This window comes from Gossypium arboreum, chromosome 4 (assembly GCF_025698485.1).
Source record: "Gossypium arboreum isolate Shixiya-1 chromosome 4, ASM2569848v2, whole genome shotgun sequence".
Classification (NCBI taxonomy): Eukaryota; Viridiplantae; Streptophyta; class Magnoliopsida; order Malvales; family Malvaceae; genus Gossypium; species Gossypium arboreum.
In genome coordinates this window covers 3,207,603-3,279,691 of record NC_069073.1, presented here as the reverse complement: position 1 = coordinate 3,279,691, position 72,089 = coordinate 3,207,603, and the positions used below count along the sequence as shown (strand labels likewise).

At 33.1% G+C, this 72,089-nt stretch overlaps 4 protein-coding genes and 1 long non-coding RNA gene across 5 annotated transcripts; 2 read left to right on the top strand and 3 right to left on the bottom strand.

The window, feature by feature from the left end:
• Positions 1-11,610: 11,610 nt before the first annotated feature.
• Positions 11,611-27,694, bottom strand: LOC108460505 (DExH-box ATP-dependent RNA helicase DExH3). Its single transcript, XM_017760019.2, has 19 exons — positions 27,254-27,694; positions 26,959-27,113; positions 26,733-26,820; positions 26,392-26,628; positions 25,147-25,242; positions 24,188-24,376; positions 23,901-24,060; positions 23,674-23,804; positions 22,668-22,838; positions 20,659-20,931; positions 19,775-19,969; positions 19,036-19,239; positions 18,464-18,533; positions 17,933-18,081; positions 14,797-15,105; positions 14,647-14,706; positions 13,529-13,681; positions 13,325-13,435; positions 11,611-12,596 (listed from the first exon to the last, which is right to left on the bottom strand). Exons 1-19 carry the CDS (start codon positions 27,458-27,460, stop codon positions 12,135-12,137), a joined length of 3,420 nt encoding a protein of 1,139 aa, XP_017615508.2. The 5' UTR covers positions 27,461-27,694; the 3' UTR covers positions 11,611-12,134.
• Positions 27,695-37,332: 9,638 nt separating this feature from the next.
• On the bottom strand, positions 37,333-49,023 carry LOC108460414 (replication factor C subunit 1). Its single transcript, XM_017759898.2, has 22 exons — positions 48,693-49,023; positions 48,305-48,403; positions 47,381-47,962; positions 47,233-47,300; positions 46,893-46,968; positions 46,751-46,812; positions 46,513-46,661; positions 45,956-46,092; positions 45,555-45,743; positions 45,323-45,444; positions 45,007-45,214; positions 44,319-44,372; positions 43,715-43,884; positions 42,945-43,035; positions 41,981-42,162; positions 41,841-41,880; positions 40,596-40,720; positions 39,656-39,728; positions 38,831-38,923; positions 38,511-38,754; positions 37,894-37,950; positions 37,333-37,786 (listed from the first exon to the last, which is right to left on the bottom strand). Exons 1-22 carry the CDS (start codon positions 48,693-48,695, stop codon positions 37,638-37,640), a joined length of 2,973 nt encoding a protein of 990 aa, XP_017615387.1. The 5' UTR covers positions 48,696-49,023; the 3' UTR covers positions 37,333-37,637.
• Positions 49,024-58,798: 9,775 nt separating this feature from the next.
• Positions 58,799-61,654, bottom strand: LOC108459863 (uncharacterized). The gene is made up of 2 exons (XM_017759258.2): positions 61,175-61,654; positions 58,799-59,636 (listed from the first exon to the last, which is right to left on the bottom strand). Exons 1-2 carry the CDS (start codon positions 61,365-61,367, stop codon positions 58,960-58,962), a joined length of 870 nt encoding a protein of 289 aa, XP_017614747.2. The 5' UTR covers positions 61,368-61,654; the 3' UTR covers positions 58,799-58,959.
• A 3,018-nt stretch (positions 61,655-64,672) lies between these two features.
• Positions 64,673-65,575, top strand: LOC128291902 (uncharacterized). Its single transcript, XR_008281888.1, has 2 exons — positions 64,673-64,795; positions 65,142-65,575. It is a non-coding gene; the product is annotated as an uncharacterized LOC128291902 (long non-coding RNA).
• A 1,813-nt stretch (positions 65,576-67,388) lies between these two features.
• LOC108458867 (nuclear pore complex protein NUP1-like) lies at positions 67,389-70,701 on the top strand. Its single transcript, XM_017758266.1, has 8 exons — positions 67,389-67,406; positions 67,453-67,611; positions 67,782-67,978; positions 68,187-68,261; positions 68,861-69,367; positions 69,417-69,673; positions 69,736-70,251; positions 70,322-70,701. The coding sequence occupies exons 1-8, from the start codon at positions 67,389-67,391 to the stop codon at positions 70,699-70,701; spliced, it is 2,109 nt and encodes a 702-aa protein (XP_017613755.1).
• The last annotated feature ends 1,388 nt before the right edge of the window (positions 70,702-72,089 follow it).

Below are 72,089 nucleotides of genomic sequence, written 5' to 3'. Positions count from 1 at the left end.
CCAATGCTTAGCATTCCTCGTGCTATAGTGGTGGTCTGTCGGATGATCCGTCCCAGTTGGTGGATTCTTACTGCGTTACCCTCATTGAGTCTTTCTTACGGTTCTGCACGTGTTGGAACTTTTATTCGGGGTGAAACCCCTTTTAAATCATTCTTATTGGCCATCTTGATTGGAAGATTTAGCGAATATTTGAACTCCCAGATCAGGGTGATTTCATACCTGTCTTATAGACCTTATAGGGCTTTTCCATTTCTAGTTATTTTCCCACGACGTCCGTAAAATGTTAGTCAGTACCTAATGGCTCACTCTTCCTTAGGTTTTTCCTTGGCGAATTCATTTACATGTCCATGGTTCCATCCCATATCACATTTGGTGAGTTTCTGTATTATCTAGGTGGTTTATGCCTTTCTAGTAAGCCTCTTTTATACATATTGGTAATTTATCGTGTCATTCATATTGTTCTTTCTAGGTGGTGAACTTCCTCGTTAGGGTCTCACGTTTTACATCTTGGCGAACTTATCTATGTTTACTATCCCAACGGACTTTCCATAATGTCGTAACGCTATACCGCCATGGTCTGACTTAGCGTAATCCCAATGTTTAACATCCTAGTGGACTATCTGCACTTGCATTCTGGCGAACTCCTTTGGTTTTCTTAGTAAGACCCCTCTCACTAAGTATTCCTTTAATCCTGGCGGACCTCCCGGTGTTTACTATCTTGGCGGACTATTTGTTTTGTGTTTACTATCCCAGCGAACTATGTAATGACCTGAAAGTTGGGGGATGTTGAAAAACGTACTTTCGGGACCCCGCCTTTGTGTGTCAAGTTTAAATATATTAATATTATATTTTTTGGAAATTAGTTTAGAATTTAATTTAATGTTAATTTGATAAATTTTAATTGTTAGGGACTATATTAACCATGAAAAGAGAAATAGTTGCTAGAACTATTTGAATAAATAGTCTATTTCTTATGTTAGTCAAATGGAGTTAGTGGATGTTTATGAGACTAATATAGATATATAGGTTATATCATTAATAATTATAATAGGATAACTATTATATATGAAAGAGAAGTGAATAAATAAAAGAAAAGGAAATAAAGTAATGAATAAAATGATAATAATAGAAGATAAAAGAGAAAGTAGGTGAAAAAAAAGATAGAAAGGTAGAGTGAAAGTCTTTGTTTCTCTTGCTGCCGAAAATTAGAGGAAGAAAAGAAGAAGAATGTTCAGCCATGGGTGTTTAATGCATGTATAAAATTGTAAGTAAGGTTTAGTATCTTGGCATGAAATTTTATGTTTTTGATAATACAATGCTATGAGTTAGGTCACGCATGTTGAAATTTCAAGAATGAATGAAAATTATGAAAGTTACCATGGATGAGAAACTTAAAGGTTTGGGATTATTTTGTTGAATATTAAATGTTTTTGAGGTGATGATTTGAGTATAAATTTTGTAGATTAAATTGGTCATATTGAGTAGTGATTTTATTGATAATAATTCCTAGGGACTAAAATGTTGTTAAGTCAAAATAACATAGGGGCTGTTTCAGTGGACTATTATTATGCTGGAAAAATCGGGACTTATTTGCTAAGTCTATTAAATACATGAAATATGTTGTGATATGAAATTGACTAGCAATAACTAGAAATGAGTAAAATGTTATAATATAAATTTGATTAATATTAGTAGAAACAAGAATGGTATTAATTGAGCTAAATTGTTAAAAATAGATCAAGAGAAGAATAGAGCGAGTAGCAACCGTGGAAAGGAAAAGATCACTGAGTAGATATCCGTCGTATTTTGGTAAGTTCGTAGACTCGAACTTCATTTTACTCCTAATTACCATTTAAATTAGTAATGTTAAATTTGCTCATGATATAAAATGTATCTATGTTATTGAATAATAGTAAAGAAAATAAGTGAGGAAAAAAATGTTGAAGTAAACAATTGTATAATCGTCGATATGTTCGACTAGCACTGGGCGCAATCTTTGCCAGCTCATATGACTAGTGCTGGGCACTAACCGTCTGTTAATCCGACTAGCGCTAGGCGCAATTACCGTTGGTTTATCCAAATAGAGTTGGGCTCATAATTATTATCGTCGCTATATCTGACTAGCACTGGGTGCAAATATTGTTGGTTAATCCAACTAGAGCTGGGCTCACCTTCATTACCGTCGGTTAATCCAGCTAGCGCTAGGCGTAACCCCTTTCTGTGGCTTACTGCTAGGCACTGGGTGCCACATCGTTAATTGATCTCATGAAAAAGTTACTTGAATTATTGAGAGAATTGAAATCTTATTTGGCTAAGTTAAAATTTCATATTAAAGAGAGGTTAGAATTGTGTTTAGATAATAAATGAAACCTATTAATGATAAATTGATTTACATGTTGCAGGTTATATATATAGTAGAATTGGATACAGCATCCAGTGAGAATCTCGTACTCAAAGTTGGTGACGTTTTTTTTTTGTTTTGTTTTAGCATGTACATAGGATGCAAATTTAACGATAGTGTTCTTTTGTTTAATGAACTCTAGAGTACTATTTTTTGTAAGTGTATATAATTGTAAATACTTGTTGACATTTTATACTATGTTTTGAAAATGATGTTTGCTTAAATGAGTTGAATATGAATGATAAATGAAGAATGTGCATTTAACAAATTCAATGTTTTATGTGATGATATATGTTTTAAGTCTAATTTTGGGTTGCTTTTAATGCCTATTATATCATGGTCATATGCATATGGTTGAACTTAAGTTGGTACCAATTTGGACGAGAAATAAGGCTTGGAAAATAGCCTAATTTTTATCCACAAGGGTAGAGACATTGGCATATGTCTTAGTCGTATGTGACACACGGTCATGCATACAGACGTGTGGTTTGGCCGTGTGTCCCTTGTATCCTTAAAATATAGAAATAGAATGCTTAGGAAATTTCATACGAGCAGTGACACGGACGTGTGTCTCAAACGTGTGTGATACAAGACCTAGCACACGGGCGTGTAACTTGGCCGTGTGACCCCTAAACCTAAATTGTAAATTTTACATTGTTCACACGATCTAGCACACGGGCGTGTGGTTGGCCATGTGACCCAAGTCAGAGAGTTACACAAGTATCGATATGGGCTGGGACACGGCCGTGTGCCTCACATCGAATGTCCACGCGGCCTGGGACATGGGCATATCGCTTGGCTGTGTGGATGGCCACACGGGCGTGTGTCCCCTGCATCTTTGAAAAATTTCTATGTTTTTTGAAAAAATTTCTTGAGTACTTGGTTTAGCCCCAACTAATTTTAATGATTATTTTGGACTTCGAGGGCTTATATTAAGGACCATATGAATGTTTATGAATAATTTGTTAATTGAATGAAATATGTGTATAAAATGTTGATTGATTGAGTTATAAGTCCGGTAATTCTCTGTAACCCTGTTCCGGCGATGATGGATATGGGCTGGGACACGGTCGTGTGCCTCACATCAAATGTCCACACGGCCTAGGACATAGGCGTATCGCTTGGCCGTGTGGATGGCCACACGGGCGTGTGTCGCCTGTATATTTGAAAAATTTCTATATTTTTTGAAAAAATTTCTTGAGTACCTAGTTTAGCCCCAACTAATTTTAATGATTATTTTGGACTTCGAGGGCTTATATTAAGGACCATATGAATGTTTATGAATAATTTGTGAATTGAATGAAATATGTGCATGAAATGTTGATTGATTGAGTTATAAGTCTAGTAATACTCTGTAACCCTGTTCCGGCGACGGATATGGGTTTAGGGTGTTACAGACTATCTCTATGGATACCATGAAGTCTTCTATCCATGGTTTTACTTAATATACTTGGTTGCCACATCGTCTTTCATCTATGGTCTTACACTATATATCATATACCTTGTACCATGCTGTCATGACATCTTTCATCCATGGCCTTATGCTACGTACCTTATACTTAGATTGTTATGATGTTTTTCATTTATGGTCTTAGGTCATATACCGTCATCACAATCTCGCCCCGAAGGACCAGTCGATACCGTCATTACAGTAAATACCTTTCTATCATTTTTATTTCCTAAATTCTCCTCCTATTACCTCCTTTACACCACCTAACCTTGATAGTCGAACACCCAATGTTCCCTCCGCAAGGTCCGGAGCTTCGCCCGTAACGATAACTGACAGTGTCACTCTCTATTTCCCTTCCTAACTTCATCTATCCATTCACAGTTTTCCCTACGGATATCGTGCAATGTATGCAAGTGTTATCATACAACACAATAGCATGAAGTACTACAAAACCCTAAATCATACCATGATCATTTCATGCATATTGACATGCATCGGTGAATACTCATGTTACTAAGCATACATGTTGTGATAGCCAATTTTGGCCCGGGCAAGTAAAAAAATAAAGAAACCCAAATAAAAGTCCAATTTCTTTAGTCCATTTACAATATGTGTGACCCAATTACTAAACCCAACTGGCCCAAACCAAAACCCTATTAGCCCATTACCTAAACTAACCCTAATAGCCCACTATCTTTATTTTTTTCAGCAGCCACCAACCCTTCTCCAAGATGCAACAGCCGCTCAGTCCCCACGCACGCCGCCTCGTCTTTTCACCAGCCAACCACCGGCCTTTCACTCCTCTGACACCTGCAATCAAATCCAACACAACAACAGAGAGCATGCAGAAGAAATAAATAGCTAAAGAACAAAAAACATAGAACGAATGGTTTGTAAATTGGCTTTTAAAAGCCAAAATCTATCATTTGTAATGTTTTTTTTTTACGAACACTGGAAATAAAAAAAAAACACAAAAGGTTGATATCTGATTCTTCTCTCTTTGTTTTTCATTTCGTTTCCTTTTATTTCTCTAATATTTCTTTTGATTTTAATACAAATCTATTAAATCAAAGTGGACATAAAACAAAAATAAAAGGGAGGGAGAAGGCCTTACCGGAATCGCTCATCGTTTCGTCGCTGAAGGGTTCTCCTTCGTCGTAGGGATCGGGCCGAATAAGAAGGGGAAGACCTTTACTTTAGCAACTTTTGAGCTGAGAAGGCTCCGCCTTCAGGGACGCGTTGAAACGCGGCTTAAAGCCCGCCCTCGCGTGTCGTTGGCCGTCGTGTTCAGTGGCGGTGCGGCGGTGGGATGGTGCCTCCCTTGGTCGGCCAAACAAAAGGCTACAAGGGAGGAGAGAAAAGCTGCTGTTTTTTTTTCTCTTTTTAAACCTAGGGCTAAAATGAAACAAGCACAAAATTTAGCCTTTTATCAGGCTACAAAACGGCACCGTTTAGAAAGGGGAGGGGTCCGCATGTCTCCTTTGAATGGGAAATTACCCGCTTTGGTCCCTCCCCCTTTTCCTGATATTCGATTTAGTTCCGATTTCTTTTTTTTTCTTTTTAAATCTAGCCCGATCATTTTATTCCCTCTCTGATTTGGTCCCTGATCTGGACTAATGAAACACAGCGTATAGACTTGGGACATTACTCCAATTGGTCTTCGCAAGTCTCAGCGCGTTTCAATTTAGTCCCTGGTGGCCCCTTTTTATTATTTCAAATTTATACCCTGAAATTTTGATTTGTTTTCATCTATATCCTAAATTCATTTAATTTATTCTCTTTACATCTATCTTAATTTGTTTAATATATTGTTTGTTCATATCATTATTGTTTGTTGTAACTCACTTTAATATGTTGTTTATTCTAAATATTACTTTATCTCAACTTACTTTATGTATGTATTATTTATTTTATAATCCTTACTTATCATATTTGTATATATATATATGCCATCTATTTCAAGTTTCAGTATGTGTGCTATTATTTCAAAAGCTGCTTTGCTATATACTTATTTCAAATTATATTACGTTGTTTATTCTTTAGTTATTATGTATTATGTATATCTAATAATTCTTTATATATTATATCTAAATCGTTATGATAAAGTATATTTATATTGTCTATTTTAATTCTTTTACGTATCATATATTTTAAACTTCTTATTAATTATTTTTAAATTAACTTATATATTATTTATTTTAGAACTATTCATATATGTCATTCTTTAATTTGCTTTGTGTATTATAGATTTTAAAATGCTTTATACATTATTTATTTTAAACTTGTTTTATGTATTATTCATTTTAAATTGTTTTATTGTTTACTTTAATTTCTTTTCCTATATTATCAATTTCAAATTTTTATATGTATTATCCATTTTTATATATACCCTTTTAAATGTTTTGTATGTTACTTATTTTAAATTTCTATCTACATAATATTTATTTTTGACTTATTTTTATTATTCATCATAAACTATCTTATATATTATCTATTTTATACTGTTTTGGTTTTACATATCATTTTAAATAATTATATACATGTTAATCATTTTACATTGCTTTTCATTTATTTATTTTAGACCTTTTTATATATCATTTTGAATTACCTATTATTTTAAATTTATATAATGTTTATTCTTAAACCGCTTTTGTATAGGGCATTTATTTTCAAATTTTCTTATGTTTTTATCTTAAACTCTTTGTACATTATTTTTTTTTTTGCATATATTTATGATAAGTTTTTATACTATATATATTATTTATTTTGAACTTCTTTTTATGTATTATAATTTTAAACTTTTCATTAATGATTTTAGATTTTTTTATTTACTTTAAGTTGCCTTTATAGTATTTATTTTAAAATTCTTATGTATATATTTTATATTTAAGATTATCTATTTGTTTGATTTAAATCATTTTATATTATTACCTCATTTCGTGTTTATCAAGCTTATTATTTAATTGACATATGTTATGTTATTGCCATTGTGTGTGTTATAATTCGTTTATTCATATTTCTACTATTGTCATTTGCTCGCGTAATACTTTATTCATGTATCATCACTCTATGTCGCATCATATTTTTATTTCTTATTATCGCCTTATGAATTAAATTTCGCTACGTTTATCCAATAAATCACTTCGTTTTAACCTAAATAAATAACACATGTTGCTTGAATATTGTATTCGTTACTATTCAAAAACAAAATTTTCCAAATAAGGCAATGTTATGCATTTTGAAATATCGAGGAATTGTACCCTAACTTACGGGGTTTCGATTTTCTCGTTGTTTCTAAATGGCTAAATATCCTTTTCGAGTTTTAAAACACGAAACTCTCATTTAAATTAAAAGACGACCTTGTGTTCGGGAATTCATGGTATTGTGTCCTAACTTACGGGATGTGATACTCCGATATCTTGAGATAAGGAAATCTTTAAACAAATTGTTTTGAGCTAATTCAAAAATTTTAAAATCGATATTTATAGAAAAGATCGTATTTCAAATTCATTCCCGATTTTTGATTTTCGACATTAAGACACTAAATAATCAATTCGGTACCAATTTTTGGGCGTGTCCGGGGTGCTAATCCTTCCTCGCACGTAACCGACTCACGAACCCATTCTCTCGAGTTTCGTAGACTAAAAATGCCGTTTTAGTAAACTAAAAATTGTTTTATTAAAACAAAGGTGATCCGATCACATCTAATAAAGATCGGTGGCGACTCCCGTTTTGATTTTCACTTTCAAACAAAGTCGATCCTTGTTTTTCAAAAAAGGGTTTCGACACATGTCATACTAATCCAATAGAGAAAAAGAAGAATAGATAAACAGAATTATAAAGAATTTTGTTCCCAACTTGTCCTATTTTCCCTTGGCACGATCTCCACAGACTGTTGTCACCACTCAGTTCCAATTATTGTGTCTTCCACTATGGAACCAGTCGATTTTAGTCCAACCAAATTGGGTTTGGGATTTAACTTTCCCTAACCAGCCATTAAAATTTCTAAGTGCCTCGTTAGTGCCCGTGAATTTATACTCCTATTCAATTAGATCCCTGACTCTATTTCGAGTTCAGGTATTTAAGATAACCAGGTTTGATATTAGCCTTTATTCTTTTTTTTAGCTAAACTTGACCATTTTCCTTTTGAAAAGAGTTGAATTATTTTTTAATGGAAATGCTCACTAAAATATTAATTTTTTAATGATGTTGGCATGACAACCTGTATGATAGTTCATGTGCACTTTATGCTTACATTGCTCTATTTATTTATATGCCACGTCAACAAATAATAAAAATTATTAGAATATTCTAAAAATAAAAAACATATAAAGTTCATAAATTTTTTTTAAAAAAAAACATTAAGTATATATGGATTGTCATGCAAGTTGCTATGCTTAAAATTTTAACGTTTTAGTTAGTATTTTCGTTTAAAAAAAAACAATTCAATTCTTTTTAAAAGGTTGTTGTTCAAACTTGATTCATTTTAAAAAGTTGAAAGTCAATTTAGTCCAAGAAGAAGAATAAGGGCCAAACTGACATAAAATATAAACGTTAAGGGCTAAATTTATCATTATACTTATCATTAAGGATATTTTTATCCGTTGAAAACTTTCTCCGAACTTATACTTATATATATTATAAATTTAAAGTAAAAGTTATTTTTTTATTAATAGTAATTCATACCGACCTTAAGGGAATTACAAATTACTTATCTAAAACTCAAATCGGATAAATGGTATTACTTTAGACAGGTTCGAAAATAGACTTGTCCATGGGCTGTGCCACTTGAAAAGTGAGAGGGTTTGGGCAAAAATATAAGCTTGAAAATTGGACTTGGGCAAAAAAATTCCCATTTAAAAAATAGGTCAAGCCTCGAGTAAGGCTTTTTTGAACCAGGCTCGGCTCGAATAAGCAAAAAGAAAAAAAAATGTTGTTTTCTTGTTATTTTCTCATTGTTTTGCTACAATTTTTTTATTATTTTACTACTATTTTGTTGTTATTGTTTGGTTATTGTATAACTCTTATTTTATTATTAATTTTGTTGCTATTTTAGAGGCATTTGTTTGTTAAGTTACATTATTTTAGTATAAATATTTTTAATTTATTTTCAATATATTAGGAAACATTTATTTTAATGTTTTTAGTATTTTTGATATATTATTTTTTTAAAATATATAATAAAAAAAGTAATTTGAGCGGGTCGAGTCAAATTCGAGTTTTAATATTTTTATCTGAGTCGAGTTTATATAAAATTTTGACAAAACATAACTTGAAGCCAACCTAACTCATGGAAAAATCTATTTGAAGAGTTTAGGTGTTGTAGTTTGGTAGATGTGGTTTTTAATGAAAAGCAAATTATGGATTTATATCCATATGAAATTTCAAAATTGGAATGATAGATGGAGAATTTCTCCATCAAAGCAATCAAAATAGAGCGCTATATTATTATCTTCAAAATTATTCTTTTGTGAGTAACAACAAACCAACTAGAAGGATCTAAGCTTTATGAGGCTACATTTATGATGTCACCAAGTATTTATTCAACAAATTCTAGAATATTAAATATGACTTCAATTAATTGTATAATAAAATATTTTCTATTCGTATTTCGTGTAAATATTTTATATAAAAAATCAAAATCTCTTAAAATAATAAATTTATGAAAATTTAGATTATTCATTGAATTAAAATCTGAAATTTTCAATAAAAATCTTATATATAAATAATATAAATGGTAACAAAACATAAAACAAATATATAAATATCCAGAGGAGGATTTAGGGGCGGTTGGCAGGTCTGGCCAATTTTTTAAAAATTTTAAATTAATAAAGATAAAATTATATTTTAATTTATTAAAATTATAAAAATTTTATTTAATCTTTTAAAATATGTCTATCGAAAAGCCTTGGAAAAGAATACAGTCATGCGCGTGCACGTCACACTCTTCTAGATGGAATTTAAAAACACAACACCGTTGTCTAATGCTTCCTAATCTTATCCTTTTCTTGAAAATTTTAAGATAGAAATATATTTTATTCATTGTTAAAATTTATCTGAACCTTTCCACATCATGCCTGACCTTTTAGGGTCTCTTGAAATTTGAAAAACACAAATTTAAAAATATGTTTTAAATTTTGGTAAAAAGGGAAAAAAAAATCCCTGCATTGGGTAAAGAGAGAAGCATTGATGTATAAAAAATGATGATAATGAAATTTTAGAAAGCAAAAGCAAGAAAACAGACAGAAAAGAAAGTATTTTATATATTTTGATGAAATTTAAAAGTTTAAATTCAGAAAAAGCAGAATGAAGGGGATAAACGTCAACTTTTAATCCCCAGTAAAGGGATACCAACTTCCCTTTCAATGGAAAAAAAAAGGGCAAAATGATTGGTCCTCTAAATGGAAATTTTGAGATACCAACTTCCCTTTCAATCACAAAAAGAAGAATGCTTTTCACAATTATCAATATTTTTTTAAAGTAATAAATATGGTTTTCAGAATTAAAATTTCCTGAAATATTATATATAGCTTTAGCAGCACAAATTCTGAGATTTATTCATTAAATTTGTATTAATTAATAAACCAACCCTTGTAAACTCCTTGCTTTTCAATTAATAGACACCAATACATACATGGAGGCCCAATTTGTAATTCACGAAATACAGGGACTCCACCCCTTTCACTGGATTACCTTCTAATTTTTTTTTTATAATTTTATAATGAATTTCCTCCTTTTTTAACTTTAATGTATTTTTATATTTATATATTTTTACAAATCTAATTATATTTGTTACATATTTTTATACTATTCATTTTAATATGATTATTTTTAAAAACTATGAAACTTTAATAATTAATTTTAAAAAATTCAAGACATAAACACTTCTAATCTTAATCTTAATATATCGTATAAATCATACCAATTCAATAAGAATAAATTGGTATGTACTTATTTTAAAATAAACTTTGTCTTTGTTTTTCTTTTTAATAAAATGTAATCATGAGAATTAAATAAAAAAATAGCAATCCATATCACTGTCCTTAGTTAAAAATGTGTCACCAAAAATAAAATATGGAATGTGTTTGACATCAACTAAATGAAATCAAAAGTCACACTATCTGTGGCTAAAATCATAGTTCATAAATCTTTTCTTATATAATTAGAATAAATATCAAAATTATACATTACCTTTTAATATAATTTACAATATTATATATTAATTTTAACTTGGTGCATTTATATATATCAATTTTTTATTTTAGTTCAATTTTCATATTTCCTAGCCCCATTTTCTATGTGACACAACTTTACGTTTAAGTCATAAATTTTGACATTACATTTTGTTAAATTAGAACACAAACAAATAAATTTAAATTATTTCCACTTAAATTAAAAAATATGCACTCTTGATAAAAATGTTTCTTATTTTCTCATGAAATTCCTGTTTTAATCTAGATAGAAATAATATAAATTTGTTTGTTTGTTTTAACCTAAAAATGTCATGTTAACATTTACACGACTTAATAGAAATTTATTTCACATAGATAATAGAGTTAGTGAAACTTAATGAAATGGAAAAATTAAACCAAAATTAAAGTTTGATGTATATAAATGCACTAAATTAAAGTTGCTATATAACATTACAAGCTGTGTCAAAATTAATGTATAATTTTAATATTTATCTCTATTTTCATTTCTACCCAACTCTTCTTTTACATATATATATACACCACTGCCTATGTATCTCAACTATAAATTTTAGAAAAATAACATAACATGGTTTTTCCTCATTAAGCAGCAGTGTAACGCTTATTAAAATGATTTTTATAGAAATAAACCTATAATTAATGCATTTTGCTTAAAAAAAACCTAAAATGTTTAAATAATCCTTAAATTCTGCAAAAATTTAATTGCAGAACTGTTTCTTTACAGAGCTCAATGCAGCAGCCTACATGCAAATGCAATCATCAGCTTTTATGACAGTTGATGCTTGCATGCGAGGAGAGTTACCTTAATTTATACATACATCATGTATTTGTTTCAGAGATCTACATTTTCTGTTTCAACGATCAGCTCAGACATCTGATGCAGATCCCTCAGACGTTCCTTGAGCCAGCTCCTCACTCTGATGTCACCGAGTTTCGGTAATTGATCATTGAAACAATTTGAGCAGCAATCAGCAGTAGATATCAAAAGTTCTCTTCGTTTTAAACCCCCGACTCCAGGCCACTTAGAGCTACAATGAAAAGGCACAGCACGCAGCAATAGAGAAAAGGATACCTATCGTCTTTTTGATCTTCGACGCTTTCCCAAAAGTTTTAACATGTTGTCAGTGACATCAAGAGGGGAACCATCATCACCACGACTATTGTCAGAGGTATGAGTCAACCATGCCAATGCTTCTACAGCGGCATCCCTCTCAGCAAGCTGCTTGTTTTTCATGGGCTTTCCCACAAACTGCATTCCTTTGAATTCCACCAGTGCCCTAAATTCATTTGTCTTTAGATGCTTCGTCTTGTATTTTGGAGGTGAGTGCCCAGCCCTCATTAACAAAGTTTGTAGCAAGCTCTTCGGATTTGTTCCATCCCTCGTGAATCTACTGTTGTCAGCAGAATCCTTGGGCTTCCTACTTGCACGGCCAAAAACAAATCGCCCTTCACATAGATCTCCAGACACTAGCTCTTGAACTGCAAGCATAAGGTACTTCCCTTCCTGGAGAATATCAACACTAGGATCTTGAAGCTGCATATAACAAGGCAACATATCATTTTAAACACAAGGCAGGTCATGCAGCAAAATACAAAAGCCAAAGCATAAAATCTATGTTAATCTCAACCGAGAGCCGGATATGGGTATGTTCAAATTTTCTTTTTTTAAGTTCTTCATATTTAGAGAGACATTTTCCCAAACTCATGTCCATATGTGCATCGGACACAGATACCTGCTACATCTACACTATAGAGCACCTTAGGATGAACCGGAACTAAATAAATCCCACCAATGCTACATTTGACCTCATCCTAGAAGTCAGCAACAGGATTTAACAGCTATTTGCAATGCTCAATACATGAAATCTTGAATTCAATTAAATCGTGTGAAGAGAAAAGAATAGAAGGGCAAAAATTGTGGTGTGATGATTCAAAACGCCAACTGAATACATGAATTCTTTTTTCCCATTCTCGATAAACTATTCAGATTTTTTCAAACAGATAGGTGTGCTATAATCAGTGAGATAAAGAATTAACAACTCAGAAGAAAAAAAAAGTACACTCAAGATATTGACATCCAAGTCGAGGCGGTATATATTATGCTAGTAAAATAAATATGGTAAAAATATCAAAAAGAAAGAATCAACTTTTGATTGATAAGACAAGCAGCAAAATCCTAACACTTAACACAAGACACATTTTGTAATTTCTAATATGTAAAAGAATGCATCATAAGAATTGCATATAGAAGTATTCTTTCACCTTCTTCTGAATAAGTCTATCAAGTTCTTCTTTGAGCTTCAAATAGCATTCAGCCAAGGTAGAATCCATGAAGAAATCAATGTACCCTTGCAACATTTTCAAATGCCCAACCTGGAAGCAACCAAGAGATTAGTTAGAAATTTTTTAACAGTTCAATTCTATAGGAAGGAAAATTATGCGTAGGTTTTCAAAAAATGAAATCACCTCTGCCCCACGGCTTAGAGAGCCACCAAAGAGCATTAATATAGAATCCGATACGCCAGTGGAGTCACGTATGAAAACTGTATTGACCTTTACTTTTTCACCAAACACTAGCCACGGATAAGGTATTGTTTGGTACCGTGCATTCACAGAATTCTGAAACAAAAATCATTATCAGCCTCAAATAATAGCAGTGGCATCTGGAATTTAAATTCCAACAAGAGAAAGAAAGGGGGGGGGGGGGGACACACGCTAACAGTTCTTCCGCTAAAAGTTCTTTTCTGAAGATTGTCATGCAAACTAAAGCCCTAAATGCACCTTTATCTTTTTTGATAACTGACAATAACACACAAAATTACAAGATGTAGTTTTGAGTAAATAACCCTTTCAATATCCACCCGAAGATTCGCCTTTTTATAGCATTATTGACTAACCATAGATGTCTGGCTAGTTATTAGGACCAACTGATCCATAAATTTGTATCCATGTATGATGAACTATGTAACTCAAACTTCGGGGTGACTGCTGGATGGGGTATGCTCAATTTTCAGGTTTACTATGTACTTGAAAGGTCAGTGAATAAAAACTAAATAAATAATTCAAAATAATTTCTAAAACTGACACTATAAAGGCCTTGCATGGATTTCCAAAATAAGCTATTACTTCACAAATTTGTACTTTGGTGCCAAACTTATAAATTTTGGCCCTCGTTACAAATATTTTCTTGACTTGTGTGCATTCGTATATAAACTAGAAAAAAAAGGTTGAAACAATCTGATTGGCAGCAGAAAATAAAATATAAAAGTAAAATGATTGACAATATCTTTCTGGCCTAAAGGAGTTCAAAGAATGTAAAAAAAAAAAAAAAAAAAATTGTTGTTTTAATTTGCAACTTGCGCCTCCCATGATGAAATAAAATTGTACAGGAAGCAAAATAATTAAATATCATTCTTGCTCTACTTCTGGTAAAGAAAAAGGCAATCTCAAGACAAGATTTGCTCTAGCTTCCTTTAAAAAATGCAGATAAGGATTATTAAATTTTTGTTTCATTGCAAAGGATGAGTTGCCAAGGAAGCATGGTTCATGGAACAACAGAGTCTTAATTTGGTGTTTTCACTTACAGCATATAACAAAACCTGGCCATCGTCCATTGTTTTAAAAGACATTGATGTCTCTCTGTGCTGCACATAAGACACAAAAATGAAGATATCATCTCATATAATCAATAAGAAATATTGAAGCTGCATTTACAGATAATAAAGATGTCTCACCACTACAGATGCTATTCCAGGAAAGAGTCCGGAGCATATGACAGCTCGAACTAGAGACTGGTTGTGACTTAATTTATTGTTTGCAGCTACATCTTCATCTACCAAGCCAGCTTCTCTTAGAATATAACCAAATTGCTTCCTAAGAGAATGAATAGCCTGAAGAGTTTGTGCAGACAGGAAGTTTCTCCAACAATACTCGTATGCTGATCCTTCTCTTTCTGCATCCTTCCAGCCTTCATAAGCACGGACAAGAGCCATGTGATCACTGTAGTCTTTCGCAGAAAATCTAGACTTGGCTGTCCCAGCTAACTAAAATATACAAAGGATAATTAGTCAAAGAAAAAATTGACTTAGCCCAGATATATTAAAAATCTTAAAATGGCAAAGAATGTTGGTAATACAAGCAATGATCTACAAATATCAACAGCCTACATGTCAAATGATCAAACTGATAACTGTTATCTTGTAGAAAATTAACTTAACAGAAATAAAAGTAATTAAGCACTTAGAAAAAAGTTACATAGAAGCACCAGACAGTTACGATACTATAAAATTAACAAGCTGCAGAAGAGATGGGCCTCAAATAGCAATAAGCAAAAGATCTTTGGTTGGGCTAATATGGAGTGCAAAAGGATGTTTACAATAAAAACAGAATATACATCAATAATTCATAGTTCAGTAGCAGCAAGTCTTTCCACACAAAAGATGGAGCTTGTCAGATTACAGTTTACTAATTAAGGAATATTTAAGTGTATCAGATAGGATTCTGTAAATATTTTACTGATTACTATCCCTAACTTTAAGGCTGTTTTTTTTAGACAGCATCCCTAGAGTTAGTCTGTTTCCTAGTATAGAGTTTCCTAAGTTAGGCTTGCTATGTGTATAAATATTTATGTAATTTCTTATGAATAAGACGGAATAGAAAAAGCCTGTTCTTAACAGAGCTTATAAGATTAATCAATTTTCAGGGTCAGAATTTGAGCCACTATTTTGACATTTAGAAAAATATGACCTTTTAAAAATAGACAAATGGAGTAAAATGCAAGTAAATGGCCAAGAGTTATTTGAGCCAAGTTCAGAGGAGTTGTGTAAGCTACTTTAGAAACTCCCGTTATATTAGTCAAAACACACACTTATTCATAAACCTTGAGAGCTTTACAGCTACCAAAAGTGCCAATATCACAGTTACTTTTTCGGAAGCCAACAAAATGATTATAGCCAATTTGCTTTCTTTCCCTATAGCAAAATTAGAAGCCATTATATGAAGTTTCTGATTTCCAAAATCATCTACAACATCGAAATGAGATGCTTACATATAAGCCTCTAGTTGTTCCTAGCAAGGTAGTCAATACTATACCGGTAGACATACCGTTTTTCTACCAGTACCGGTCTGTTTCGGTGTAACGTTTTGGAGTTATCGTTATTTTTGAAAAACATTTGATATGTGTATATGAAAAGTATATACAAATATCAAATAATGAGATTAAATCAATACAAATATCAAATAATTCTTTTTACAAAACATTTAAAATATATTAATTCTTTTTACAAATAAATAATAAAATTTTAAAATTAAAATATAATTTAAAATTAATTTTTTTGGGCACCAGGCAGTACAGGCAAAATCAACCGGTATGCACCGGTACGAGTGGTACCAACTGAAATTTACACTGAAACAGAACCTAAAGTTTGTTGTTCTGATTTACTACCAGAACGAAGTGCTCCAGCTGGTACGGGCTGTACCAGAATGGTACCCGACTACCATGGCTCCTGGTCAACTTTCTGCCATCAAATATCATTTTAATGAATTATCACCATAAAACCAGAAGTTGCGTTCAACTTGTACCTTAAAATAGCATTATGATGAATAAAGGCACAAAAATTATTCAAAGCAACCAGTATTTTTTTCTTCCTAGGATCAGTAGCCATTGTAGTCTTGTCCTGCACCTAACCCACCCAACTCAACCCCAATCTGCACTATGTGGATTCCAGAAGAATCATTTGAAACTCATAAAAGAGAGAAGAAATGAAAACCCAGTAATGCAGAGGCATTATCTCATATACTAAATCTGAATCCAGATTAATGTTGAATTACTTGCAAAATACTATTCTAGCAATAGTGGCAACCATTCTCCTTTTCCCCTTCTTGTTTCACTCTTTTAGATTTTTTTTTTCCTTTTGTTTTTAAGAGTCTGCCTCTTTATGGTTTTATTTTTGGTTTGAGCCAATGACACAATTAGAAAATTGTATTTTGATACTCTTTTATTTGTCTTCATTTTTAAAATTTTCCACTTTTCTAACGAACGCATTCACATATTCTTTTCCAATTCCTTACTTGTCCTTCGTCCCCTTTCTCTTATTCAAATATTTGTTGCTACATTTATTCAAGTTCTGATACAAATTTTAACTATACCTTTCTATATTAAATAAGTCCCACAATTGCAGCATCCATTCTTTATATCGATATCTCCAATTTGTTCTTTATGACAAATAAAGCTGAATTCTTCTCTAATTGTTGATCCTATCCTTCAGTACACCATCAAACTAAGTGAATTGTTAAGTCACATTGTAGTGCAAATATAAAAGTTCTAATAAGTAAACACTTACTATTACTACTTAAATCAAGTTAATCATATTATATGCACTATCAGTTTAATTTTTTTCATAAGAAGAAAAAATTACATGTTAAATCTATCATACTAATGAAAAATACTTCCATGAATCACTTATACATGTATAACAAAATTTCTAAATTATATCGTTCCAATACTAACAGTAAACTTATATTTATCCGTATCTTTTCAATCAATAACTTAATGAAAACATAAAAATAATGTCTTGCAACCTTGCTTTACATTTCAACTGCAGAAGCAGCAGAACAACTAATGATTATCAAGGCGTCATTTTTTCTGTTCTCAATGTGGATTTGCATGGAAAGAGAAAGAAAGGAGAATAATTTGAAGAGAGGAATGGAAACCATTATATGTGTTGATATACATTTTGCAAGAAGCATATGGTAGTATCAAGGCAGTTGAGATCTTGTCATAGTTCTCAACACATAAGCAGCAAACATCAAAAGATGAGAAAGCAAAACACAATTCAATATACCAAAAAGAACAGATGTTTATGCACTTACATCCTTCTTGTCTTGAGGCAAAAGAAAAGGATCCCTGACACTAAGTCCAGACACTATTGTTAATACAGGATCAAAGCAACGGAAGATGGCACCCATGATTAGCATTTTCCCAAGCTTGGGATCTACAGGAAGCATTGCCAAAAACTTTCCTGATTGGAAGAAGGGGGAAGACACAATAGAGGGAAATAAGTAACAATAGCGAATTTTCCTTCAATTCCACACTGAACATGCACATTTGACTTGCACAAAGTTTAAGAAAAGAACTAGAACTCATGGCTTTTATTTTAAAATTCTGAAACATCATAAAAATCTAATGTCTAGTTTTTTAGTCCAAAAGGATGAAAAAGATCATGATAAAAAAACGTATGAAACAGTAAAGTATTAGCTTGAGATATTCAAAAAAGGAAAGAAAACATAATTTTGAAACACCCAAAGAGGACAGATGAACATTCAATCAGTCATAAAGGAAAGAACAGATATAAAGTTTATGCTACAAAACACATTTACCCAGCATAGCAATAGCAAACTAACCTAGATTAGTGAGATTTTCCTTCTCATCTAGTGCCCCAACCATTTTTAGAAAATCAATGGCGTTTTGGACCTGTCATTCATTATTTTGTCAATGAACCATATTGCAGTATTCATAAAAGTGAAAACAAGAAAGAAATAAACAAGAGCTTAAACAAAATTGCTAAGAGGAAGACAATGGAAGTATCATATATATATATACATATATGTATGTGTTGAGTATTGAGTATTGAGTATTCATTCTTGCACTGGAAGAAACTGCTGTCTTGCCCTCCTAACTTCCTTTTTCCCTTTCTTTTATTACTTTTGAAAGGATCTTAACCAGTTCACGCTATCTATAGTCATACATGCCTCAATTCTCACAGGTTTTCTATGAAGGAAAACTTTTACATTCTCGCATGTTTTCGTAACGTATCCAGTCACTGGAGTATTATTTTCATAATTTCTTCAATTAACAACCTTGTTCTCTTATAGGAAATATAAAGATAAGATTTCATACAGGTGAACCAAATTCAATAGTGGCAGATATAAATATGCTTAAACTATAACTAGTAAAAGCTTAAAATAGTACTTACAGCCAATGGTTCTGGTGCTTGCAAAGCTGCTGACAAGAATCCTCCAATGCTTTCAACCTGCAAACTTTTTATTTGCAAGCAGAGAGAATTCAAAGGAGTTCTCAGAAGTTCAGGAAGTTGATACTCAGAGAAAGCTTCATAAACACATCTCGGATATAGGTGGTAGCATTCGCCTGGCTGCACACGACCAGCTCTACCCCTTCTCTGGCCACCAAAATATCAATCAAAACCACTTACATCAGCCACAACAAGATAAAGTAGGCAACATAAGCACAATGGGATCTGATATAACAGAGCCAACAATCAGAGTGTAACTCTTTTAAACATTGTTAAAGACACACGCTAGTCTTTGAAAATGTCTAAAGATTGACCAAGTCCCAGAAGAACCTAACCATACTCTCAGGCAATCAAACACAAGTAGCATCTCCTGGACAATGCATATGAACACATGCACAAATAGAAAATTGAAAAAAAAAAAAAAATCAGATTGCTAAGCTTCTGTAACACCCAACAATTAACAAAGCCAAATTTGTATAATAGGGGTATACATGTACAGTGTATACTCTACAGAGTATATGCAACAATTGACATAGCCAAAATTTTATAATAGAGGTACATATATACAGAGTATACCCAACAATTGACATAGATAAAAGTTTATGATAGATACACATGTACAGAGTATACACATAAAAGGATAAATAAAAATTACATAAACCTAGTTTCAAACGATACTTACTTGCCGGGCTGATGCTTGAGATATCCAGGAAGGTAGCAGACATGGTGTATTATTCAGAGCATCATATGTGGTCTCTTTTGCTTTTCCACAATCTACCACAAAAACTATATCATTGATTGTAATGCTTGCCTCTGCCATATTTGTAGCAAGAACAATTTTACGTATATTGGGAGGCGGTTTCTCGAATATTAATTTCTGCAGATAATAACAACAGAAGACAGTTAAATGAATGAAATGAACCTGTACAAGAGCATAGTTTCCCTTTGCTTTATTAAAAGCTTAATCTTCATTTAATGGTATCTTTGCTTTGAGATGGTTCAAGAAAGTATGTTAGGTTCCTGAGCTAAAAAATTTAAGTTATTAGCAAAGGGATATATACTAACTGCATTTCTAAAACCCCTCCAAATTTGTGCTAAAAGGGATCAAATTATTACAGTGATTGATAGCATCAATGAAAGAATTTTACAGAATTCAAGTTTGGTGCTTGCTAGCTACTTAGCTTTATCATATGGCATTGCTTATCTATATGGGAAACAACTCAATGCTAGCACATTTGGTTCTCCAAAACCTCTGGATCAAAAGTTAATATTTCATGGTTTTAGGACAAGGTAAATTTCTTCATCCATGGCCTGCCTACTTGCTATCTTTAGTTTCCAATTCTGTATTAATACATATCGCCTCTTATTTTTCGTTGCAAAACTAAATGCTGAGCACCCATTAACTAAAAGTTACTGTGCTTGAATTTTATTTGAATTTTGAAATGCTTGTGAATGCAATTTCTTTAGAATGATAATGCCTTTATTTTCTATTCATTGTTTGGGCAACCTTCAATCATAAATTATAGCCAAAACTTCAAGTGATCCAGAGAGCAGAAATAAATCTACCTGTTCAGATGTTGCCATAGAACCATGGCATGTTAGAAGCAGAACCCTGTTAGGGTCTCCCAAAAGAGGATGAGCTTTAAGTTGATCCCTCAAAGAACTGATATCTTCCCAACCAGTCATAAATACTAGCACAGCACCTGGTCTTTCCTTTCGGCATATATGGCATAGAACTGCCTCAATAAGATTGAATCCTATGCAATCAGGCATCCAACATGCAAGAGAATCACGTGCTCTTGAACTATAATTCTCAAAGCTTGATTTGTTGAGAGCATCCTGCAGAAATATGAGAAAAGCGAAACATTTAGAGATAATCAGAATTTTTTTATTTAAGTTTAGCTTTAGAGGGTTTCAATCAAACACTATTCAGAAACAGGTATAACTGTCACACTATTCAGAAACAGGTACAACTGTCAAAATAAAAACAACAAAACCAGGCCTTAAAGTAAGTAATCATATCATAATCCCCCCCCCCCAAAAAAAAAAAGACCCAAGCAAAAAAAAAAAAGCAAACATTACATGATATAATGCTATTCACTGGTCAGACAACTCCTATCTGAGGATAATGATGAATAATTGCAAAAGCCTTACTACAATTTAGTGAAATCAATAGAGTATTTGCAAGTTCAATACAACTTTGTTTGAACAATAGAAAGTTCAATTTAGTGAAATCAATAGAGTAATGTAAGTCAGATGATCATCATCCAGTCCCAGTTATTCTAAGGTAGCTTCCTATGAGGGTTGACGCTTGTGACATTTCAGCATCAACTGCTATTTAGCCTCACTAGTCCTAAGTATTTGCAAGAAAGCACAATTCCAAAACATGCATTACAAGTGGGATTAGAAACTCTTCTAATCTAAGTACATATAAATCCAGACTTTTCATCTGTTCAGTGGTTGCTAAGTCACATGCCCAGACACTGCACATTAGCTACAGACGAAATAGTGCCTTAGACCTTTTCAAACGAAGTGCATTTGATCAGCCAGACTTTTTATAAGGTGACAAGCAAAAAAAAAAAAACTTGATTGAAATTCTCGCCAAATTTTGTTTTTCTAATTGTTCCTTTTCCTTTAAAGAAAAAGGAATAATATCAAATTATCTACTCCATAATGTAAGTATTTAACAACACAGATGGGACTACAAGGAAATCCTTCATTGGGGGGGAGGGGGGGATTGTTAGAAAATTGACCAACAAAAGAAAAAGAAAATTTTGCAGTATAAACTGTACCAGTCTTTAAAAGTGTAACATCAGAATTACATATCTACAGACACAAATATACCTGCTTTACTTAGGCAAGGCCCTTAGGCCTCAAACAATATAAAGGTTCTAGTTTCCAAAGTGTTCCTTGCACCCTTAGCAATCCAATACCAAACAAAATTGACTTTCTTTTCTACTATCCTCTTTTAAGTACAACAGTCTGAACTTTGAAGTAGAGTAAGCCAAACCAAACTGACGAAATTGATTCCGACGCCAAAGTTTCCACTAAAGGAAGTAACTTTGATGAATTTTTAATCCTCCCAACAAGTCATCACTTCTGGGGTAGAAACTATACCCTGCCCACGCCCACCACCAAAAAATATGCAGATCAGATTGAAAATATCCAGTTGGGACACTTACTTTCAAACTAAACTACCCCCAGATAGGAAGACCAAAGTCCAAAGCTCCTCCTCTTAACTTAACCATCAGACATGTTCTTAAAAAATTATACAAAAGCCCAATAAGGAATTGCAAGAAGAAGACGAAGAAGAAACCCCATATGATAAATAATTATACAAAAGCCCAATAAGGAATTGCAAGAAGAAGAGGAAGAAGAAACCCCATATGAAAAATTTTGACAATATCACTGCATTCATCAATGGGACAAATGCCAACAATCCTACAAAGTTTAGATTGCTTAAAAGTTAAATCAAACATTATCTTTCTAACAGCAATTAATTATCACTATTCCAAACAATGCTGCCCAAAAATGCCATGATGTCCCCAACTGATAACCAAGTAATTGTAGCATACCTCTACAAGAGAAGTAATCTGGTTTTTCCTTTTCCGTGGGGCAAGTTGCTTCTGCATTTTCCACATTTTCTCTTGGCCATAATCATCAATTTGATTGAAAGAAGTCAACTTATAGCCAGTAAATTCCAAAACATCTTCCAGAAAATGTGCCCTGACCGGATACGTAAAACCCTGAGCATACATGAACAAAATTAGACTAGCACAAAGAAGAATTTGGGTAAAAGGATCTCACTAAATCCCATCCAGAGTAAAATATGTCAAAATCATGAACAGGTTTAAGATAAATAGTTGAAACAATAAAAGAAACATGAAATGAATAGACGAGCAATAACACAGAAACATGCAAATGCACCCCTTTTCCCATCAACATGCATGGGTACATGATAGGATCCTTCTAGCTATCAACTATCAAATTAATTATGGTAAGAAGAGAAAAATGAAGATAAAGGAAGGAAAAAAAATGATTAACTCCTTCAGGATGCAAAAATGGATTTAATTATATGAAGCAACTGAAATTTTATTATTTACTATTTTAGCGTGCAAACTAAGATTTATCATGAATTTGATAAGTTCACGATATCAATCCTGTGAAGGTTGTAAAAAGTAGGGACAAATTTAATCATTAAAAGAATCAAACAAAAAATGAATTCCTCTACTGAAGTGTGTATATGGGGGGTCTGTAGGTAAGACAACTTTGCTGACCAACAGACCTAGAAATTTGGCAGATTTTGGAATGAATAAAGAAACTACATTTAGGTTTCCCAAGAATACAGAACAATTTTGTAGTCAATTAGATGTACAATCAATCCAACTCCAAAAGCCATATATGAAAATCTAAAATCAAATGCGTAAACTCTTATTTCCAACTGAAATAGAGATGATACATATGATAAAGCAGAGCTTATTATTCAGATTGATGACACACCCAGCTTGCATATTCTGTGAACACATAGTAACAGAAACCTACAAATCAGTACACAAAGAGTAAGCTCAACTTCTAACTTACTGGAATATGAATTTTAGGTGCCCCGCCAAAATAATTGGAGAAAAGCTCAGCATTCAAAGTGGCACTCATTAAAATTAATCTCAAATCTTGGCGACGTGGAAGAAGATCCTTCAACACAATAAGTAGAAAATCTGGAAAATTTTCCAATCAACATACAATATTAAGAATCACACTAGATGGCTTTTCAAGAGTGAAAACACATAAAACAGAGTCTAATAGGATGGCACCTTCATTCATTCCTCGCTCATGTATTTCATCAACAAAAACATGAGTTATACCATTCAAGTTCCGGTCACTCAGCAGCCGCCTGAGTAAAATTCCACTGGTACAAAAAAGTAGTTGGGTATTTTTCCCTTTCATTCCCTCTAATCGAACTTTATAACCAACCTACCAAAAAATATCTATTGGAGCATGGAAGCAAGAATAAAGAAGTTTTCAAAATTAAAACTGCTGTGAGCAAGAATTTTATAATATTGTCCGCATGTGCTTGTTTATTGAAGAAGACAATACTTACTGTTTCCCCAAGTGGCTCTCCTCTTTCTGCAGACACTCTTTCTGCAACTGCCATAGCAGATATTCTTCGAGGCTGTGTGCAAATTATGCTACAGAATGCTCCACGACCAGTTTCTATTTCTGACTCCAATATGTATTGTGGAAGTTGAGTGGTCTTGCCACATCCAGTCTCCCCCGATATCACTATGACCTAAAATAGTAGTAAACAATTAACAGGGGTACTAGAAGCACAGGCATGAATAAGATTAGGTGCTAATTAACTCTAAAGAAATTCAGAATGCACTGCTTTTTTTAGTAAATTTGATGCAGGGTGGAATATAGAGTAATCATTTACACACAAAACATGTTCTAAATTCATGATTAGTCCAACTTGTATCATACTATAATAAGCAACTAAAAAATCTGTTAGCTGCAATTCAAATTAACACACAAGGAAAGGTACCTCATGTGTTGTTTCACAATTTTCTAGAATAAAAGAAAACAAAAGGCTAGAAAAACTACAACAACCAATAACCAAGAAGAATATGTAATATGCAACAGTCCTTCCCAAGTTTTTCTTTAAAGCAGTAGAAAGAGACACATACATTGTTAAAATTTCTTACCAGGAGAAACTTCTCCTTTGGTACTCAATAATATATCCTTCTATATTCAAGGTTCTTCTTCTTTAAGAGATTCCTAATGAATTAAGTGGATTCAATTTCCTTAACATATCAATTTGCCTATACAAGTCATGATCAATACTAAGAATATAATTAGCAAAGGCGAGAAAAAAAAAAAAAGAAAAGGAAGAAAGACATCTCTATATAATTAATCAGAGGCATAAAGAAGATCAAACCAAACAAATGCAAAAAAAAGAAAACCAGAAACTTCTCTACACAGAAAAGTGAATACAAGGAAATCTCTCAGCGACAGTGTTGTATGATTGAATATGCTTAGTTGAAAATGATCACATGCACAAACCTGATTACGTGCAATTGCTTGCAGAAGCCTTTCCTTTTCCTTGAATGCAGGCAGAGATTTCCGAAATTCCATCATCTTCTTGCCTTCAGGTGATTCCTGAAAATGAAAAGGAGAACTGATAAAAAAGGATATAAATGGTGGTTCTTTTGCACTTTTTACCAGCTTTCTACAAGTATATGAAACATGATACAATGTAAGTGCCTCCAATTTACAACAAAAATGCACCCAAAAAAAATCTCTTTATCATAGGGGAAGCAATCAAAACCAACTAGGCATGTAATTGACTTGCAAATGAAGGAATTTGAACCTCAAGGCTGCACCCAAAAACTCTCTGCTTGAAATCAATACCAAGTTACTTGTGGTTTAGCTTAAAGTAAATGCACAAAGGCAAATCCAAGACAACTTGGAAGTAACACACAGAAAATTGTGTCTGATTTGAACTATTCCACCACTTCAACACAAAATTGACATACATTTGATCCTTAGTTGGTGATCAACAGAAGGCAATGTGTATAATAACCCAACTCATTTAACATAGTTTCACTCACTGATCATATACAACCCAACCCATGCAGATAATATATTTAGCAGGTCAATTTTGTGTTATTATGAATTACTTAAAGAAAAGTAACACAAAGGACGAATCAATGGAAAATAAATAGGTCAGCTCTCTATCTTGCTTTAAACAGGGATGTAATTTGCAAGAGCAAGACTATAATTTACCATCCACCATTAAAAACAGAAAATTACAGATGCAAACAATGATATCAAGTTTCGAAATAAACACTTAAAGAGCAAGAATATGAAAGGAGACAAACAGACAGACAGACGGAGAACCATTATCAGGGAAATCAATGGCAGGAAAGAGAGGTTTACCATTGTACTCATCAAATAACTACTTGCAATAGAACCATGATGAAGAGTACAAGCCATTAATGCTTGAAATTTGAATATATTGTCAACAATTCAGGTACTGATTAAAATACAACATCACATATGCAGATCAAAAATTGTAAGTAATGGAGAAAAACTTCATATCTAAAACCAAAATAAATGGTCAAATAAAGGGAAAAAGGTACAAAACCATGAAAGTTTATCACAGAAAGCAAAAGGCTAGAAATTGAATGTCACAAACCGTACGCAATTAACAAATCAAAAGCATTCAAGGAGAAGTTAACAAACCAGTCATGCCCCCCAAGCTCTTACAGGTGCACAAAGGAAGAAGAAATTTGAAAAAGGTCATACCTGCCAAGCTCTTTGCATGTTCCGTAATCGCAAACTCCTCCTTTGAAGAACCTTTTCCATAACAGAACTATCCAGGAATGAATCTGGATTCTCATCTGGGTTCACATATTCAGCCGGATCAATGGAATTAGCAATATCTGAATTCTCGCCAACCTTCCCAGAATTTAACTGCAGCCGATCAAGGTACTCTTGCAGTAAACCCTCAACTCTCCTTTGTAAGCCTAATGGTACAACAACCTAAAAAATTAAACCATCAGAAATTCCAATTCTCCTTTCAGGCAAGAATTAATTTTAAGCTTGATGAACTTAATAGGTTGCCAAGCACTCCCAGAGCTTGTTACCTCCCGTTGTGGCCGTTTATCATCCAAATCTGGCCTATAGTTAGGAAGTGGAACCTTGCTTGCAACAACCACTTTTCCATACATTTCACTGATACATAAGAAAAAAATATGCATAATGAGGGCAGAAATTCCATTCTCATCATGCCACATACATATAAATATTCAAAAATATATTTCCCCATACATCAAATATATTGTTCAAAGCATGTAAAGGTAGTATATATACCTGTAAAGTCCCATCCTTTTAGCAAGGTTGGAAATTTGTTCATAGTCTCTCCTATCTCTTTTATCTCTAGATACAATTTCTTGGTCATTTTCACTACGTAACAGCATGCCGAGTTTCCATTTCCATTCATCAATGTTGGCAACCGAAGACGACGCCTAATAACATCAATCAATTATAAACATAGCTATCGATTAGCAATCAAACAAGCTTTTTTTTTCGATTTTCATGAAATGTAAGTGAAAAGAAAAACACACAATTCAAGTAGGAGGAAAGGAGTTGAGATAAGGAAGAAAACCTTATGACTCTCGAAATCACACTCGTATTCATCGTCTGAGAACTGCTCTACGGCGTACCCGCATAAACGGCGTCGTAGAGGAAGATAGAACCTGGCAGAAGAAGAAGTATTTGGGAGTATGTCAGGGAGTGAATCAAAAAAGGTGGAGACCCTAGCGCTAGTGAAATTGAATCCCAAAAGGAAACATCTGAGCTTTGGATTTTGCATTATAAGCGGAAGAGCATTTGAATTCAAAAAAAAAAATCGAACAAATTCAATATACTACATATAAAATCGATTGTTGAATTTTGGGGGTGGGGGGGGGGGTTTAGGGTTTTGGGAATCAAATTTCTTTCATGAATGGAAAGCTGGGCAAGAAGATGACGATGGAAGGGGAATGTTTGTGAAAGCCCATTGAGGCATAGCCCACTGGAGATGAGTTCGTTTGTTTTGGTTTTTTTCTTCTTCTTTTTTTAATTAATTTGATTTAGGTTAAATCAAGGTTGCATGAATATTTGACACGTGTTATGTGGAAAAATATATATAGGTATTAAATTGAATGCTGAAACCAAACTCAGGTACTAAGTTAAAGACAAAAAAACCTCAAATTGAAAATTGAAAATATTCAAGTACTAAATTGGAACAAAAAATCTTGAGGTTATTAACCCTTTGATTTGGTATCTGAGTTTGATTTTAAGGTTTAATTTGATACTCAGACTAAATGATATAATGAGGTTAAATAAATGGTTAAATAATGAGGTTAAATAAATGGTTAACATGTGTTATAGGGAAAAAAATAAGTACTTAATTGGGACAAAAAATCTTGAGGTACTATGTAACACTTCATTCCCGACTCAATCACCGAGTCCAATAACTGAGACACCACATTTGTGGCCAAATCAACTACAATTTCATTTCAATATTGAATGAGAACAATCCATACAAGTTAAAATGAGTTTTAACACTTCTAAAAACATTGTCTATTCAAGTTCAGGTCATAAGTAGGCTTATGAAAGCTCTTATGATACTTTCGTAACAATTGAGGGGTTAAAATATAAAAATATCAAAACAGGGTAGTTGTTGTCGCAACATTAACGAGTAGTATGGCAACATTGTGGGCAACAACTTATGTCACTATTTCAAAAGGGTTAAGTCATGACCATAGAGGCAATAACCTGATAACGTGACATAAGCAGGGGAAACATCGCGACATTGGAGACAGTGGGTTTAGTGTCACGACTTCAGCAGAGGCAAGTCACAACATTGCAGGTAGTGAGCTAAGGCCATGACACCAACGAAAGAGAGTTGCAAATTTGAGGACATATTCTCCAAGTTTTGCATATTTTCCCCTAAACCTGCTAAATACCAATTTTAAATGGCCTAAGTGACCCAAAAACTCATCACACTAAATTGTAGGCATTATTTCAAATGCCAAATTAACATCCAATTAACTTGTTACCATACATCGACTTCATACCATGTCAACTAAACCTATACATGACAGAGTCATAAGGCTCATAATAATAAAAGGACTTGATCAATAGTATATAACAAGTATTAGGTATTTCCTAGTTCCATCGTAATAAGGTTAAGCATAACACTTTTACACAAGAGTTTGACCATTACTTACAAAAGACATCTTAAGTATATACCACAACATTAAATACAAACATAAACATACTCTAATCATCTTGTAAATAGTGTGGTATCCGCACCAAGCTGGCTTCAAGGATTCTGATAGTTGTAGATATACACATAAAGAAACAACGATAGGTAAGCATTCAATGTTTAGTAAGTTTAAATGGAATTTAATATATTTACCTTGATCATAGTTAAGCATGTTAAATACCAAGTGAACTAAGCACAAGTCTAGCTAACAAGACACATAACATTAAAGCAATGTGAGTATAGGAAACATATGTATTCATGTATCAAATATCATAACGACAACCAAAAGCATCATGTAATCGTACCACTTCTTATAAGATCATATAGTTATCATTTCCTTTCAATAAGCTACTCTTCTATACCATAATGGTTATAGTTACAAAGGTTTATAGTATAGCATACCAAGTTCATTTTTTTATTACTCAATTTCATTTTCAATTTAATGTTTTTCCCAATGCAATCTTAGTAAAAATAGACTCAAACATGTAGGTAAACTATACCACATCAAGATTGCTCAAAAGAGCATGAACTACACAGTACCAAAGCACATGAGTACAAAGCCCATAGGCAACAAATGCATATACATATGCAAACACATCCTTCCACCATACCAAAGTCTTCGTAGAAACAATGCATACTCAATGCTCCGCAACAAAATCTAGATCTTGAAATATCATAACATAGTCTCCACATTAATATCAAACTCGTAAGAAATGCGCATACAACCATATTGATTTATCAATTGTATCCTAGTATTTCTACTAAATTTATATGGCCATCTAACATTCATATATGTATTTACATAAGTTGTGACAATCACATATGCAATTAGTAACACATTTAAAGATCTTTTCACATTCTCTTGGCTACATTTCAGTAGACATATCATCTTTCATATAAACATTACTTTCATTTCATAGTTCACGTATCATTATTCAACTTACCACAAACTCACTCCAATTCATTAACGTTTCCTTGCCAATTTTGTCAATTCCATTATAAACTTAGCATGAATTATAATTGTAGATAAAATTAACAAAAAAATAAACACAAGCATACATATCAAACAAGGAATGATAGTAAGTTCCATGAGAACTTACCTTTTAAAACACAAAATGAGTAAATTTTTCAAAGCTTAATCAACAACTTTAGCCTTTCCTTTACTTACTCCACTTCTTTCTCTATACAAGTATATATATACACAATCAATGACATGAATTAAACATATAATAGTTATTCAATGGCTCACCAATAATATTGTCATGAGATGCATGACTCTAGTTAACCCTTTTGAATCTTAATGTCTAACATACTCATATTTTTCTATATTTATCATCGGATCAAAGTCCAATTTCATTTTCTCTCATTAGGGACCTTGTACTTCTAATCTATAGTATATATATTTTTAACAAGTTTCAATTTATTCAATTAAGTCCCTAATGTCATAAAATTAAATATATAGCTTAGTTAAATTTCAAATCAATTCCAACACTTTTCTCTACTTTCCAACTTAGTTTTAACATGCTCAAAACTCATACTTCGATTTTCATGTCAAAATTAAATTCAATTCCATCAAACACTCATTAATAGGAATTTGATAAACTTTAACACTTAAAAAAAAATCTAAAACATGGGTAAGCTTAATCTAGATTAATTAATCTCAATTCTATAAAAATCTACCTTGGTGAAATTTGGAATAGTTTGACTAGAAAACGAAAGAGATTTTTCTCCCTTCTTCACTAAGCATAAACAACTCAAAAAAGCAGAAGAGAAGATGAATACCTTTCATCTTTCCACTAACTTCCTATTTATACCAAGATTTAAATACAATTAATCCTAATTAACTAAAATTTTACCTTTAAAACATAATTAATCTATTACTTAGTCCTTCTTAATGGAAAGTAAGTGGATGAACATCGACATCCACTAATTCCTTACAATTTAATGGTTAAATAACCACTTGATCCCTTTGCTAGATGGGTCCTTTTGCATTTTTCCCAATTAAAATTCAATAGTAATTAAACTTGTACAATTTAGTATTTTTATATTAATTAACGATTTTCTCCTTTAAATTTATCAATCATTCATTAATATATTTGTATACTAACTCTGCAAATCTCCCCATTCATATTTTCATTGACTTGATTTACGGAATTGAGTTTTAAAACTGCATTTTTTGACATTGGTAAAAGTCGGGCCATTACATATTAAATTAAATGTTGAAGCCAAACTCAGATACCAAACTGGTAGTGATAATACGCTTTTAATTCATCACGAGGCATTTGCTAGAGTACATTTCATACGCAATACCTCTTTAGGTGCCTAGCATTTTATCTCCTAGGGACTGTATTGTCTCTCATATCAGCTAACTTTTAAGCTTTGAAGCCACCTTCTTGACCTCCTTGTACAGGTCTTCCCAATTGGGAGCCATTTTTCTTCGTTGAATTGGTGTGAAGCTTACTTCTATGTTCCTCGTTACCAGATCACCCACTTGGAATTGTTTATTTCTAACATTGGAATTCTATTTGTCGGTTACCTGTTGGTTTCTTGCAGCCAACTTGGCTTCAACTTGTTCTCTTTTTTCCTCCAAAAGGTCAAGGTTGGCTCAAAGCATTTCTTCGTTGAGACCATGCTCATAGTGTGCAGTTTTAAAGGAGCTGATTATGAATTCAGTGGGGACCACGATCTCTGTTCCAAATATTAGATCAAAAGGAGTTTCCATTGTTCCAGTATGTGAAGTGGCTCATAGTATGCAGTTTTAAAAGAGATGATTAGGATTTCAGTGGAGACCACGACCTCTCTTCCAAACATTAGATTAAAGGGAGTTTCCCCTGTTCTAGTATGTGAAGTGGTTCAAAAGGCTCATAATATCCCAAACAGCTCCTCCAACCAAGCCTCTTTTGCCTCACCTACTTTCTTCTTGAGAGAGATCAAGATCTTTTTGTTTGTAGCCTCGGCTTGCCCATTTTTCTGAAGGGTTTTCACTGAACTCTTTGCTGCTGTAATCTTGAGGCTTTGACAAAACTCCTCAAATTTCCCTTGAAATTGTAAGTCGTTGTCAGTATTGATGACATGCGGAAGACCGTACCTACATATGATTACCTTCCAGACAAAGTTCTCAATCTGCCTTTTTGTTATAGCAGCAAACAACTCCACTTCCTTCAACACTATGAAATATTCCAGTGACTATTATGAATTTTTTTCCTACCTACAACCTTTACGAAAGGACCAAGGATGTCCATTCCCCAAGTAGTAAATGGACAAATGCTAAGATGGCTTGCAATGATTTTGCAGGTGGATGAGGTATGGAAGCGAATTTTTGGCACGACTCACACTTCACTACCATTTTCAAGGCTTCTTTATGAATGGTTGGCCAATTATAGCCCTACTTTAGAAATTTCTTAGTTAGATATCTTCCTCTCATGTGATGCTTGCAAGTATCTTGATGAACCTCTCGAAGGACATAGTTTGCTTCATTGGGACTTAAGCACTAGATAAGGGGTTGGGAAAAGCTCTTCTTATACAAGACTTCATCTATGAGCGCCACTTTATTTCTCAACTTTACCCTTTCGGCCTAAAATTTAACTTTTGGTAGCATCGTATCCCTCATCAATGCAACACGTTTTTTGTTAGTCTTAGCTCGAATGTGCATGACGATCTAGTAAGATTTTGCCTTTTTGTTGGATCTCTATTACTGCCACTAACTTGGACAATGCATCGGTTCGAGAATTTTCACTCTGAGCTATCTATTGTAGATTCATGGTTTGAAAATTACACGACAACCAATAAACTGCTAATGATACTTGGCTAACACTGACTCATTTACTTCATATTCCCCAATCACTTGCTTGGTCACTAGCTGAGAGTTTGTATACACCTAGATATTTTGTACCCCAAGTCGGCTATCCAGTTTAAGTCACATTATAAAATCATTAAACCCAAAAGATAATCCATCGTGTCATTCATTGTTTTAAGGGTCAACAAGCAAGATTCCAACGCCAACACCATCCTTCCCAGCAGACCCATCCACAAATAGGGTCCACCGAGGTTCAGGTGAGGGGTTCTCTTCACTTGCATTACTTGGTTTCCTTTCCACCCAAAGGGTGCCCTTTTCCACCATAGCTTGATCTTTTTCCACTGTTAACTGAGAGAAGGAACATTTTGCAACAAATTCTGCAAGGGCTTAAAGCTTTAATAGCTTTCCTTAATAGGAAATCTAGTCTGAACACGCTTAGCTCAATGCTCCATTTAACCATTCTTCTTGAAGAAACAATTCTCTGCAATACCTCCTTTAAGGTTTGATCCGACAAGACCATGACTGGGTAGGCCTAAAAGTATTGCAGAATCTTTCTAACAGCTATATATAACCAAGGCGAAGATAATTTTCTCAATCTTTCTACTACTCTTTCTATTAGTCGTTGCACCACCTTTATTGTTCGAAGGGGGGGGGGGGGTTCATCTCCAAAATAATTGTTATTTTCTCTAAATTGGCTTCAATTCCTTTTCTAGAAATTAAAAACTTCAGGAACTTTCCTAGTCCAACCCCAAAGGCAAATTTCGCAAGGTTGAGACGCAGGCTATATCCTCGAAGAACTTGGAACACCTCTTATAGGTCCTTTAGGCGTTACTCCATAGTGGTGCTTTTAATCATCATATCTCTGCATATAAAAGGCTTCACCTTGTAACAGAACAAGTCATCCTCTATAATAAAGGAAGTTTTCTCCTTGTCCTAGGGGTCTACCTGGATCTGGTTGTAACTTGAAAATGCATCCTTAAAACTCATATATTTATGGCCAATAATCTAATCGACTAAACTGTCGATGAAGGGCAAAGGGAAACTATCCTTTGGGCATGCATTATTCAGGTTGGTGAAATCTACACATATCTGCCAATTTTCTTTGGGCTTCTTAACCATCACCACGTTCGAAACCCTAATCAAGATACATCACTTCTTGGTTAAACCTAGCGTAGAGGAGTATCTTCTCATTTCCCTTTTTCTACTTGGCAAGTTTTGTCGAGTCGTTGACATTTAATGAGTGGAGAATCATCGAGGGGTCAATACCTGTCATGTCTATGGCAATCCATGCAAAGACGTTTGCATTTACTCATCAGAAACCTCATCATATCTCTCCTTTCTAGTTTTGGGAGCCTAGCAACAATTTTGGTTATTTTATCTGTTTCACCTTCAAAAAGGGGGAAGTTGTCGGTTTACTCGACGAAATTTGCTTTATACAAGCTTAATTTCGGACCCATATCCTGGCTTTCTAAATTGAGAGTAGCCTTGTCCAAGAGATTCACCTGATTGTCAATGTTTATACGGGTTTTTCCACCTGGTCTCGAAGAGATCCCTTGTTCTGACAACTGCAAAGACAAAAGATGGCAGTGGCTTGCTATTTGTTGGTTGACTTTCATGTAACTCGTTAATCGAGGGGTGGGGAACTTGCCTGTCAAGCTAAAGGGTAGCCAAAATTAACTTCACAACAATAGTGTTGAAGGCTGAAGGCTGATCTACCACTAAGAACTTTGCATCAACTGTCACTGTATGGTCCTTATCTCCCTTGGTTATAGGTAGGATAATGGAACCCTATGCCTCGGTTGGTTAGGAAAGCCATAGATGGGGCTTTATCTTCCTAACTGTGATTTTGAAAGACTCATTTGCTAAAAAGCTTTCCAATGTAGGACCTCTACCACGCTACCACTGTCGATTAAAATCTGCTCTACATCAAAATCACATATCCAAGTTGTTACTGACAATGAATCATTGGCCGTCTCATCTAGAACCATTGTTGCATCCATGTTTTCAAAAGTTACCCTCCAATATTCATCGGGCGAGCTTTATTTATTGTTGTACTTATAGACAAAACACTTCATGAGCTAGCCGTCCTTTTAAGAGAGGGGGTCCATTTCTCTGGCCCCCAAACTATCACGTTGATAATGCTCCCACGCAGGTTGCTTTCCTTCAGCTTTAAACTGCCTATAGTGGGTTTCTTCTTGGTCTATGAACCCATGGTTATGTCTACCTATGAACTAAGTTAGCTTCCCTCTAGGAACAACACTCTAAATAACAGACCGTGGCATAACCCATGGTTGTGTCTACCTATGAACTAAGTTAGCTTCCCTCTGGGTTGCGGTATGTTTGTTGTAGTTGTGGTTGGAATTCTTGAAACTGCTTGAATTGTTCTTGAACTGTTGTTGTGGCTCTAGGAATTGTTGAGAGCTAGCGTTCTTGTTTTGGGTTGTGCAAGTTTGGATAGGCCTCGTAATATATTTGCTAGTACGGATATGGCTGAGCACAATACTTGTAGGGGTCATAGTAGTAGGTTTAAAAGTTTTTATTTGCTTGAGTTTGGTTAATATTTTGGGATTGATTTTTAGCCTGATCCTTAAGGATATTTGTTTCTAGGTTAGCCATTGGAGAGATGCAATCTGGGAGTCAGTCTGTTTTTGATTAAATAAATTATTAAAAAATTATTAAAAAATTATAAAAAATTAAAAAATTAAAAAAATAGAGAAAATTTATTCAATTGTTGCTTTTAACTCGATTAATTAGTTCAACCCTTCTCTATGAACCAAAACCTCAATAGGTTCCTGATTCGATCGATCGGTCCAATTCTGAAAACATTTATTTGGATTAATAAAAGAACTTTTCAATCCTATTAGGTCAAGTAAGAAGACAGTGAAGTTCAAAAAAAAAATAACCGTAATTTTCTAAAACCTCGAGAGGGTGAATTTCAAATATTGTTGGTAGCATTTTTAGAAGAAAATAAAACCACACATTACTTTTGTAATCCTCACCATCGACCATTGCTTAGTTTTCAGATTCTTTACTATACTACACATGGCATAAAAATGAACATGTCATCAAGCCTATCATTAGTTGAGGAGTTGCCACCCTAAACCAGAAGCTCAAGTTGGCCATCCCTTAAGAATTGGGAAAAGATAAAACCTTTCGAATCGAAACCGTAAGAAAGTAACAGTGAACATGTAACTTATTTGACTGTATTAAACTTCAGAATAACTCATTGCGCTCTTTGACATAGTTCTTTTACTAAAATCCTGAGAATACTACCGTTGGATCTCATGTTGCCAACGCTAGTCTCCTTGGATAAGCTAGCAAAATAGCAACCCACTCTCGTGTTACCACCTACAAGGTTTGTTAGGAAACGGGTTGCTCGGATTTTACTTTCTAACTGGTATGAAACGCGCTACCAAAAATTAGTCGATGTCCTCTCGTTGTCACTCAACAGCAGCGATGCTTCCTTCCTCGTGAGCGGTTATTAGCGCTTGGCGAAGGATCTTTTCTAACGTCGCCATCCTTGTCACCAATTTTCCTAACAGTGGATAAGTATGTGAAGGAGAAGTTTGTGGAGTGGCAACAATAATTAATACCTCAATTTGGAATAATTAATACCTCAATTTTAGCTTAATCAGCTAATATGTCACCTTATTAGTGGATTATCAAAAAACTATTAATTAAGCCAAGAGGTTTGCTTAGAAGCAGCTACCCTTGAAAGAGTGCGTAATAGCTCACTGATCAAGCGCTCTTGCGCAGATCGACCGCCACTCCTCCGATACAAAAATAATTAAAACTATTAATTAAAGTGATTAAATTGAGAAAAAGGAGAAAAAGAATTTAGAGTAACCAAAAGACATTTATTTTTAGAGTGACTTTAAATGTATCACTATAAAATAATTGTCTTGACTTGCACGTTATAGTGATTAAAGTTAAAGTTTATGTAAGATACTCAATTGATACGAGTTCAAACCGTATAACTTCTAATATAAAAAAATAACATTTTAAATGATAATTTCAATAATATAAAAAAAGGACTATATTGATCAATTCAATAATTTCTCCAAACCTATATAAATAGTAAAAGACAGTTAAATTATACATATAGATAAAATATAAAAAAAAACAACCCTATAACTCATGTTTTTCATTTCTTGACTTGAAAAATCTACAATATAGCTCTAGTTTTCGTTTTTAAATATATACATGCCACATTATTTTCATAAAATTACATGATAAAATTTTATCATCTCAATAATGTTAATTTATTTACAGAAAGAAGAGCTTAATTATTATATAAGTAAAATAACTTGTTCAGGACAGAATAACTAAACTAAATTCAAAACTTAAAATAAGATGAGAAACTCAAATGAAAAATACCTCTTTAAAATAAGTAAAATGCCTCCCTTAATCAAAAGGGTTGGTGACTAAAAATCATTGATCAACTAAAACATGTTCGAAAAACAATAATACTCTTTACCTTTACATGACCTCTTAAAGTGGACAAATGACTATTGTTGATAAGCAGATTGAGAGGCATATTATAATGTTAATACTCCTACCAAACAAGTCAGGAAATTGGAGGTTCAGATTAAACGAATATAGTGCAAAAGAATGCCAGTGTGTAAAACATCAGGGATTCACTAAGGTTGGGCTTCTTTGACTTAAAAAAGTGCATTTGGGCCTTCATCCATAATGATGGTTTTAATGGTATGTGTTGCCCAATTCACCAATTCATAACAAACACACATACATACTCAAATGGGCACAAACAGTTTTGCAACAAACCCCATAGAAATAGGAAAAGTGTTCTCCTCCAAAACACTACCAACATCGAAGACTTCAGAAGTGGTGGCGTCGTCGCCGTTGAGGGGACATACTACTTACACTGCTTATAAACACTGCCAAAATTGTAAAATGTCCACTCTAACATATACGCACTTCTTACCTTTTTCTTTTTGCACCAGCTCCCGAGCCACGCCCACCTTTCTTTTCTGCAGATGCGGCCCTACCACCACCTTTTGCTCTACCAGATGGCGCCTTCTTAGCACTTGAATTCCCTGTCCCTTTCAACTCCATTTGTACTTCGATTCCTGGATAAAACAATGCAAAATATTTAAAAAATGATTAATTAGTGAGGTCGGGTAATATAATAATAACTTATCAATCAAGAACAAAAGGATGAGATAACATCAGCTACCTTTCGAATTCAAACTCTGAAGTTCGGCCTGCAGCTTCTCACCATTGGTAGTACCTTCTGGTGTGCCAAGTCAAAAGGCATAAACATAATTACTTAATGAACATATTCACCCATAAGATCATGACTTTTGATCTAGATTATCTTATGGGGGCGGGTTTACAAAATGGCCGACAGCAGCACCCCTAATACAATCAAGGCCTAGTGGAGCCCAATACACATCACAGAGGTAAAAAACCAAAAAACTTTCTACACCCACACTAACCAACTTTTTTCTTTCACCTCGATGCCAATAGCATCGCAATTTTCCCTGATACAATGATAAACCCAGTGTCCTTGTCCACTTTATTTCGCATTAGTAAGCAGTATAACATATTTCCCCTGCCACTTTAGTAGGTTCGAAAGTATGTGTGTTTCCATTTTATCTCTCTTATTACTTTTAGTCTGTAAACAAATAACTTTTCTTATAATCGGAAAGTAGAGAGACCTCTGGCAATATCATGTCAGATCAAATGAGGCTAAAAACAAGTGAGACATTGCTAAGGGCATAATAGAAAGATGGGAAATTTAGTGAGTAAATGTGAAATGACTTGACACATATATTCAACAAAAGTAATTACCCAAGTCCTCTGAGTCTGAAGTGTTCTCATCATTTTCTGGCAATTCGTCACCATTCTCCTCCCCTAATACATCATCTGATGGTTCTAGAATTGCAGCAATCCGCTTCTTTGGGGCTTTTTTCATTCCAGGAAGAGTTACTAAATCTGCAGCTCGTATAATTCGTGTTTTGCTTCCTTCCTTGTATGCTTTTGTCAGTGCTGCTTTGACAGCTGATGGAATGCCTTCCATTGGATTTGGATAGCCCTGAGCACAAATTATTAAAAAAAAATACCCAACCAACCAAACAAACTATGCATGTTATATAGAGAAGTAGAGTTACCTGGAATTTAGATAACTCCACGATTGTATCGAAATCCTCTTGGCTTATTGAGTAAGCGTTCATAAACTCTAAAACCTGCTTAACAGCTTCATCCTGCTCCAAATCAGAGAAAAATGGAAACACTTTAAAACAGCAACCCTTCAAATAAATACAAGGCACAAAGGGCAACTGCAAACATATCCAGATGTTTGTATACACCAACAAACCACAATGAATGGAAGAACAAAATATAACAGAAACAGGAGAAGCCACGGGTACAAGATAAATAATGAACATGCATCACAATAAACAGATGAACAGAAATAAAATAAATGAAACTAGGAAATTAGAGATGCAATAGGTAAAGGAGAGTATGGAAACTAATTCTTCAGGCCCACGAATCAGGCATCATGCAGAAGCAAAAGAATAGCAGCAAAGCAAATTGTGAGGTGGTCAAAGGTTCCAATGAACAAAATTCACAGCAAGGGATACCAATCGATAGTTGTAAAGAGTGCTGAACACAGCCCCTTCCCCATTCCACCCATCTCTCAAACATGCAAATTCAACAAACAAGGAGCCAATAAAAATTATAAAAAGAGGTAGAGAGGGAGAAAGGGTGGATAAGAGTAACCTATGTCCATTTAGAGTAATAAAAACCAATGGAGAACAAAGAGTTCATAAGTTGCTTTTATATAATTCAGAAAGGCAAAGTACAAATAACATTAGTGGTTCATTGCATGCCCAAAATAGAGGCATGAAATGGATTAGATGATAGGGCACTGGTCATACAAGGCACGTCCTAGTCTTACATAAAATCCATACAAATGAAAAATGTAAGCTTCAAACCTTAGGCATGTCTCGAAGCGGATTGGTCAATCTTTTCAGAAGAATTGGGAGATATTCAAGTCGAAGAGTTTCTCTGTATCATTTACAGTACACAAAACATTATACAACATAGGATAAATCAACAAAGACAAGGTAGTCATCTCAGGTGTAATAGATGTTGGAACTAGTAAAAATAACATGAAACCTAGAATAAGCTGCCTTCTTCTTTCAATATCCTCTTATGGTTCTTGTCAATGAGTACTATATTTTTTATTAAGGCCATGACTCTGACACAAGCATGCAAAAATCTATAAGCAGACATGAACATTCACATAGATGAATGTGGGAAATGAGCAAATAAATTCAATTTGAGTTCTTCAGTTGTCACTTTCTATCTCTCTGAACACAATAAGACTCAAATATTGAAAGCCAATGCCTAAAAATCAATCAAGCTAGCGACAGAGTAAAACTTAGAACAAAAGTTCTGATTAAAAAAATGTCAATCAATGTTATCTCCTTTAACTGATTGACATAACCAGATTATGGGAGGGCATTTTCTGAAATGAGTATGGGAATCTTTTGGTTTTTGTCAGGGCTGTTAGATCATCAAGCTAGCAAATAAAACTGATGAGATTAAACATCTGCGTCAGTACATCTCAGTATGCCAGCAGTTGCACTGAAAAGTAGAACTAGTCAGACTTCAGTAGTAGGCTCTCTGCTTCAGTTAATTTACCTATCAAAATTGGCTATGCAAATGCAATAAATGATGAGGCAAGAAAAACAAAACATTAATGATGATTCAAGTTTATTATAACTTATCAAAGATTCAGCTATGCATATCAATGGAGGATATGGATAATAAAATCTAAGTGATGCTAGCATGCCTTGTATTATGTGTTCAGCAAACACAACCCAAAATGTTAAAAACTCACGATAGTTATAAAACAAAATTATGAATTACCTTCCTGAACAAGACTCACGAGAAGCAAGGAAATGAACATGAAAATCCTCCAAAAGCCTATAATTTTTGCTCATGGTTGAATTCTTTCCCAGCCACCCACCAAATCTATTGAAATTGCGTTCTCCCTGCAAATATGACACAAGCCTTGAATATTAGGACCTATCTAAATTTCAGCAGGAAATCATCATTAATAAAAGTGCTAAAAGTTAAGCTTCATCACAGAAGGTTCTACTCTAAGCATCTGAACAAGAAAATGACAAGAACTTTGAGATTTTATTCCTAATGGAGGCAATTTTGTAAAAGCATGTAGTAGCAATTTCCTTGAATTCTAATGCATCAAACACTGCCTAGTACATACAGACTCCTGAGAACAAGTAGCAAAAGTGAAATCAAAAGAAGCCACCAAAGAAGAGTTGCCAAACAGTATTTTATTGTGTCCCTTTTCTCTCCTCGAGACTCTAGCTGCCTCCAAGGCAGAAGCGTAGGACCTTACATGCTGATCAGATAATGCCTCTTAATTCTCTTAATTGTGATCGACTGGGATTTAAGACATGGGTGCTACAGTTTTGCCTTAATTTTCTTCATTGTTTGGTAAAGTTGTGTTTTAGCGTATGTCAAGCTATAATAGAGAAATCTTAATGTAACATATTTTAGGGGTGCTTCTGTACTAGGGTCAGGACAGGAGTAGCTGTATGCAGATTATTTGGTTTGGACTGCTGTTTTCAAAGGTATCAATGGAAGTTTAGGTTGTTCTGTAAGAAGGTTTCTAAGCAACGGTTGAGTATATGATCTGAAGTGAAGAGAATAAACACATCCACGCTCAAATCACTTAGAAGATAGTGGCACTGGTCAAGTCATAATCATCTTGTTTAGGCATTGGATTCCTTTCAAGAAAAACAATAAGAGGATAGAATAGCACACAATGAAAACAAAAGCTACGGAGCTGCAATACGGGATTGGGAACAAAATGAAACCTTATAAGCATATCAGTCATCGAAGGACAAAAACTGAGTTAGCCATGATCAGATTTCTTAAAACCACATAGAACAATTCAATATTTTGGATTGAAAATTTATTTACGCCTAGTAGAAAAATAGATGTTAAAGCACCTTCCATACAGTACTTGTCAACATTGTAAGAAGCATACAGTAAAAACAAACAAGTTCATTTTTTTTTAAAAAGGGAACTGGAAAATATTATGGCAAAGTTATAACTAGAATCAAGAACCTTCATGATAATATTCACCTGTTCAAGCGTCTCCCTTTGTCCATGTAGCAATGCAGCACTGATGAAACAAAAAATACACACATATATATCACACAGAAAAATGAAAATAATTTGAAGAGCTCTTGATAGTTTTAAGGCCTGAAGAAAACAACACATACGGAATGATACATGATGAAAGGGCACTAGTTTGTGAGAGCTGCCACTGTCGATATCTTCGAATCTGCACGTTTATTATATCACCATCACCAATAGACTCAGCAGCTCGGGCAATTGAGTTCATTCGTTTAATTCCACTGTCATCTTTACCAATTGAACTGGGCCTATAATTGATATAATTTTCCTGCATGTAGAAAAAATACCAACAATTAGAAAGTAGTTGCAACATGAGCAACAGGTAACTGTCTCACCATACATGCAAGTATTGCATTATAGAAAATAATGGTTTAGGCAAAACAAAAACATAGAACAATTAATCAAACAAGTGTACACAAAAGAATGCAAACGAACTAGCAAAAACTAGAAAATACTAGCACAGTAGAGAGGAAAGAACAGTGTGCAACTTTCAAGCTAAGAACTCTAATCTTCAGCTGTAGGGCACACTAGTAACAGAGCTCATAACGCAAGGGAAATCTTACAAACCAACACCCAAAATTATGCATAAGTTGGAAACCACTTCCGGGACAGGAACTAAAATGAGCATAAAGTCCTCCAGTAGATAAACTAAGGACCAAGGAAAAATCCTGCCTTCATAAGGGCCACTATGGTATTGTGGTGTTTATAGTCATAGCAAAAAGAACACCTACTCAACCTAAAACCATATAATGGACAAATGAAAAGCAACATTTCTAGACAAACCTTTGTACTTTTATTTGATTTACTACCATCTTCCAGATACTATTTATAGTCTCGAAAGTTCTAAGAAATACCATAGAATTAGAAATGATCAATCAATAGAGCTAAAATACATGGAAATAGGGCCAGCAAACAAAGGCACTAAAGTTTTCTACATTTTTTCATTGATTCAGAGAATCCCAACATAATACGTTTGAGGTCTCCAGGAAGATCTTTCATAAATGAATAATAGCATCCAAACTTATGGAGACAAGCAAGAAAAGGCATAACCTGAACAAGAAGTGGGACTAGATCAGGATCGCTCATGCTTAGATCAATTCTTTCGTCCATCCTCAACTTTCCACCATTAAAACCAAACAGCCTAAATTACAACAGATTCAGATGAGACATGAGGAGGGAGAAAGAGATTAGTAACTAACAACATATTGGTTACCATAAGCTTCAACAGAGGTAAAACCAAATTATCATTAAATCTGCAAGCGCAATTGAACATTTATAAATGCCTCATGATTAGGGATTTCAATTGACAGGAAAAAGCTTAATAGGATTGTATTAAAATTCTTCTCAATGATTGACAAGTACAAACACGAAAATTCTAAAACTCATCAATAAATCATGCTTGAGCGAATAACATACATCCTAATGGTGACATAATTGTGAGGCACCAAAACTATAAATTTTACATCACCAAACCAATGAACCACAAAAAGATGGATTATTTTGTGAAAGGATTTTGTGATCCGTAAAACTTGAATTTGCACTTGCCAAAACCATTGAGTTATTGGAAATGACAAGGGAGATAAATACTAAGAGAAAATACAGGATTGGCTACATCCATGATTAAGTAGCTCAGTAACAAATATGGCACATCATCTCTATACATGATCAAACAGTAAGAGAGAAGCAAAAGGGAGGAGAGATGATTATCAGAAGAGACCAAAGTCCATTTTAGATAGAAAATGACAGTAAGAGAAATCATATCTAGGAAAAATCAATCAAAGAGCAACACCCAGCAAAACTTATAAGCTCTTAGTTCATACTTATCAACAGCTGTGAAGGGGGAAATATCTTCATCCTTGGAACTGCTAAGAAGGCGTTGCTTTATGTCATTGTAATTAATAACAGACATGGACAGACTCATGTACTGCAACTGATTTAGGGCCATACGAATGTCTCCGTTCACTCTTTCTGCAAGTTCCTCAAGAGCAATCTGGAAAATTAAAATTAAAAAAAAAAAAAAGAGATTATTTTCCTTTTTTTTCCTTTTTTTTTCTTTGGTGAAGGGGAAGGGGGTGGCGGAGGAAGAGCTGGAGGGAGAACATAGCAGATCTTAGGTGAGGGTAACAAGAAGTATAATCATAACTACAAGAGCAGCAGCTATACACCTAACAGTGAATGAGGAATACAAAAAACAGAAAAGGTGTTGAGCTTCCAAAAGTAAATTTATCCCAACTTAACACATGCCAAAATCCTTAGATTACACTTTCTCCAAAACTTAGTAGACAAATTATCTCGAAACCAAAATGAGAGAGAGAGTTCATTGAGCCAGAATCCAGTAAGTCCATCACTAAATCACGACTCAATTTATACCATAAACCATTTGGAACAGCAATGGAACAGGAATACACTCCGAGTGATTTTTACCTCATTAACTTGAAGACCTTCAGCATTTGCAATTTGCATTAATCTCTTTGCCATCTGTCATGCATAAAGTTCAAAGTTAGAAACTGGAATGATGATAGTCTTCTCAGAAGGGAGAATCCCACCCCTAAGCCCCCAAAGAAACAAGATTAATTTGTGTAGAAAGGAAACTTCATATAAATGCATTAAATTGCATACAGTTCAGAGCTAGAAACTGGAACGATGATGGAGAACCCCACCCGTGATCCCCCAAATAAACAAAAGCGCTATAAGAAAGAAACTTCATATTGTTAATTTTTTGCGCACCCTGGGGAGGGGGGGGGGGGAGAGGGATTGCTATTCAACAGGCACTTCGTTAAAAACCCTAGTCCACATCCATGCCACATGCACTGATGCACACAAAATTTAGACACATTTAACTAATATAGACTTGTATGAGTTTATATTTGTTTAACAGATCACGGGACTCAACAGAAAAACTGGACTGAAAAAATAGTGTTAATAAACAAAAACTGTTTATTAACCAACAATAATAACAGCTGGCTGAAATAACCAGCAAAGTCTGGTGCTCTCAGCAACATAGAAATAGGCTTGCACTAATTTTAGTAAAACACAGTGCATATTGGCTCTTCAGAGCAAAAAATAGGCCGCAATCAAAAGAAACATCTATAAAAGTAATAACAAAGATTACCTGCTGTTTTGTAGGTTTACGGTAACTGAGAAGCAAACAGTAGTTTACAAGGCTCTTCAGTTTCTGACTGTAGCGGTCATTACAGATGCAAATGATTGGTATTTTGGAAATCCTTATGCTAGCAATAAGATCAGCAATGCCACCTCTATCACCAGCAGACATGCCATCCACCTCATCCATAATTAGGACAGTCTTTGGATGTTTTGAACTGCAATTTCCATTAAAAGTTTATAGCTCAAGTGAGAAAATAATTGAGAAGGGATTAAAAATTTCCTGTGCAGTACTGATGCAGGACTGAAGAAGCACAAAAACAAACCGATCCATATTAACACCCAAGGCTTCATTGCTAACTAGTTCCTTTATGGAATTTGCATTGCTTCCACCTATTCCTTTAGAAACATTGGCGTCAGCCTTTCCACGACTATCACTAGCATTTACCTATATGACACACACAAAGGATACAAAGCAAGAAAGGGTATATAAATTTTGTGCAGTGTAATCAGAATTTAACTAATAATCAAGATTTATTTGGGTAAAATAAACTTCACCTCAATGGTCTGGAAACCTAGCATCTGACTAACCAACTTTGCTGATGTAGTTTTCCCAATTCCAGGTGTTCCACTTAATAGAACAGCCTTTTTAGCACCAGCATCATTTTGCTTTTTGCCCTTTCCCTTGCTTCCAGTACCAAGAAATTGCTTGTTCCATTGTGTCAGCCAATCATGGAGTTGTTTAACCTGCAGCCATGACAGAAAGAGATCATAATGAGAATGCTTCTACCATATGATCAGTCACTCAGACTCAGGACTCCTCGACAAAGATTTGTAAATCAAAACCCCATATCAACGGCCATCAGATATGTCTGCACATGTAAACAATACGGCTACTAAACTTCTGAAGACAAATCATAATGTAACTACTCACAAACAATGGCAGAACATACTCATACCAGTGACTGATTCCCAGTGATTTCATTTGGAACTTTTGGCCTATATTTTTCAGTCCATGGCAGAGATGAATGCTGGACTGGTTGCTCTCTTTTCTTGGCAGATGAGACACTTGGACTCGGACTTTTGGTTAATGTTGCTGAAGAGTTGTCAATGCAAGAAGTAAGATAAGTTTAAGACCATGCGCTTAAAATAAAATTAATGGCATTCAGAGTCCATCCATGAGAAAACAACATAGAAACAATTCACAGAGAGATATATACAGGACAACAATATTCAGCAATAGTAGCATCAGACTGATCTCTAACACCAAACTCCATATTTCACGCCACTACTCATAATCTGTCAAATGCATTCTACACGTTGCCAAATAGTATTCAACAATGACAATTCATCAGCCTTCATTATAAATTTTGGCTGGAAAGAATAAGTCTTTTCGCAAGTCCCATTTCTATAAAGTAATAGTCATGCCACAACAAACATATATGCTGCTAAATGCAGTTGACCACTAAAATAATGCACCAGAAGCAAAAAAGAAAAAATGATATTTAGAGCATACTCTTCACTTCCGTCTTTTGGGGACTCTTCTTAGGTAGAGAAGGAGCAACGGTGACTGCAGATTTGTTTGACTGTCCTTTCAAAGGAGCTTTTCCATGATTTGAAGCACGGATCATGTCAAACAATCCATCCTCAGTAAGAAATTTAGTGCTACAGTAAGAAATAGAAACTAAGCATAAACAAGAGTAAAAAACCAATAGGATACAAACTAAAATTTTCAAACAAGATAAAAAACAAACCCAAGCTCTTTGGCTTTAGAGGACTTTCGACCTCCAATATCTTCATCACATAAAAGATAATTCTGCAGATGGACAACATTAACCACTCTCAAATATTAGGACCAGGAAATTAAGCTATTATTAGGTAGAAAAATGTATTAACCGTTTTTTTGCTGACAGATCCAGTAACACGACCACCATATCGTTTGATTAGGTCGTCTGCTTCTTCCCTTTCTAAACTGTAAGGTCAAAGTTCAATGATTATGGGACCATGAAGAGCCAATAACATCAAGGGAAGTCATTCTTAAGAAAAATATATATTTAAGAAATAACACACAATAATAGTTGCAAGAAATATCATAATGATAATAACCTTCCTAGAAAAATACTGTTTATTGGTCCAAGCTGCCAAGAAATATGTGCATGTGCATCAAGAATAGTTTTACACAGGACATCAAGTGGAATAAGTACTTGCATACCAATATCAGTAACAAATACAATACCTGTCAAGTGTTCCACTAATTACAAAAGTTAGACCATTTAAGCAATCAGGGGCACCTTCAGGGACTTCCTGACAGGACAGAAATTCAGCGTTACTGAGATCAATAGACCCCTATAACATTAAATCAGAAATTGCTTTTATATCTTCACCTTCTCTCCTTTATGTGGAGGGTCTTTCCTTTCTCCAAAATTCATAAATCCACCCCGTCCACCACCTCTGCCTCTTCCACTAGCTGATCCTGTTGATGCACCCCTACCACCACGACCCCTTCCACCAGACTTCACAGGAGACTCCAAATCTTTAATATCCTCTTCATCACTTTCGTCAATATCACCACCTCTGCCTCTTCCGCCAGCTGGGCCTTTTGATGCACCCCTGCCACCACGAACCTTTCCACCTGACTTTACAGGAGACTTCAAATCTTTAACATCATCTTCATCACTTCCATCAATATCTACAGCTTTTTGTGCAACACCCTTGCCTGAACCACTCTTCAGTTTCTTACTAGGAGTGACATCGACAGAGTTCTTAGATTTGGGCAGAACAAAGTCATCATCAACATCGACTTTGCTTGGTTTCTTTGAAGGTGGGGCTTTTTCACTACTTTCATCTTGAACTTTTCTCTTGACTGGAAGTTCCTCATTTTCTTGTTCATCTTTTGGCTTTTGCTTTTCTGCAGGAAAATACTTACTAGTTTTCCTTCTGCCAGAATTTTCTTGGCCTCCAGGTACCTTGATTAATTGCAAAATGGAAAGGGAAAAAAAACAGATTAAAAAATAAACGTTTAAGACCAAGTTCCACTGACATCTGGTAGAGATCCATATCTGCTCATATGCTTTTTTTCATGCATCTCCTCTAAGTACATGATTTAATACATGGAGCCAGCCCATTAAGTATAGATTGAGCAACAGTATTCCCAGAACTATGAAACAGCCTAAATTGAATCTTTAGATGGCAATACATGAAATTCATTCAAATCAATCTCAGCAATACCAAAAGTCTAAGAATAGAGAATCATGCTGAAACCTTATTCTGGACAAAATAAACATACATGAGACAAGAAATATACTCACAGAATCTGTTTTGGTTTCTGCTGCATCTGCCGGATTTGAAGCAGTGCCATTGCCTTTGCCTTTATCATGTGCTTTCATAAACCACTTCCTAATATCCGACTGCAATTAACAATGAAGTAAGGCCCATTGAACAAAAACAAATAAAGCATCAACATAATTAAAAATTAAGTTTTACATATAAACCTCAATTTCCCTCATAACTGAAAAGCATCACATTTCATATATGAACCCTAATTCCTACTCGATTCTTGACGAATAACGAAAAAAAATTGGGAAAAAAGCCTCTGTTATTTTAGCCCAATTTTTTTAATATAAATAAAAAACCCTTAAACCCTAACTATCCATTGTTCATGTTTAAAATTGAAAGAAATTAGGTTCAGGAACTTACCATATCCGATACTTAAACAAACCCAATTTCTTCCGGATTTCACCTTCTCAAAACAATCTGCAAGAGAAATTTCACCCGATGTAGGTTTAACCAAACAATGCACTCGTAATTTTGTCAGATGAAACTTCAAAAACAGCAAATTTATCAAAGGGTTGCCCAAACAAAGCAGATACTTTAGTTTCTAGTGTAGGGTTTCCTTGAAAGTTGAAACTGGAAAGTGAAAGGACTTTTTTTTTCTTTTTATTTATTCTCTACTTCCATTTTTAGTGCCCGGAAGCCTGATTCTTCTAAATTCATTAGTACGCGGGACAGTACGGGCGTGTCACCCCGTAGGCATATTGGGTAAATTTTAATTTTAGTCACTTATAAAGGGGAATAAATTAGTTTTGGTCCCTGAACTTTAAAAATTACAATATAATTACTTACGTTATAATCAATGAATCATAAACTCCTATTAATGGTATAACACCTCTCACCCGGTCCATTTTACAGACATAGGCTATGAAGAGCTACAATCAAAGCCGAAACAAAACACATTCAATTCACATTGATTAATTCAAATAAAAATAGAATTGCTTCATAAATACACAATTAACATTCAGATTAAGCATGAGTTGGATAATTATAGTAAATTTAATGCATAATCATCAAATGTAACTTTTCTCGGGCCTTATATGAGCTTACCTATGCTCTAATATCAACCTAGAATTTAACTATTATTGGTTTGCAATATTTTCAAAATTATAGATCAATTAAATCATAAATAAATCCTTCAAATAATAAATCATGTCATAAACATTTAAATATTATGATATAAAATTAAATTCAAGTCTTATTTGAGCTTATGAAAACTCTTAAGTTACCCAAACACAAATAAATATCAAATTGAAATATTTTCAAAAGATAAAGGTAATCATGCAAAATAGTGATCACACAGTCATGTACCCAGACCGTGTAACTCACTGTGACAGTGTGATCCAAAATACCAATTTCACCAGAAGATACATGGTTGTGTGGCTAGGTCTGTAACAAACGGGAACCATGTGACTTGAAAGACTCCTACATTATAGTGGTCACACGGTTGTGTCATCAGTTCGTGTGTGACACACGATCATATGCCAACCTGTGTGATACAAAATTTGCCATTTAACTACCCAATTCACTTCAAGACAAACCAATGACTCGAATGGTGCATATTTGGCCATTCAAACCTACGCAAACCCAACTAATACTTATATCAATACATGCATTTAGCCAACCGCAAGACCATTCAACCAAACCACATGAAATGAATTGTAACAGCCAAATTTTCAGTGGTGTCAGAAATAGTGATTTAAGATCACTAAATCCGACGAGTGAGTTCAAAAATTCTATTAATTATAATTTATGAGTTAAGTATAATTTTTGAAATATTCTTAAATTAGTGAATTTTGTGTTTTAAAAGAATTATTAGGTTAATTAGTTTCAGAAACGAGGTATCGAGACCCCAATTTCATAAACCGAGCAGTAAATATTTTTATAAATATTTACGGAGTGTCATTAAGTTAGTATTAAAGTTTTGTTAGAAAATTTTAACGTTTGGATAGTTAATTAAGTAAAAAGGACTAAATTTAAAACTTACTAATTAAAGAAACAGTGATTAAATGGCTTGATAAATAAATAAGGGAGGACTTAAGGAGAATTAAACCTAAAGAAAAGAGATGAGGCGGCATAAGTATAGAAAATAATAAAACATAGCCAATTTAATGGCAAAATAGTAAATACAACAAAATTCTAAATTCTAAATTGAAATCTAAAAGTCTCTAGGCCATTCTTCTTCATAATTTCGGCCAAACAGCCATGTGAAAGAGCTCTCAAGCTGGTTTTGCATATTTTTAGTGCATCTGATTTTATTTCTTGCATTTTTCTTGTAATTTTGTATTTTTAAGATTTTTGTAATTAGATTTAATTATCTAAATTATTAATTTTTATTTTATGGGTGATTTTAAAATTATCATTGATGAGTGCTGAATGTTTATGATGAATTAACATGGAATTGAAGCTTTAATTTTGTTATATGGTGATTTTATTTAGTGATTTTGATAGAAATTAATTTTAGGACTTAATTGTGAAAAGTTAAGAATTTGATGTGGTATTGAAATTCTGAATATTAATGGTTGAATGGTAGCCTAAAATAATTAGGTAAATTGTCAATTAAGGAAAACTAGTTCAATGGATAGGATAATTGATAAGGGACTAAATTGTAAATTTTGTAAAATTTGGCGTAAATGTGTAATTTTAAAATTTGAAGTGTATAAATTGTAAAGTGAATTAGAATTAAAATAGATGCTAATGAATGAGTAATTTTATATTATAGATCAAGAAACTGAAGATAAACGGGAAAAAAAATTAACCGACTAGTCCTTGAATTTCTACAAATTCTACAAATAGGCCCAGATAAGTTCGTATGATCTAACTTTGATATTTATATTGAATTGATGTATGGAATTATGTATTTATTTATATTATATGTTAAAGAAAAAATGGAAAATTTATAAATATGAATGATTATCGAAATAAATACATAAAATTCATGAAAATAACAGTGCAGGAATATTGATTGTTATTAAATTGAATGTATGTGGAATTATGATATTTGAATATTGGATATATTGAAACGAATTAATTTAACAAGTGATGAATTTATTGAAATTATATTGATTAAGTTGATATATATATATATATATATATATTGATTATAATGACTAACTGAATTGAAATAAATATTGATTGTTATTGAAAAGTGAATTGAATTGAATTATGGATATATGTGAATATTGAAATTGAATTGAATTGTATTGAATTATGAGTTTGTGAGATTATTTGAATTGTGAATTGATTGAGAATTAAAAAGTGATTTGAATACCCTGTTAACTGTATCGAGTTGAGTCGGATATAGTTAGCATGCCATAGGATTGGAAGAGTTCAGGGATACTTCGACCTCGAGTTGATGAGACACTGGGTGTCAAATTGTTACTTCGGATAAATTCGATGAGGTAATGGGTACTAATTTACTTCGGCATAGCCGATGAGACAATCGGTGTCAACTTATTTCTTCGAATTATCCGATGAGGCACTGGGTGTCAAACTGGTGTGTTCTGGTTGGATCCGGGTATCTGTCCGAGTCCGAGTAGAGTTAATAAGGGTACATAATGATTTGGCAAAATTGATCGATACTGAACGATATTGTCTGTGAATTTTGGAATTGGAATTGAATAGCGAAATAATTTATGCAAATGATATACATGAAGCATGGGTTAATGAATGGAAATTTTTATAGTTGAATGATGTGTGAACACGATGAGAAAAGCCATGAGACATTGAATTGAATTATATAAATGAGATGCATGAATCATGAATTTATGAAATTGATATTGATATTGTTAAATGATTGTGTATTAAATTGTGAAAAGTTATTTGAGATAGTAAATTGATGAGAATTGTACGTGCTATGAATAATGTGTATATATATGTAATTAATATTGAAAGACTTATGGTTATTATCGGTATATATATATCCTAAATACTCGATAATGATAATTAATTGATAAATATTGAAACGTGTTTTGGAAATGGTATTTATTTAATATATTGAAAAGTGACGTGTAAAATATGTGATTATCTTTAATATGTTGATACAAGAAAATTATGTATATGGTGATGAGTAATAAACCCAAGTATGATATGTCAAGAAGATAAGTTTGTCAATATTGAATTTATATGTACTATGTGCAAGTATACTAACTATTGTCGTTGCTTAATGATTAGGCAAGTGCCAAGCTATTGATTGAATAGTAGTATGTGTATTTATTTGAAGCACTGAAAAGGTAAGTATTTAAGTAAAAGTGAGTTAGTGCTCATGAAAGAATGGTAAGGCTTAAATTATGAAATTTCTTATGAAATGATTTATTATGTGTCCAATATGAAAAGGGCTTGGTTAAATGCATTAACTTGTAACTATGGCTGAATGACATGTACATGAAATAAGTCTAGAAGAGTTAAAGTTATATAAAATTTTACTAAGCTTGAGGGTATATGTCTATGAGTGATACTATGGATTAGTTCACCTTGTGAATTAGTGAGAACAGTTTATAAGTATTATAGTAACAATAATGGGTTATTTTTTATATGTAAAGTTTTATAATTGAAATAAATTAGTATGATTAAAGATTATATGAGCTTACTAGGCATTCATTGCTTACATGTTTGTTTTATTTATTATCTTACAGATTATCGGAAGCTCAAACGGGTTGGAAGCTTATCGAAGCCATATCATACTATCCATTGGGTCTATTGGTAATTATGAATTATTTGATTCTGGTTATAATAGCATGTATAGGTTATTTTGATTAAATGTTAGTCTATAGGTGTTATGTAGATATTAGTCATTTATTTGGTTTGCGTTTTGGTATTGTGGTATTTGCATGATTTGCCTTATAATGTTGATGTGATTGAATGATGAGAGGTAAAATAGTAGTCGAATATGCATAAGAGGTGCCTAAAAGTATAATGATTATGTATGTCTAAATAAAAGTTAATACAAAGAATCATGAAAGAGTAAAATTAGCATTAAAATAGTTTTTAGACAACAGAAATGGTTCAACTTTGAAAAATCACAAAAAATTGTCGAAATCGAATTAGAGGTTTAATAAAGCATTAAATTAAATTTTATTGAGTCTTGTTTTTCGTAGAAGAAATGTTGTAAGCAACGGAATTGTAAATTATGAGATATAATAAATTTTGTGAGACAATGTCAGAATGATTTCGGGTTTCCCTGTTCTGACTTTGGAAAATCATCAAAAATTTAAAAAAATAATTAGAGGTTTAAATTTATATGTTTAAATTCTTAATGAGTCTATTTTCAATAGAAGCAAACAGAAACATCATCAAATCTCGTACTAAGAGATAATTAATTTTTAGTGAAGAAAGGTCGAAACTATCAAACAGTAGAACAGTGATAAATTTGAAGATTTTACTGTACTTATTGGCCAACTTATAAATTCTGAAATTTTTATGGTAGGAAGATATTTAAGTCTAGTTTCAAAATATTAAGCGGATCTTAATTTAGAATTCTGTAGCTCTAGATATAAATAATTTAGTGACTACGACTCAAGTGACAGCTTTGATATGAACATAAGTAAATAGTGGAATTATCTGTAATTTTCCTATAAACTTTGGTAACATCCTATAACCTTATTCCGGCGACGGATGTGGGTTAGGGGTGTTACATGAATAGTCAAGCTTAACAAATTAAGTATTCATCAACTACTCAAACAAGACACTTCTATCATCTTAACATTTCAAACTTAACCAAAACATGCCGTATATCAAATTCCTAATCACCTAGCCAATGTCTCATTGGCACCATTTCACAGTAATGTTATAAGCATAACAAACCAATCAACTAATTTGGTACAAATCTATACCATTCTTATCACATTATTCCAACTCTTTTCCCCATCAAATTAACCATTAGAGATTTACAAATATAACATATCACAATGCTGACAAACATACTTCAAACATCATAATAAAACATCCAAAAACCGATCACGTTCTTAGTTCAAAGATATGAATACCTCAATTACTTAACATATACAATTCAAGCTCTAAATACATATCATATATAAATCCAAAATAGGCATATTATATAGACCATATCATCACCATTCAAAAATAAACACATTTTCACATCAAAACCTATACACATGCCACATAATCGGGCCTGGAACGGATTAAAAATCTATTGAGACAGAAGTTGGATAGTGTGAGCCTTGGAGATGATTCGGTAAACACGTTCCGCAAAGTGCTAACTACAGAAAACAAAAAATGAAACAGAGTAAGCATTAAATATGCTTAGTAAGTTCATAGGTTCAAAACAATGTAACTTACCTTGATTCTCATATTACAAACAAAGTAATTAACTAAGCATTTTCCTTGTTACCACAATTCATAACAATAGTGAGAACATCATAAGTAAGTCTCAAAGCAATTCTATTTATACAATGTCATTCAACTCAATTTAATGTCATTTAATCAATATCATCAAATATTTATATTCTTAAGTAAGATTATTCAATCATCATATAACATATCAATTCGGAACACATATCATCATTTCAGTCATTTAACACTTTCAATTTATACAATTCAATCCAAATCAATAATCTTCCATCGAAACCTTTGAACAGAAACAACATTTCCAACATTTCCAATTTCAAATAACCAATTCCAATCATAATGCACAATATCAAACAATCAGTTTCTTTTAACTGTAACCATTTAGCTCAATGAGATATAATGAATATATATGGAACGCGCGTAACCACCCAAAACATACTTGATTGCTCAAACGAGCTATACCATCCATATACACACCTGGGCACTGAGTGTCAAGCCTGTAGGTTATACATCCCTCCAAAACACACCTAAATCTCCATAGAGATAAACTCAATAATCTGCAACAAATGTTGGATTCCGGTACCATCAGTGGATTTTTCATACATCTATATCACATCTCATATAAATCCTGTACAACACACGAATAACCTTATTAGCATGCCATTTGTATCCTATCCTATCATTCATTCAAGCACGATTTACACATCAATATCATTTATTACAATTTATTCCATTCCTCAAACTTTGTACAGTTCCAACAACAATTCAAAATATAATCACATATCATCAATTTAGTCTACTTGATGTCAAAATAATATATATACACCTTTTAATAATATAACATCACCATGTATATATCATACACTCGTGTAATAAAATTTACATTCAATCAACATTGTATATCTATCTGCATTTTTCACAAATCTCACATTTTCTATTATAATCATATTTATGCCATAAGTTATTGAAATTATATTTATATATAATTAATAAATACAATCACACAAATCAAGCATAATAAAAAAAAAAGTTCCATATGAACTTACCTGGAAAACGATAACTACAAAGTGTTAGAGACTAATATGCAATTTCTCCTATTTCTTGATTAACTTCCGATTGATTTAAATCCCGATCTATGATAATTCATTACCAATTATCAGTGCCAATTACCTTATAACATCATATTCAATGCATGTGAGAACTTAATTTCATTTTACATAATTTCTCTAAATTTTTACATTTTATTCAAGTTAGTCAGAAAAATCAAAGCTATCATAATTTTCACATTTAAGCCACGTTTTTCATTTTGATTTCAATTTCATCCCTGTACAACCCTATAAATTCAAAAATTACAGAAATTTCATGTCCACAATTTAGTCCCTGTTTCATCTCCAAGCTTAACCACTAACATAATTGCATCAAAAACTCCAAAATTCATAAATGCATGGTAACATTTAAGATCTTCAAAAATTTTGAAAATGAAGGTATACAAAGCAACCTCTTAAAATTAGCAATTACAAAGTAACAAAAGTAATATGCTAATAAAGTCCAATAAAACACGATTTGATGGAGATTCAGTTCTCAAGGTAAATAACAACTCGATAAATGATTCTTCATAATCCAAGGATGGTAATTGTTCAATCTAATCCAATCCAATCTTCACTAGGCAACAAATTGGTTTCCATAGTTAGGCTTTCATATCTTCAAAATAGCAACATAATTACCAGCCAAAAGATTTTATTTTAATAAATTGCCAACACTGTCGCAGGGATGGACGATTGTGGGCACTACCAAGTGCCACTCAAATGTTTCTTTACTACTTGCCTCGTCAAATTGTTATCAATTTTTTTGGAATGTAAAGAAATTTAATGATTTGTTAGTAGGTTACATGAGCCACATATAGCAATATTATGATTAAAATGATTGCAGACCTTATTATATAATAAATAAATTTAATGATGTGTTAGTTACATATGCCATTTGATTAAATACACGTTCATCTATATAAAAAATAACTTGGAGGATATGCTCATCTTCCCTGCAAAGTGGATCCTTCCTTCCACCAAATGTTGTCAAAAAAACTTTTAAGGGAGAAGATCTTAATGTGCCCTCACAAGTACATCATTATTGTAAAAATAGCCCAATGAAAATTAAGGAGTTATTTATTTTGAATAACATTTAAGATGTATTTGGTTTGTCGAATTTTAGATTACATTCTGTAATAGGATTACAAGAATGTAATACTATGGGTGTAATGTGAAATTACCTTGTTTGGTTCATTTGGCTGGAATATAAAATTCAAGTGTTTGACTGACGAATCTAACATTACTTAGAAGCACATTTTACTCAATTGTTTTTTTTATAAAATTTGTTTTTTTAAACAAATTTAATTCCTTTAATATTTTTTAGTCTCAATTTTGCATAAATTATTACAATTTTACTTTTTATTATAAATTCTATATTAATAAGTAAATATACAATGTTGAAATAAATTTATAAATCGTAATTATAATAATTGTGAAAAGTGATTGCAATACTAACCATAATTATAAATATAACCATATATAATTAATATATTAATAAATAAATTATTAAATATAATATAATAATTATAATTGTAATGCATGACATTTACGGTTTCACTATTGAAAAAAGATATATATATATTTTAATTACTTTTAAATTTTATTTAAGAAAAACCATAAATTGATTAAAATAATAAAAACAATGGGTAAACTGGTCCAAAATTTAATATTAAGCCCGTAATCTAAGATAACTTAGGAATGGATAGTAAAATGAGTCATAATAATATTACACTCTATATTACGACATCTTAATACTCCGTAATATGAGATTATGAGATGCCTGAAATGTTGACAATCCAAATAGGTGAACCAAACACACCCCTAGTTATACTGCTTAGAGAAAAAATTGAGCTAACAAGATGGCCTTGTCAAGATAATAAGTGGCCTATAGGTGCCTAAGATGAGTTGGATAAATAATAATTGGTGAGTAGTAAGAACCTAAGGATTTTGTTCGTCAAATTCTTGATCGTTACAAAAGAAGACTTATAAATAAATGCAACGAAGGATTCTTATCTGTCAAGTTTTTTGTGCTCTTAGTTTAATAAATCTATCATATTTGATAAATTATTAAAATGGTCAAACTAATTATTCATGAAAATATACAAATGTCATTATCTTTAATCTAAAATGTTTTTAATGGTTTTGTATGCCAAGCAAATTATAACTTATTGATTATTTAAAGTTTAACTAATATTAAGTTGCACTAGATGAATTGGTTATAAAGCAAAAGGTAACTTATATTAGTAGGTAATCTAAATGGTCGATAGTCCATGAGTCAAACTGAGAAAATGATTCATGTTAGGACTATTATGTCTTGGCTATTGGAGTTGGATGACTCCTAGAAATAGAGATATAAATGTGTTTGTTTGGACTGATAATACATCAGACATGACCCAAGTTGAATTAATCCTAAAACCATTTATGAATTAACTCACTCGTAACGTTCATAGTGTAACTGCTAAATCTTGAGTAAATGAATTACCTCTCATGTACTTTGATATGATGAAAACTTGTGCTCTCAAAGTAGTGGGTCGAAAAACTGGTATGATGGGTACATAGCTTATGTATAATATGACTTCGCTTACAAGAGTGGAATTATAGCTTGATAAAAATAGTAAATGTTATCCTATCAATAGCGTCCTATGAATTATGAAATGGAACATAGTCATGGGTCATTTGCCTTAAACAAATGATTTTATCATTATCAATATGAGTAATGCTCGTTTTCATTGCAAAAGATACCATGATGACCATGAGATAAAAAAGATCAAATGAGGTGAACAAATTTAGCCTTAAGTGGTGTCGTATATCCTACGAGGATAACACGCATACTACAAGGTGATTGATCTAAAGCTTGAGGTAAATAGTTTTAGTAGTATATAATGTGGAGTTCAATCATGATATTTTTGTTGGATCAACTCTCTAAGTAAATAACAATGTAACTAATAGATTACGAGTCAGAACTTCATTACATTTTATTTTAACTCTAATTATATATGATCAATCGATGTCTCCACTAATTCAACATAACTCTTGATATATTGTGTTTAATATGAAAATTGTTTTGGAATCATAAACAATTGAATAAGAAAAATAGTTTATTGGATTTACTTATCGGAGTAATAAGTGTTTTTTCAATATAATGATGAGTTTGATATAAAATTAATTTAACGAGTTATAAATATTTATATGCTTAAATTGTTAAACAATAAAACTAAGTACAATTTGTTGAACGAGATGAACTAAGAGGTGCCTAGTTGATGAGAAATGGTATAGAAGAGAGAAGCTCCTAGTCCCATAATAATCAGCAGTGCTGCGCCCACATTCACCATCAAATTCACATCCGGAGAGGAAGGTTGCAGATTGTTTTGGGGCATGGATGACGTGGACGAATATTCCTTGCCATTCTTATTGCTTTCATCTGCTGCTCTCTTGTTGGCATCATCAGTCTGATTTTTCTTTTCCAGATTGTTTTGGGGCATGGATGGCGTGGACGAATATTCCTTGCCATTCTCATTGCTTTCATCTGCTGCTCTCTTGTTGGCATCATCAGTCTGATTTTTCTTTTCCAGATTGTTTTGGGGCATGGATGGCGTGGACGAATATTCCTTGCCATTCTCATTGCTTTCATCTGCTGCTTTCTTGTTGGCATCATCAGTTTGATCTTTCTTTTCCTCTTCATCACTTTTGGCATTAACCCCTGTCTGTTTATGTTGCTGTGGTAAAACCTTGGGGAATTTAAGGGAGAGAGTGCCTTTTCCAAATTCTTTGAGCATGTTAGACAAGTCGCAATCATCGGGAATGTTGAATGTTTCGTTTACAGGGAGCAATCTGTTGTTGGGAAGCCGACGCTTCCCTTCAACCTTTACCCTTCGTTCTGAGTACTCCGGGCTTATTGTTAATTGCTCCATTGTAAACCCTGCTTCACCATTAATTTTAATGCATAATCACATCATTTTTCATTACTCAATCTTTAGTTTAAAACTAAATTTTAATATTATGAAACAAAATTAATACAAATTTCAAATAAATTAGGTGACTACTAATGCTACTTAATATTATTGTTATTATTATTATTATCAATTTTCAAGATAAATTGCCAAAATAGTCATTTTTGTTTGTCTCAAGTTACATATTAGTCACTTATGTTTGAAATGTTACATTTTAGTCACCTACGTTATTGTTTTGTAACATTTTAGTCACTGAGCGTTAATTGTCGTCAACAGTGTAACGAAAAGCTGACATGACACGTTAAATCATCATTTCAAATGAATTTTTTAGGTTAAATTTTAGCTCCAAATGAAAAAAATATAGGAAACAATTGTATAATTTAACCTAAAATTTTTGTTTGAAATGATGATTTAACATGCCACGTCAACTTATCGTTGCACCGTTAACGACAATTAACGGCTCAGTGACTAAAATGTTATAACAAGTTAATGTAAGTGACGAAAATATAATATTTCAAACATAAATAACTAAATGTAACTTGAGGTAGATAAAAGTGACTATTTTAATAGTTAACTTTAATTTTAGTTCATTTAAAACTTAGTTCAATAATAATTAATTGTAATATGTTTAACAAAATAGGAAATTAATTTGTCTAAATGCTAGCAAAATAATCTTCACTATATGTATAATAAATCACATTGGGAAATAATTGTATAAAACAATGACATTACGTCATCTCAGATCAATTTTCTAATAGTTTAATGCCACATCAAGATATCAAATCTTGAAAAAATTAAATCTATATGAAAATCCTAAAATTCATGATGAAATTACTGATATGACATTAAATTATAGAAAAAGAAAATATCTCTATTTTATATTATCATTTCTCAATTTAAAATGCTAATAAATCGCTCATAACGATAATTTGTCTAAATCCTAGAATTATTATACCTATAATAAATCATTTATGTATTAATAATTAAAAATATGCCACTTATCATTCAATATAGTATGCCAAAACTTTAAAAAAATATATATATATATATATATATACTTAAAAACTTAAACTGAAAAGATAAATGTTGTTAAGATTGGTATATGTATTGTTGTCAATTCAGAGGACGTGGGCTCAAGTGCATTGAAACGCATTATTTTCCTATTTATGGGTTGAGTAGGGTATGAGTAGTTTTAGTTATTAGGTCAAAAATAACATATATAGTCGAATCTATAATGAATTTGGTTATCAATGTAATAATATGGAAATTTTTATTTATTACATATGATTACAATAATTAAATATTATCGATTGAATTAACTTTAATCCTTAAATAAAATAAACATATTTTATCAATAATATCGATATCGATTGAGTAAATATTTAATCGGTTTTAAGTAAAAATGTTAAATAAATTATTTGATATTTAAAAAAAAAAAGATAAAGCCTTTAAAAAAAAAGGAATATGAATTAGAAATAAAGAGAAAATGTTAAAAAAGAAGAAATACCAGGAAGATAAAGCAACAAGACGGTAGCTTCATTTTCATGAACCCATTCTGATTTGGGTTTGAAAGTAAGAGACTGTGAAGGTAACTGCTGAGGACGGGCGGCCGCTGAAATCCCAGTAGATGTTGAAGATTGAGAAGGTTGCTGCTGAGGAAGGGCGGCCGCTGAAACCCCACTAGTTGTTGACCTCATCATGCTGGACCGATCCTGCCAAAAACTATACACTTTTTCTGTTTCATTTGCTCTATCAAATTTATATCTAACTTTTCCTATGCATATGTATGAAATTGGAATTTTGGAATTGGATTGTTAACTATATTAAGCAATTCCTTTTTTGCTTCTCCTGCTTTTCCAACGTTTATATGTATATATATAGGTTAGTCATGGAGGAGGTATAACTTGTTAAAGAGGAAACACCCTCTTTTTGGCTTTTATACATGAAGAAGGGATCAATTACCTATTTTATATGATTTTTATTTGTTTCATCCATTCTCTCTCTCTCTCTTTTTATAAACAAAAAGTTTTAATAAAAAAATTCAACAGTTATATTTATAAAAATATATTTAAATTGAAGATTTTATTAAATGATGGGAGCGGATTGTGGAGATAAATATAACCCTTGCCACCTCCCTTATAACATGTCTGTTAAATTCTGTAAATCCTGACTAAGATGTAGTTAACATGAACTGATTTTACTGAGCTCCTTACCTAAATTTGTAGATCCTCCATCTCCCATATGACAAATCCTCCTGATTAAAATGTAGTGAACTTCAAAGTGATTTCTTTGATTTTGCTACCATATCCTGTAAATCCTCCTGATAGTAACCATTTTTTTACCCTTCCAAGTTGTTTCTACTGTCGATTTCATGCATAAAACTCTCTTATAGTAATCACTCTTAAAGAAGGTAAAGGAAATTTGTTCCTGCACTGAACTTTCTCTTACATTTCGACCCACCAGGTTGCTTTCTTTTACCTTTGAACTCTTAAATGAGTGAGGTAGCAAAAAAAACTGGGAAAACTTTCTTCATAAATTGAATAAAGCTTGTTATCATTGTCGAAACCATTTTTTTGAAAAAAACTGGGAATCGACTTTGGTTTTGAAAGTGAAAATTAAAACGGGAGTCGCCACCGATCCTTATTGGGTGTGATCGGGTCACCCTTATTTTAATAAAACATTTTAATTTATTAAAATGACATTTTAGTCTACAAAATTTGAGACAACGGGTTCGGGAGTCGATTACGTACGAGAAAGGATTAGCACCCTCGTAACGCCCAAAATTGGTACCTAATTGATTAATTAATGTCTTAATATCGAAAATTAAAAAATATTTAAAATAAATTTTGAAATACGATCCCTTTTTATGAATGTTTAAATAACTTGAAGTGGATATTAAGATTCTCTTATTTCGAAGGAGTAAAATATCACATCCAACACGTAGGACACGACATTTCCAACCATCGATACCCCAAATCATCTCATGATTTTCAAAACTCATGCATTGAAATTTTAAAAAGGATATCCGTTTATTTGGTCAAATGATAAATCGAAACCCAACACGTAGGGCACGATTTCTCGAAATTTCAAAACACGAAATATTGCCTTATTTGCAAAAAAATCTTATCTCGAGGTAATAAGATATTATATCCAGTAAGTTAGGACACAACACCTCAAATCTCAGAGAGTAAGTATTTTATTTAAAACTCGTATTATGATTTAAAAGAATATGCTGTTATTTAGGTTAAACGAGAAAAAATCGAAACCCAGTAAGTTAGAGCACGATTTCTCGAATTTCCAAATACAGAATATTGCTTTACTTTAGAAAGCACAATTTTATGTGTCGGGTAAAAAAAATTAATGTAATTATAATTTTTATGGTAAAATGAGAAAACAAATTGCAGTATCGATGTACGTAATAAAATAATAACGAAGATGATATAAATACACTAATATTAATGAATAACATAAACTTGCGGTATATAGAGACATATATGAATAAATGAATAGATATATAGTAAGATGAGAATAAAACAAAATAAAAATAAATACAATGATACATGAAATAACAAAGAAAATTCTAGTGAAAACTTAATTTTTAAATTGAGGATAAGCAAATAAACATATGAATAAAGAAGCATCAAGTGAATTTATTTTTTATATTTTTTAAAATAATAATAATAATAATAACGATGATAATAAAAATAATGCAAATAAGTATTATGTAAAATATGCACACAAATTTGTAATTTAAATAAAAATGATAAAATAACAATAATAGTAAAATATAAATAAGTATTGTATGAAACAAAATAATGATACAAAGTAACAAAGAATTCAAAGTTTGAAATTATATAAAGGTATAAACGAATAAATAATAAAATGCTGAAATGGAATCAATGTATTATATATAAAAGAAATACGTAAATGTGAGAGCAAAAAGAAAAAAACTATAATAATAGTAGTAGTAGCTATGATAAAAGCAATAATAATACTAAATATAACAATAATAATGTTATCAATAAAAATAATAGTACAAAAATAAGAATAATAGCAGTGATAATAAAAAATAGTTTAATATAAATAATATATATATATATATTTACATATAATAAAATAAAATGTATAAAAGAGTTTAAATGAAAATTTATATATAAATATAATACAAAGTAAAATTTTAAGATAAAAATTTAAAATAAGTAATATATAGAAAGTTCAAAACAAATAACAATAAATTAATTTAAAATCATTAACATATAAAAGATATATACAAAAGTTTAATATAAATAACATATGAAAATTTAAAATTAATAATAGTAGAAATGTTTATAACAAATAATAAAGAGAATTTAACATAATTATCATATAAAACGATACTACTAGATAATATGATAGAATATTGAGATAAATAATATATACGTATATATACATAATAACTTAAAATACAAAGATGTATATAAAAATTTTAAAATGAATAATACGTATAAAAATTTAAAAGAAATAACATATGTGAAATATTTAAAGTTGACGATAATATAAAATATATGAAAAAAGTGATGAATAAATGAATGATTATAAAAAGTGACAAGTAATAAGGTGATAGTAATGAAATAAAAGAATGGAGGAACAATTAACAATTGAGTACAAAATCAACATAAATATATAAACGAATAAAATATACAAACAAATAAATAAATGAATGAACCAATGAATTAAAATAAAATAAAATAAAAGGCTAATTGATTGAAATTTAAATCGAATTAAAGAAAAAAAACAAAAGGGTTGAAATGAAATATGCAAAGGAAATGGAGGGTTAATTAGGAAAATACCCCCCAATCCTCAAGCATATAAAATCCTCTTTAACAGATCAATCAACCCTTCCCTTTTTGATATTAACCCTAGCCGCTTTCATCCATTCAACCCAAAGAAGACAAATTCAAGTCGCCATGTAGCCACCGCAAACGGTGGCCACGGAAGGTGGTCCATTCGATTCTAACTCCGTTCGGACTTGCAATCAAGAATCTAATCTCTATGATAGCAAAGAATCAAAAGATAGTATCACCCTCTTTATTAGATTTGGTTTCAACAGAGAAGAAACTCCGATATATACCAACGGTCTACGATTCAGGTGAGTTACTCGCTTTTATCCTTTTCTTTTTTTTTTATAAATAGTCCAAAAAATGAAAAAGAAAGAAGAACCACACAAAAAAAAAAGTGAAATATTGGGTCAAATCGAAAAGAAGAAAAAAAAAGAACCGTCACCTCTTTGCTTTGAAAATTTTTGATTAATATTCTGCAACCCTTTTTTTTCTTTGTATTTCAGATTTCTTTTTTGTATCCAAAAATAAAACAAAAAAAACCCCTTTTCAAAGATGAGATTGTGGCTTTTAAAGCCATTTACAAGATTATTTACTCCTATTTTTTGTCGTTTTTCTTCCTCGTTTTTACTGCTTGCGTGCGAATCTTCTTTGCAGGTGATAGATGAGTGTCAGGCGCATGGAAGGCCGGCGGTTGGTGCCCCGAACGGTGGTGGTGGCGCGCGTGATGGCTAAGGCTAAGGGGAGTGGCGGCTGAAAACTTGGTGACTAGGGTTTTTTTGGCTGCTGAAAATGTTTAGTTTGTTGGGCTAGGTGGGCTTTAGGTTTTTTATTATCTAGGTCATTTGATGTGGATTGGGCCTGCTGTTTGGGTTCTGTAATTGTTTTATTTGGTTTTGGGCCGGGCATAATTTAGGCTATACAATCATAATTCTTATATTGGTAGAATCCATTGCATAGCTGACTTCCAAGATGGTAGATTTCATTGGGGGGGGGGTGACCATTTGATAGTGATTAGTTAGTGACAAAAGTGTAACCAAAATTTCAACTTAGCACTGAATGTTTAAAAATTCACAATTTAGTACTTGAAAGTTGGCGTCCATCTATTTGCTCTCAAGACTAGAATGTTAGTCAAATGAGTGATGTGTTGCTCGAAATATGAGATTATGAGATGCTCGGAATATTGATAATCCAAATACTATAATCTCATTCCGAAACGTAACATTATGAGTGAACCAAACACCTCCTAAATATATTGCTTAAAGAAAAAAATTGAGCTAACAATATGGCCTCATCAAGGTGACTTACAGATGTCTAAGATGAGTTGGATAAATAATAATTCGTGAGTAGTAAGAACCTAATGGTTTTATTCGCCAAATTCTTGACCTTCACAAAAGAAGATTTATAAATAAACGCAAGAAAGATCTTTATCTATTAGGTTTTGTGTGCTCTTAGTTTACTAAATCATCATATTTGAGAAATTATCAAAATGGTCAAATTAATTATTCAAGAAAATATACAAATGTCATTTATTATCTTTATGCTAAAATGTTTTTAATGGTTTTGCATGTCAAGCAAATGGTTAAGCAAATTTGACTTATTGATTATTTAAAGTTTAACTATTATTAAGTTGCATTATATGAATTGGTTGTAATGCAAAAGGTAACTTATATTAGTAAGGTAATCTAAATGGTTGATAGTTCATGGGTCAAACTAAGCAAATAATTCATGTTAGGACTATTATGTTATTTATAAGTTCAATTGGTGAGATAGTTTGCCACTGCTATCAGAGCTGGATGACTTAGAAATAAAGATATAAATATGTTTGCTTGGATTGAAAACACATTCGACAAGACCCAAGTTAAATTAATCCTAAAACCATTTATGAATTAACTTACTTGTGAAATTCATAGTGTAACTTACCTAAATCTTGAGTAAGCGAATTACTATATGTGCATGACTCTCATGTATTTTGATATGCTGAAAACTTGTGCTCTCAAGGTAGTGGGTCAAAAATTGGTATGTTGGGTACATACCTTTTGTATAATATGACTTCGATTACAATAGTGGAATTCAGGGGCGAAGCTAAAATTTTTTTTAGGGGGCTGAAATTAATTTTTAATTTTTAATAGCATATATCTTCATAAATTTTAAAAGATTAAATCAAATTGAGAAGTCACATAGAAAACGTAACATAAATTTTATTTCGTATTTTACACAGTAATTTATAAAATCCTCACCTAATTGATAAGTTGCAATTAATTTTTTTTTTATTTTCTCTCAATTGCAATGAAAACAAAAATCATCAACTAATTAAGGGGTTGATTATATTACATATTCGGTCTGTTTGTCATGTACAAAAGATTGTATGAAATAATGACACCACGTCATCCGTTTCCTTTTTCAATAGTTTAATGTCATATGAGTATTTTTATTTTGAAAAAAATTAAATCCTAAATTTAGAATGAAATTTGTCGATATAGCATTAAATTATTGAAAATTGATAATATCATTATTTTTACAATTCTTTCCCTATTTACTACTTTTCCTATAACTTCACTGCAATAAAATAAAGAATAGAATAGTTTTAATTGTTGTCAATTATGTTATCATAATATGATTCAATGATAATTTTTAGAACAAAATTCATAATCTTAGAATAATCAAAAATAAATTGTTAACACGTCAATATTATTTTCAATAATTTTGCTAACCGTTGTTATAAGTTTATAAAGTGAGAACACATTAGGGTGCTTAGACAAGTGAAATCCATGTCAAACTGAAAATGTTGTGCATGGTCTCATGACTTAGGATATATAGGTCATTGATGGGGAGCATGTTATCACTTAAGCTAAACTAATATGTGATAAGTCATCAAGTCAGGTTCAAAATTTTCAACCTGTCATGGTTCAGTCTCTTGAAGTACTCTAAAATACTTTTGACTTTGTAAATCTGTTAAGAGTCTCAGCAAAATCAAAAAATAAAACGTGACGTGTTGCGGTTCATTGATCATTTGACGAGGTTACTATGCACAAGAAGTGCTGATATTCCTGGTGGAAATGAAGAAAAGAGGCCTGAATTGATCTCAGTGGTATCTCATGACAAGAAAGAACTTCCAAAGACCCCAGTTAGTGACTGAGAACCATCGTATTTCAACACCTGTTGTCAGCTCAAGAAAAGCTTTCTTTCCTTCAATTTACTTTTGGGCTAACATATCTTCAAATGATTTTTACTAGTCTGTATAATTTTAATTTCATAGATTGAAAAAAGAAGAAAAACACTTTTATGGTTCTGCAGGTCAATGAAGATGTTGTTGCTTCACCTGCTGAGCTTGCAAAAGCTTACATGGATAGTAGGACGCCAAAAGAATCTGTATCAAGGCCTGGACTACAAAATCAAGTGCCTAGGGGAGATTTAACTTGTTCAAGCAATAAAAGTTTCCCTTCTATGTCTTCCACAATGTCACTTTGTGCCAAGATCTTCCGGTCTTGTTGGTAATCTTGGAAACAGTTTTGTGACCCCCAAGATTAAGGGGCAGGTCTGCAATATACAGCATGGCACGGACACCTTTTTCCAGGGTTAATTCATCAACTCCCCTCAAGGTTGATATGCTTTGCTATCTTTCCTCTTCTTTAATTGCTTGTTTGTCATTTGTCTAATCCGAGTATTTGGCTTATTCTTTGAGAGTTCTTGCACTGCAAGTGATGCTTTTGGTGGACCTTCATCATCATCTCAGGGTGCTTGGGAGCAAAAGAGAATTTCTGGCTCTACACAAGGGTTACTTATTCATGATCTTTGTATTTCTCCCTTTGAGGGTGTTTTTTCCTCTTTCTGTCTAGAGAGTACCATTCAGTGGATATTTTCTTTTCTTAGCAGGTTTTAAAGCGCAGGAGTTCAGTATTAGACAATGATATAGGATCAGTTGATCAGCATGATATAGGTTTTAAAGCGCATGATATTGGATAGAGGAGGGATATCCATAAGCTTTACTTTTGGATGCTTGGGACCAAAACAGAATTTCTGGCTCTTCACAAGGGTTACTTATTCAGGATCTTTGTATTTCTTCCTTTGAGGGTGTTTTTTCCTCTTTCTGTCTAGAGAGTACCATTCAGTGGATATTTTCTTTTCTTAGCAGGTTTTAAAGCGCAGGAGTTCAGTATTAGACAATGATATAGGATCAGTTGATCAGCATGATATAGGTTTTAAAGCGCATGATATTGGATTGAGGAGGGATATCCATAAGCTTCACTTTTGGATCAGTTGGTTGTCCATGACATAGCTAACAATCCCCCTTTCTTTCTTTAATGCTTTGTTGCCTTACTATTTGTCAGATAAAACTGCCAATATTGCTAACATTCCCCCTTTCTTTCTTTCAGCTGTGCTACTACTGCTCCTGGTACAACCAATTATTTGTCAGATAAAACTGATAAGCAGAGCAATCTGAATGGCATCTTCTGTAGGACACCTGAAGCTGCAATGACCTTTTCTGTAGCAACTTCAATATCAGCTGGAAGTAAGTTCAAGTTTGGTGCGTCAGCAGATGGTTCTACCTTTAATAATGGGTCTTGTGCTTCTAGTCCTTTCTCGTTCTCTTCTCTGGAGCCTTCTCTAGTCCCGAGTAATTGTCAAAGTTCCTCCAGTGCAACTGCCACCAAAAATGACTCTTCTGCTGCTACCATCACCTCCGCAAGTGCAACTGCGAATGCCAGCAACAGCTTTACCAGCAGCCTTTCTGTGGAGGCTTCAATCCCTTCCTTTACAGGTGAACCTGTTTTCAAGTTTTCATCCTCTGGGGACCCATCAACCTCAGTTTCAACATTATCAGCAACTTCAGGGGAAGCAACTGAATCTAAGACACAGAATACAAAAACTTGGCAATGTAGGTATCTTTCCTTTTGGTAGTACATCTGCTTTTACTGGCTCTGGAAGTAGTATTTTTGGTGGTACAAGTGCTGCAAGCAGCTCTGCCGGTACAACAGCTGAAGTCGCAAGCTCTGGAAATAGCAGTTCCAGTGGTGTATCTTCCACTATTACGAACTCTGGAAATGGCTTTTTCAGCAGCACATTTTCCCCAGTGACAAGCACAAGCAATGGTATCTTCGGTGGTACATCTGTAGGTACAAGCACAGGCAATGGTATCTTTGGTGGTACATCTGCAACTACAAGCACGGCCACTGGTTTATTTGGCGGTACATCTGCAACTACAAGCACTGGCATGGCATCTCTGGTGGTACATCTGCAACAAGCACAGGTAGTAGTATTTTTGGTGGTACGTCTTTGCCAGTATCTGGTACAGGAAGTAGTATTTTTGCCGCTAAAGCTGCAGTCACGATCACTGGAAGCAACATCTTTGGATTCAGTGCTCCAGCTACATCCACATCTGCTTCACAATCTCAGGGTTTAAATCCTTTCAATGCTGTAAATACCCAAGCATCTGCTACAGGAACTGGCATTGGTACCTCAACTCAGAGCACGCCCATTCAGTTCTCCTCATCCGCATCATCTCCATCCTTTGGATTGACTGGGAATGCAACCTTTTCCTCTGGCAGTTCGATTTTTGGGTCTTCGGCATCTGTAGCTAAGCCTTTTAGTTCAGGTTCAAGTTTTGGAATAAGTTCTTCCTCTTCAGAAACCAACTCTCTAAGCTCTAGCAGTGGCATTGGTGATGGTGCATTTGGATCCACTTGGCAAGCTCCCAAGACACCCACATTTGGTTCATCATCAGGCTTTTCCTTTGGATCATCAACTTCTGTTAGTGCTCCTAGCGGTGCATCTACTCTTTGGCTCATCCACCGGTGCCTCTTCAAGTTTTATATTTTCATTCACCTCCGCTGCAGCTGCCACTCCGTCACAGCCTGTGTTTGGTAAGACGAGTCCTGGCTTGGTCTTTGGGTCAACGCGCTCTAGTAATAATGATCAAAAGGAAGATAGTATGGTGGAGGACACATTTCAGGCTTCACCGGCTGTTGTGACATTTAGTCAACAGCCAATCTCACCACCCGCTTCTGGGTTCGTTTTTGGTGCATCAAACCCACCGGCAGCAGGTTCTGTCCCATTTGGAACCCTACCAAGCATGGCCGCACCACAGAATCCATCTCCATTTCTGGCTTCTGGTAGTCTTGAATTTGGTGGTGGAGAGAGCTTCTCATTGGGCACCAGTGGTGGTGACAAGTCTGCCAGAAAATATGTGAAGGTCCGCAAACAGCGGAAGAAGTAAAAAGGTTTAATTACTTCGAGGCAACTCTTTCATGCGAGAGACTGAAGTGATTGATTGAATAATTATTGTGGCAGATTAGAGGAGCTGCTGATTGTTGCTGTATGTTGTAGCCATCAGAATGTCATTGATGCCGGCACAAATGTGAGGAGCTGTTAAAAATGTTGCTGTTATTTCATCATTTCTATGGGCTGCTGGCAGAAGTTGGTCGCAATTTTGTATGTTCTTCCTGATAAAAAATTGAGACAACATTTGGAACTGTACTATTAGTATTAGTTAGCTGATAAATTTTCTGGTTTGAGCTATTGTGCTTTTGGCCTTGTTCTGTGTACCCTTATATGTAACATAAATCGATGGTAAAAAGAATCAAAGACTATGGAAATGGTTATGAAGTTCATTTTAGGGATAATCTCTTTTCTTCTTCTTTTAAAGGGTTTGTAGAATCATAGTTTGTTGAGCTCAAGTATTCTATCATAAATTATAACAGGCAGCGGCGATTAGAAAATCCTTTGGGACCATTCTTCTCTTTGACATTCATTCTAGGTGGTTCCATGGTTTTGCAAGTAGATACTGGAAAAGCATTCTGAGTTTCACCTTTAAAATGAAGCTATTAAAATGAGCATCACTAAGGAAGATGTTGTGTGGAATTGCTTCTAGGTAAAAGTTTACAATTGGGCAAAGAAAATATTCAAGAAACCATTGTTGGTAAGATAAGGTTCACATAGTTTATCCTCCTTTCCAAATTGTGAACGAATGAAGGCAAGGGATGTCCCCAATTTCGGTTCCTCCCTCACTCAAGTCCACCCAAGGCATCAGAATATTCTCCCCTCGTCATTACCGTAACTGCGGTGCAACAAGAGGGAAAGATGGCTTTCGTAGCCATTGACACCCACCATTCGACTCTTGCTTCACATCTAGCAAAGGAGTCTTCATTAAATTTCGATTTAGCTTATAAAAATCATCCTATTTGCTTTGTGTTTACAATACTAATGATGCTTTAATTGTCTTTGTATCCTTAACTATCCATTCACTCCAAGGGTATTATTGCTCATGAAATCCCTCTATTCTTACATTCCCATTCAGTAGTTTATCACCAAAGACTAAATGGGACTTTTGGCATCTAATTGCAATGCCACCGATTGAGAAAAGGTGTCCTGTAAAATCTTCATTTTTTTTATTAATCAAGCTTGTAAACATTCCCTCTGACCATGTCAGCATCGGTAGAAAGAGAAGTAGTCTTCTCAGACTACCATCACCATCACCATCATCTCTGGAGAAAGCCTATGCACTTCTCTAGCTTTGAAGGTGAAGCATTGAACCAGAAAACTTATATAGGTCCAGAGCCCCTCTATTAATAGCTCCATTTTAAAGGTGAAACTCAGAATGCTTTT

Excerpts from the sequence above, each read along its gene's own strand:
- LOC108460414 (XM_017759898.2), bottom strand. Across the intron at positions 45,445-45,554 it reads TAGGTTTCCAGACCATTGAG|GTAAATGCTAGTGATAGTCG; the intron begins GTGAAGTTTATT and ends TGTGTCATATAG. Across the intron at positions 43,036-43,714 it reads CCCTTCACAGCTGTTGATAA|GCTGTTTGGTTTTAATGGTG; the intron begins GTATGAACTAAG and ends GTTGTAATTTAG.
- LOC108458867 (XM_017758266.1), top strand. Across the intron at positions 69,368-69,416 it reads ACAAAAACTTGGCAATGTAG|TATTTTTGGTGGTACAAGTG; the intron begins GTATCTTTCCTT and ends CTCTGGAAGTAG. Across the intron at positions 69,674-69,735 it reads GGCCACTGGTTTATTTGGCG|GTAGTAGTATTTTTGGTGGT; the intron begins GTACATCTGCAA and ends CAACAAGCACAG.
- LOC108459863 (XM_017759258.2), bottom strand. The coding sequence starts at position 61,367 with ATGATGAGGTCAACAACTAGTGGGGTTTCAGCGGCCGCCCTTCCTCAG. Across the intron at positions 59,637-61,174 it reads CTTGTTGCTTTATCTTCCTG|GGTTTACAATGGAGCAATTA; the intron begins GTATTTCTTCTT and ends ATGGTGAAGCAG.
- LOC108460505 (XM_017760019.2), bottom strand. The coding sequence starts at position 27,460 with ATGCAAAATCCAAAGCTCAGATGTTTCCTTTTGGGATTCAATTTCACT. Across the intron at positions 24,377-25,146 it reads AAGCAATTGCACGTAATCAG|GTCATAGTGATATCGGGGGA; the intron begins GTTTGTGCATGT and ends CTACTATTTTAG. Across the intron at positions 23,805-23,900 it reads TGAGCGAGGAATGAATGAAG|ATTTTCTACTTATTGTGTTG; the intron begins GTGCCATCCTAT and ends AAAATTTTCCAG.